The sequence below is a fragment of the Natator depressus genome, chromosome 11 (genome assembly GCF_965152275.1).
Source record: "Natator depressus isolate rNatDep1 chromosome 11, rNatDep2.hap1, whole genome shotgun sequence".
Taxonomy (NCBI): Eukaryota; Metazoa; Chordata; order Testudines; family Cheloniidae; genus Natator; species Natator depressus.
The window spans coordinates 57,796,198-57,861,728 of NC_134244.1; the positions used below are offsets into that span (position 1 = coordinate 57,796,198).

At 44.4% G+C, this 65,531-nt stretch overlaps 1 protein-coding gene across 1 annotated transcript; it reads right to left on the reverse strand.

The window, feature by feature from the left end:
- Positions 1 to 7,339: 7,339 nt before the first annotated feature.
- FTCDNL1 (formiminotransferase cyclodeaminase N-terminal like) lies at positions 7,340 to 49,164 on the reverse strand. Its single transcript, XM_074967305.1, is given in 9 exon segments — positions 7,340 to 7,419; positions 22,051 to 22,102; positions 22,104 to 22,264; positions 23,597 to 23,749; positions 24,547 to 24,572; positions 25,392 to 25,452; positions 47,754 to 47,767; positions 49,027 to 49,100; positions 49,102 to 49,164. Coding segments are annotated over 9 exon segments (684 nt in total).
- Positions 49,165 to 65,531: the final 16,367 nt, after the last annotated feature.

The following is a 65,531-nucleotide window of genomic DNA, read 5'->3' on the forward strand; positions in this document are numbered from 1 at the left end:
TATGCACTGTTTAAGTTCCAAGGAGGCTTACGCAGGCCCTACGTGGTGAATAGATTTGGTGCTGATCCTTGCCACTGGACTGAATACACAAGCAGCTCTGGTAGCCACACCCCACATATCCTGGGCACAGCAGCGCTGGGGCTACTAGAGACCTCAGGCTACCACTGAAGAACAGCTGCATAGCCAGTGTAGAGGGATTCTGTTGTTCCTGCCCACCTCACTCTGAACCCTGGCAAACATCAACTGCAGTTCATAGATTGCACACGGGATTCAGTGCATGGGATCCAGGGCCAAACCCAATGTCAGCTAGGCCGCAGAGATGCACATCGTACCATAACTGAGTCACTAAATACAAAGACAAACAACATTGCCTCTATCCAGGAATGAAATAAGCTGTTTATATTTGTTTTTACTGTTTGCAGTATCTCCTCTTTGGAAAAATGTTTTTGTTTCTGTGATTCAGGCCAGCCCTGCCTCTCCTCACAGGGTGTAGAAGATTAAAGGAACCAAGATGGAGAATATGAATGTAATTGTCATTCCTTTCACTGTATCAAACCACACTCTTGCACTGCTGATAGGACATGGCTCAACTGGGTGACTAGTGAAGTTACGATAACAAAGAGTGGTACACTGTCTTGTTCCGACCTCCTTCACCTTTCTATACTCCCTGGTGATCTGGTCCTGCTCCTATCATAGTCAACACCAAATACCGCATTGATTTCACTGAGACCAGGGTTGTGCCTTGTGCTTTTTAGACCTTTTTCTCCTTCATTCTGCAGCAATGCCAGCATGAGCCGTCAACACAATAGGCATGGCTGCAAAATTCAGAGAATCCAAATACTGAGTCACAAGATTTTATGAAAGGGTCTGATGCACAAATAACCTCTGCTGAGGAAACTAAGGTACAGGGGTGTGGACAATGCAGGACTGGGCCCTACTGCGACAGGGTGCTTTACTTACCACTGGCTGGCACCACCTCCTGGCAGTTCTGGGGATTAGCTCAATCAGGCCAACACCCCTTCCACAGGTTACACTCCATCAGTTTCTTTTCTGCAGCCCCCTCTTGCTCTCAGGAATGGCAGCTGTCTTCTCTGTGACTCAGCCCTCCAGCCAAGTCACTAGCATGGTTTCTGGGGCAGGTGGTGCCTGCATCAAGGTTTCTGCTCTCCAGCAATCTCAGGCAGTCTTCTGCTTCACTGCCTCACAGTGCCAGGGGAACCCAGACCCACCCTCTGCCTCAGGTTCCAGCTCAGGGACTCTCTACACAGCAACCAAGATCCATTCCCTGCACCTTGCTACCTTTCCCTGAGCCACTTCCATACCTCCTGCCCTTTCCCACCCCTGTGGGTTTGCCAGTCTCTTCACTCCCTCCTCCCAGGGAGGAACTTTAGGCAACTGTCTCAGCAACCCCCAAACACTCCTCCCATCTCCCAGGGAGTGACTGCAGCCTTCACCCTGCTACCCCAGGGGCTTCCATTTTCCTGTCTTTTATAGAAGTCCCGGCTGTCTCTCGCAGGTGAGCTTCTCTCTAATTAGCTGCCTCCAGCCTAAAGCTTCCCCCTTTGCAGCCTAATTAGGTGATTGGACCCACCTGGTCCAAGTCAGCTCTGGCAGGGCCAGTGTGGGGAGCACACCCCATCACACCGACCTTCAAAAATTCAGCTCATGTTAGAAATATGGACAGATAAGTCTGGAAATTCAAAGTCCAGGTTAAAACCATGTGTGGTTAATGTCTCACAGCACTGTAAGAGGTGGCGGGGGGAGAAAACAGCACAATGGTGAAGACAGGATACTGAGCCTGTGGGAGTCAGTCTGGGAAAGAGAAATTCTTATACAAATCTCTTATACTCACACAGCCACCCTGGCAGTGGGGACACAGTCCAGGAGCAGCTGCTGTGCCCTTCTCGCAGAGGCCAAAGAGAAGGTCACCATGTAGTTAAGAACCCCGCCAACCCCCGCACATGCACAAAAACCTCAGCCTCAATCATGCATCTTCTGTTTAATCTTTGAGCACCAAATCCCCGCCGGTTAAATAAGATGTAGGCTACATTTAATCTGACTCAGTTTTCCCAGCACACAAAAAATTAAGTACAAGGCGTTTCGTTTTGTGAGACAACTATAAATTTAGGCTTGTGTAAATATGCATTTAAGCTTGCGTAAATATGAATTAAGGCATTTTAAGAAAACATGCTGTTTATCTGGTTAAAGCCATATTTAGCCCTTTTTCAGCCAGGGCACTGCAGTGGCTCCTCCGGTATATCACAAATATATGTTTCGGTGCTTGTACTCATTTAGAAAATTATTATATATGCATTTGACCCAGCAGATAAGGTACAGCATATAAATCAAGCTGCTTTTTTTTTAACCCAGTAAATTATAACAATCCTTCAGCGTTCACAGAGTGTAGCCTGGTAAAACTGTGGTGGCTTTCAAGCATCCGTAGAACTAACAGTACTTACGTGGTGCCTTTCATCCCGCAGCAGCCGAAAGTGCTTTACTAATGTGTTAAGTGCTCTTAAACTCCAACTGATGTCAATGGGATTTGAGGGCACTCAGCACTTCTCTGGACTATATACATGAAGAACAATGTAGCCGCCTCTGGGGTGGAGGACAGCAGCCCACCAACACACAGCATGCTGCACAACAGTGAAATTTTGGCGAAGTTGCCAGAGAAACCCTGACTCTCATAAAGCACCAGGAAATCTCTGATGTCCATGCAGAGGAGACAGGACTTTACTTTTAAGACCCACTATAATTTGTCCTGTTAATGTTGCTGTAGAAAGAACCATACAGTGCATGGTGAAAGCAAAATCCTCCTCTCCAGTCCAGACTGCAGATTTCTGATGAGTTCTCTACACTTATTCCACTGATGTCAGAGCAAGTTCTGCACGTGCAATGACATGCAATAAATAGTCAGTGTGACAGAGCAAAGAGAAATTTACCTTAAGTCTGCTCAAAATATGAATGATATTTGTGTGTTTGGTAAAAGCTTGAGCTTGAAACAGCATGCAGCGTCGCACAATTTTGAAAATCAGCGGCTGTCCACGAGCTGCACATGAACAAAGCATCTGTGACTATTATCACTCAGTCATTTTTTAGTTTGCTTGTTTTTCAAAATACCTAGGAGATCCTGAGCACGAGCCTGCATTATGAAGTAGTGACCTGGTAAATTTGAGTTTTAACGGGGAAAAAAAAAAGCATTTTAAAGTTTTAGGCGTAGGGGAGAGAGAGAAAGTTAGTTCTAGGACAATGAGACTACTCACATACATAAAGACAGACTACTTGCATAAATAAAGGTTGCAGGATTGGGCCCTGGTTTCAAATCCTTAGGGTAGGAAAAACTGCTAGTTTCTAGTGGAATTTCTTAAACTTACAATACTATACAAATAGCATCACTATAATTCCTTAAGCAGTATCTTTGAAAAGAAGTTGGTAGACCTGCTATAAATTATTCCAGTGTAAATCCAGAGTAATCCCATTGAACCCAGTGGGGTTATTCTACATTTACACTGGAACAAAAAGCAGGATCTGGCCCATCTCACTAATTGCTACATTATTTCAGATTCAGATGGATAGAAGCAGAACTAGGAAAGTACTGAAATACTTACACACACACACACCCTTTGAATTTTTAAACAAATTCACTTGTGTCCACTTCCTGCAGTTATTCTAGCAATCAGGTTTATTGGAAGGAATGTTTATGATAACTAAATTCTAAGTGAGTATTGGGGAATCTTTGCACAGTGAGAATTTTAGAACCAAATATTTGCCCTGAAAGCCTCATTTTTTAAGAGTAAAGATTATCCAATGAGGAAACAGACATATGCTATGTAATCTACATGTCCAATCAGAAATAAACAGCTCAAATTTTGAAAGATCAGATACATGCAATGAACTGCTTGTGTGCGACCTATATACTGGAAATGAAACCCCAAAAGTTACTTGGTGAATAATTCTGAATAATTAATAAGCTAGAAAAACTTGTAGACTGCTCACAATGTGGGAACAGAAGGAAAAGCAAAAATTGCTTGCTCCAAATTATCTTTGCCATCTGTGATTCTTGCACACTGTTCTTTTTATTTTCATGCAGCAGCATTTGAGAACAGAGTGGTGTAAATCACTGATGTTTCAGTTCACTAGCCAAACCAAAAAAAATTTCATTTCAGATCAACACAAAATGAAAGTTTTTCAGTTTTCTCAGAGAAACAAAATGTTTGTCATGTTTTTGTTTGGGATCAAACTTAGGGTTTCATTTGACCTGATGCAACACAAACATTTCATGTTGGGGTATTTAACTGCTTTTTAAATTAGAAGTGAAGGAAATTTGGAAACGCCATTCACAAAACCACCACAGGAGGAGGTGCTGTTGTTCTCCCACGCCCACATTCTCCCATCTCCAATTTTCACTGGAGCAGGAACTGGAACCAGATGCCATCCCTCCTTGGTGAGTGCCCTGACCATCAGGCTACAGAATCATTCTTGCTCTCTTGTTCTGGCCCAGTGAATGAATATCGATTTATATAAAGTAGAACAGCTTCAGCAGGAGAGATAGAGAGAAGGGCCTAACCCCAGAATACCACATCACCCAGTGGTTAGGGCACTTTCCTGCAGTGTAGGAGACCCACATTCAAACCCCTGCTCCAAATCAAGCAGAGTGGGGACTTGAACATCCCAGATCCCAGGTGAGTGCTCTAACCACTGAACTATACGGTGTAAGTGGGGAGGTGACAACATCACCAGTTTTGTGAATGGCACCTAAGTCCCTTTGCGAATCCAGCCTGAAAAATAATTTTGTCTGAAACTATTCACTGAATTCATGTTGAATTTGTGAACAGTGTGGTAGATCCCAAACTGCATCTTTTGGTGAATAAACTATTTGAAAATTGTCACCCAGCTCTCTTTGAAAGGTCCTAAACCCCCCATACTCCAAAATTCTTTAAGAGACGGAGTCATTTTCAGTGCAAATGAAGGACGCTGCTGAATATATGCATGTCCATATGGATCTAGCACTTTTCAACAGAGATCTGAATTTATTTCAAGTGCCCTCTATTTTGGGCATTCACAGGATTGGTACATTCAAACATGCATACATGTAAATCATTTACTGTCTGTATCCCAAATAAAGACCCTTTGAAAGTTTGATCCAAATAGTGCACTTCTGCTCTTATATTTCTTTGGCAATAAGAAGGTAAAATTTAGGGCTCTTTCACAATCAAATTATGATGACCTTGTTATCAAGAGTTTGAATGAGAATGCACTGAAATTGCGGCATGCAGAAAGAAACACCTACCCAGTCAATTCTGTTTCATATCTGCTAAAGAAACCTCACTATCTAGTACAGTGCATATTTTGTGCCAGAATGGGGAGGTCTAACACAAGATAGTATCGACAGCACCAGCTCTGGAGATCAGGGTGCTTTAAACTACTGAGATCACATGAATGCTAACCATCATGACCACCTTCAAAGTTTCTCTCATTAGCTGTTCTGTATATAATGTTATTTTTCACCCACTTCAACCAAAGCTGTCAACAAACGGATATCAGTCTATGTTGCTTTGGGTTATCTTGTCACATCCTCCATCTGAAAACCATTACACAACACTTGAAGCTGACAACCACTGAACATGGAAAGCTGAACACCACTTTTGAAGGTATGCCTTCCCGGCAAATATGATTTCTCTCTCTCTCCTGAGGTTTAGGGGATGATTTCATTTGCTCTGAGAAAAGTAAACAAGCACCAAGTGAATTCAGAGTTCACTTCCACAGGTTTCAGAAGATAATTAATTATATGATAGTCTATGACCAAGATTTTCAAAAGTGATTTTTAGATGCCTCAATTTATGGCTGCTGAGTTTGTTACTTCATGAAGGGATCTGATTTTCAAAGGTTAGCTACTGAGAAATCTCTGAAAATCAAACCCCTTTAAAGTCTCTTTCATTAAGCATCCAAAATTGGAGGTACCCATAATCATTAGTCAATTTTGAGAATCTTAACCTACACATTTGTCAGGAGAAATCTAACGTTTGTGTTTTGTTCACCAGGCTCCCACAGGGATATATCTGAGTAATAACAAAGTTTAAACAGAATATGGATTTCAGGATTTGGTCCTATAGCCTTTGTACTGTACAGTGTGGGCCAAATCCTCAGCTAGTGTAAATTATCATCACTCCATTAAAGCTAATGGAAGCATGCCAATTTATAGGAGAGAAAGATACAGTCCTAAATATTCTAGTCTCTTCTGTAATGACAGATTCATATTTCAATGATATCGTACAGTAAATATTTATATTAAGGTTGTAGCCACAGAACTGTTGTCTGGACTTCCCCAAAATGATTTTTCATCACTTATGAATTTAACAGGAAAGATATCCTTTCTGCATTTTTTTTTAAACCAACCTACAGAATTTGATAGAGAGTGTTACATTCCTGCTAGTAACTTTTACAGGATAGTTCATAACCCTATAAAAAAGATATCATTGTCTTGTAAATACTATAGTTTTTTTAAAAGTAATTTCTTTAGAATCCTACTAAATTTTAGAGAATTGTATTGACTTCTTTTCTATAAAACTTTATAGGACTTTTCCAATCAGGGTTTTAGTTATAATTTAGCAACCACAAAGAAGCTACAAACCTCTTGCCTTTATGAATACCAAGCAACCTTGCTCATGAAATAAGTTACAAAAGAGAAAAGAGATTGATTATTATGAAGAAATCAAGCACCCCAGTATGATTAAGGAGTCTTTAAAAGACACTGTATTGCAGTAGGATTAGGTAACAGGGTTTGGGGTTTTTTTAAGATAAAAGAAATTTTTAATAAAACATAACTGTACTCTGGAAGTAGTGAGCCAGATGACTGAGCAGGAGAGAGCTCAAATGGTTGCAATCAATACTTAAATCAATGCTCAGATACTTAAAATTAAGCAAATGCTGAAGTGCTTTGCTGGATTGGGGACAGGGTGGTCAGTACCATGCAGGAGCCGAGCGCTCAGTCAGCACGGGGGAGGTCAGGGGGGAAATCAGTTGTGTCACCAGAAACAAAGAACAGTCTTTACACCAGCCAGTTTTCCTCTTCCCAGTTCAAGTGCTGTGGTTTTTTAGAGCACATTGGTTACAAAGAGACAGACTAAGACATAACGGTTTTACACTAACAAACAGAAAACCCCCACCTGGAGGTACAACCTAGTCCTGTAACAGACACTTGATTGCACGCTCTCTGCATGCTCAAAAACCTTCTGAGTTTTAAGTGGCTAGTTCTGTAGAGTCTCTCGTACATTCTCCCAGATTCTGACTGGGCCTTCTGCCCCCAGCCTTGCCATGTTACTGTACCCTGACCACCAGTTTAAAGCTTAGTCGTGGAGTTAATGCCAACGCCCAGGACGCTTCCATAGCCAGGCTGAGTTTTTCCCAGCACAATAGAGGCTGCAAGTAAAAAAAATAATAAAATGATTAATAGAGTGAAAAAGGCAAGACCAAAACGATCTGTGGCATTAACATTAAAGAAGTGAGTCAGAGAGAGCCAGCCACTCAAATGGGAAAGTAAACAGAAACTCTTAATAATAGTACAATTTATCAGCATCATAGACAATTGCACCTAACAGTTGAAATTCTGGTCCCATTGAAGTCAGAAGCAAACTCCCATTGACTACAATGGGGCAAGGACCTCACCCTTGGAAATAAGCGTGTGCAACTCCACTGAGTTCAATGGATGCTGAACTTGCATCTCCATATCACCTGCTATGTGCCGTAGCCCAGCCACTGTAAGGTTTACTGCAATCCCACACTTCGGTGTTCAAAGTTAAACACAGACTTACTTTAAATAAGAAACCTTTCTTCCCTACTGTTACCTGCAACATTTAAGTGACAGTGATTTGGCCTAGGCCCTTAGAACCCTGCAAGGAACTCTGCACAAGTGGAACCCTGCCCCCACATGAAGTCAGTGGGACTCTGTGGAAGTATGTGGCCTACTTGCACAGAGCTCCTTGCAGGATCAGGGCCCTAATGATCAGAATGAGACTTGAAGTTGTCACATAAGCTTACCCATCTACAGTGTTTTGTGACAGCACATAAAGACTAGGTCCAGAATGCCTCACAAAAGCAGGGATTTAGCACATATGCTGCCAGCGTACTATGAAAACTTTGTAACGCTCCCCCCCCCCGGCAAAGTAAATAGTAAAACAAGCGTATTTATACCAAACAAAACAACATATAAAGTCTGGTTTTGCTCAGCCAGAGGGAATGATAAATTTCTTACAGACCTCCATTATACTGGTCCTTTGTTGACCACTGACTCCACTTCCGAGACAGTAGAAACCAATTACTGTGGATCAAGCCTTTTTTTTTTTTAACATTTTAATTTTGTTTAACCTAATTTACGTTGAAGTCCTTTCCCCTTTTGCATTCTAAGCATATCATCATAAAACAAAACATTATTCAGTACCAGCTGTGTTTTCTGTCTTACTTCAACCCAAAGGAAACTGATGTGTATGGAAAGAAGAAAAGGAGTACTTGTGGCACCTTAGAGACTAACCAATTTATTTGAGCATGAGCTTTCGTGAGCTACAGCTCACTTCATCGGATGCATACAGTGGAAATTGCAGAAGACATTATATACACAGACACCATGAAACAATACCTCCTCCCATCCCACTCTCCTGCTGGTAATAGCTTATCTAAAGTGATCATCAAGATGGGCCATTTCCAGCACAAATCCAGGTTTTCTCACCCTCCGCCCCCCCACAGACAAACTCACTCTCTTGCTGGTAATAGCCCATCCAAAGTGACCACTCTCTTCACAATGTGTATGATAATCAAGGTGGGCCATTTCCTGCAGAAATCCAGGTTCTCTCACCCCCTCACCCTCCTCCAAAAGCCACACACACAAACTCACTCTCCTGCTGGTAATAGCCTATCCAAAGTGACCACTCTCCTTACAACCTGCATGAAAATCAAGGTGGGCCATTTCCAGCACAAATCCAGGTTTTCTCACCCTTCCCCCCCCCCCAAAACACACACACACAAACTCACTCTCCTGCTGGCAATAGCTCATCCAAACTGACCACTCTCCCCACAATGACAGGTTTCAGAGTAACAGCCGTGTTAGTCTGTATTCGTAAAAAGAAAAAAGAAAAGGAGTACTTGTGGCACCTTAGAGACTAACCAGTTTATTTGAGCATGAGCTTTCGTGAGCTACAGCTCACTTCATCGGATGCATACGGTGAAGTGAGCTGTAGCTCACGAAAGCTCATGCTCAAATAAACTGGTTAGTCTCTAAGGTGCCACAAGTACTCCTTTTCTTTTTTCTCCCCACAATGTGCATGACAATCAAGGTGGGCCACTTCCAGCATAAATCCAAGTTTAACCAGAACGTCTGGGGGGGGGAGGAAAAAACAAGGGGAAATAGGCTACCTTGCATAATGACTTAGCCACTCCCAGTCTCTATTTAAGCCTAAATTAATAGTATCCAATTTGCAAATGAATTCCAATTCAGCAGTTTCTCGCTGGACTCTGGATTTGAAGTTTTTTTGTTGTAAGATAGCGACCTTCATGTCTCTGATTGCGTGACCAGAGAGATTGAAGTGTTCTCCGACTGGCTTATGAATGTTATAATTCTTGACATCTGATTTGTGTCCATTTATTCTTTTACGTAGAGACTGTCCAGTTTGACCAATGTACATGGCAGAGGGGCATTGCTGGCACATGATGGCATATATCACATTGGTGGATGTGCAGGTGAACGAGCCTCTGATAGTGTGGCTGATGTTATTAGGCCCTGTGATGGTGTCCCCTGAATAGATATGTGGGCACAGTTGGCAACAGGCTTTGTTGCAAGGATAGGTTCCTGGGTTAGTGGTTCTGTTGTGTGGTATGTGGTTGTTGGTGAGTATTCGCTTCAGGTTGGGGGGCTGTCTGTAGGCAAGGACTGGCCTGTCTCCCAAGATTTGTGAGAGAGTTGGGTCATCCTTCAGGATAGGTTGTAGATCCTTAATAATGCGTTGGAGGGGTTTTAGTTGGGGGCTGAAGGTGACGGCTAGTGGCGTTCTGTTATTTTCTTTGTTAGGCCTGTCCTGCAGTAGGTGACTTCTGGGAACTCTTATATACAAAAAAAAAAGGCTTGCTGGAAACAATAGACTTACAGAATTTCAGCTTTGTTTGCTATCTAAGCAATGATGAATGGTGGAGCAAGAGTGAACACTGACCTGATAAAATTAGGCAGGATAGCGAAGGGAGAGTGGGCATCAGGAAATTTATCCCAAACTTTGCTACTGACTTGCTGTGTAGCCTGGGGCAAATCATTTAATTTCACTGTGCCTCAAGTTTCCCTGTTTGTAAAGTGGGGATAGTTATTTTGTAATGTGTTTTGAGATCCTCAGGCGACAGGCACTACAGAAGAGAAAGGTACTTATTAGCCAAATTTTGATCTACTCTAGCAATATATGCAGAATGACCTGAGTAGCCAAGAGGAGTGGGATCAACACCTACATAGTTTAAATTCACTTTTTTCTTAAGTCTTCTGCCATTCAGCATTGCTTCAATCACTGGCTTCCACTGCCAAGAGCATGCTGGAGCATCATAATGAAAGTGAGATGACAAGTCATTCGAGCACCAGAAAGATCTGTTTTTTTTTCCATGTTAATAGACGTCAACTGGCATTGCTGGACAGTGTCAATCTTCAGTGAGGTTCCCCCCAAACACTGAGCTGAGACTTCTTGTGGAAGCTCTCACTACCTGTGTTCTGTTCTGGAACCATGGCATGGCCATTGCACTACTGACTAAGGCACCTAAACTGCAGTGCACTAGTTGAGACAATTTGCTCTTTCAGGGCTAACTACTCATCTGGTTTGTGACCTGTACAGTGGACCAAGCCAAAGCAGTAGTCATACAGGAGAGAAACATCCAGATATTTCCACACATGTTCTTTGCTCAATAAGGAATGTTCAAAGCAAAACAAGCTGGACATGGAAAGGGTCATTTATGAGAAAGGCAGCCACATCCACTTACTTTCACTTTTGGTGTCACGTTATTGACTTGAACTGGGACCATATAGAACATGGTTGCAACCAAGGTCCTGTAGTGGCACCAAATCTTGTATAAAGGGGGTCAAATAAGGTGTCTCAGACAAGGTTATGGTTTGCTGGTTATGATTATGCTGTCTATATGTGTGTATCATTCTTGTAGTTGAAGTTATGAATATTGGCTCTGTACTGTCTGTATTTCAAACTTATGCTATGCTTTTGGGTGAAACTGAGACAAGTTGGTCTCAGCTCTGCCTAGCCTGCTTGATGGCCCATTAAGGGCCATCAGCTATACAATTGACCGATTGAGAGAAGGCAGACACATCTTGTACTCAGCAAGGTATGCAGGGACATGCCTATGGACAGAACTCTGAGGTTTTTCCGTGCCATGTAAGGGACAGCTTGTCTTTAAAACAAAGAAAGACCACATGGCAAGAGAATATAAAAAGCTGCTGCAGCTCCTCCATCTTGTGTTCAATCCTGCTTCATACCTCTGGAGGAACTTGGCTACACTGAAGCTTTGAACCAAGGACTGAAAGACCCATCCCAGCTTGTGGATGTTCAACAGAGACTTGATTTGAACCTGCAGTTTATTCTATCACTGCTGCAAGCCTGAACCAAGAACTTTGCCATTACTGTATGTAATTGATTCCATTTAACCAATTCTAACTCATCTATATCTTCTTCCTTTTATGAATAAACCTTTAGATTCTAAAGGATTGGCAACAGCGTGATTTGTGGGTAAGACCTAACTTGTATATTGACCTGGGTCTGGGGCTTGGTCCTTTGGGATCGTGAGAACCTTTTTTCTTTTATTGGTTTTCATAACCATCTGTCTCCATAACGAGTGGCACTGGTGGGGATACTGGGAAACTGGAGTGTCTAAGAGAATTGCTTGTGTGACTTGGGGTTAGTCAGTGGGGTAAAACCAAAGTGTTCTGTCTTGCTGCTTTGGTTTGCCTTAGAGGTGGAAAAACCCCAGCCTTGGGCTGTAACTGCCCTGCTTTAAGCAATTTGTCCTGAATTGGCACTCTCAGTTGCATCCCACCAGAACCAGCATCATTACACATGGGTGACCAGGCTACAGTGTGACAGTTCGGTTCGTTTCTCCTTGATGAAAACCCATCCCCTTGGTTCACTCTACTTCCCTGTAAGCCAACCACACTCCCCTCCCTGACTCAGTCACCACTTGCAGAGGCAATAAAATCATTGTTTCAAATTCATGCATTCTTTATTAATTCATCACACAAATAGGGGGATAACTGCCACGGTAGCCTGGGAGGGGTCGGGGAGGAGGGAAGGACAAGGCCACACTGCACTTCAAAAAACTTATTGAATGCCAGCCTTCTGTTGCTTGGGCAGTCCTCTGGGTTGGAGAGGTTGGGTGCCTGGAGCTCCTCCCCTGCCCCACGTTCTTGGGCATCTAGGTGAGGAGGCTATGGACTTGGGGAGGAGGGCAGTTGGTTACACAGGGACTGCAGTGGCAGTCTGTGCCTTTCCTGCACCTCAGCCATACGCTGGAGCATATCAGTTTGATCCTCCAGTAGCCTCAGCATTGTATCCTGCCTCCTCTCATCATGCTGCTGCCACCTTTCCTCGGGTCCATTTTGTGCTTTCCTGGACTCTGCCGTTGTCTGCCTACAAGCATTCTGCTGGGCTCTTTCAGTGCGGGAGGACTGCATGAGCTCAGAGAACATTTCATCACGAGTGCATTTTTTTCACCTTCTTATCTGCGCTAGCCTCTGGGACAGAGATGCGAGATGCTAGTCGCAGCATTGAAACATTTGCAGCTGCGGGAGGAAAAAGAGGGAGTGCAAAATTGAAAAAGACCCATTGGCCATTTAAAAGAAGGGCTGATGTTTTCAGGTTAACATGCAGCACAAACCCAACTAAACCCCCACACCCAATTCTCTGGGATGATTGCTTCACCCCTCCCCCCACCACATGGCTAACTGCAGGGAGGATTTCTTTTCAGCCACAGGTAAACAGCCCAACAGGAATGGCCACCTCTGAATGTTCCCTTAATAAAATTCCCCTATTTCAACCAGGTGACCATGAATGATATCACTCTGAGGATAACACAGAGAGATTAAGAATGGATGTTGCTTGAATGCTAGCAAACACCGAGACCACATGCTGCCATGCTCTTATGCAATGATTCCAGACTAGGTGCTACTGGCCTGCTGTGGTAAAGTGTCCTACGATGGAGGATGCAGTAAGGCTGCCCTCCCCAGAAACCTTTTGCAAAGGCTTTGGGAGTACCTCCAGGACAGCTTCATTGCTATGTCCCTGGAGGATTTCTGCTCCATCCCAGACACATTAACAGATTTTTCCAGTAGCTATACTGGCTACGAATGCATCCCAAGTCTTCAGGGCAAATCAATCGTTAAACACACTTGTTTTTAAACTGTGTATTATATTTACAAAAGATACACTTACCAGAGGTGCCTTCTCTGCCTTAAAGGTCTGGGAGCCTGGGTTGGGAGGGTACTGTCTCAAGGGTGATAAACAGTTCCTGGCTGTCGGTGAGAACGGTTTCACCGCTTGCCTGGTGTGCCCTATCATCTTCCGTATCCCCAAACTCCTTATCCCTCTTGCGTGAGAGTCCCTTGCAGGAGTCCACGTACAGGGGTGGGGCAGAGGTAGGGGCACCCCCTAGAATGGTATGCAGCTCATCATAGAGGCAGCATGTCTGGGGCTCTGACCCCGACTGGGTGTTTGACTTTGGTTTTTTGGTAGCCTTGCCTCAGCTCCTTAAGTTTCATGTGGCACTGCTGCAGGTCACTGTGATAGCCTTTGTCCTTCATGCCCTTGGAGATTTTTCTCAAATATTTTGGCATTTTGTCTTTTGGAAAGGAGTTCTGATAGCATGGATTCGTCTCCCCATACAGCGATCAGATCCAGTACCTCCCGTTCGGTCCATGCTGGAGCTCTTTTGCTATTCTGGGACTGCATGGTCATCTCTGCTGATGAGCTTGCCATGCTGGCCAAACAGGAAACGAAATTCAAAAGTTTGCGGTGCTTTTCCTGTGTACCTGGCTAGTGCATCTGAGTTGAAAGTGCTGGCCAGAGCAGTCACAATGGTGCACTCTGGGATAGCTCCCAGAGGCCAATACTGTCGAATTGCGTCCATACTAACCCAAACGACCTGGCGATGTCAATTTCAGCACTAATCCCCCCTTTGGTGAGGAGTACAGAAATCAATTTTAAGAGCCCATTAAGTTGACAAAAATGGCTTTGTTGTGTGGACGGGTGCAGGGTTAAAAATCGATCTAACACTGCTATATTTGACCTAAACTCATAGTGTAGACCAGGGCACAATCAGATATCTGCTAAGGGATATGGAAACTAACCCATATATACATCTTTCCTTGCCCCAAGCAATAGGAGAGCATCTTCTTCCTGATGTTCCCTGGACCAGCAGGGACTAAGAATCTTCAGGTTGTCTCCAAACTTGTATCCCACCTGATAATGAGAGCAAAGCACCATCCATGGGAAAAATAAGATGACTATCAGGTGAACCTAACATTTTAATTTTCCCTATCATCCCACCATACGCACACTTGTACTTCAGTGTATATTACAGCACAGGACTAGAATGCAAGATCCTACTTGCGCCTATTCTCAGATCAGATCAAGAGTCACTGTGTGTGACTTTGGATAAGGGCAATTTGTGTGTCACACAACATGTGATTTTAGATACTGTGTAGGACCTGGGAACCCCTGATGACCATGCCTCCCATTTAAGCCCCTTGTGCCTCAAGCAACCTTGCTAAAATTGAGCGTAAAAAAACAAAACAAAAATGTAAGACTTCACTACAAACAAGATCATTCAGATGCATTTTGCTGGTTAAGTAGATTACAAAATAATGAAGCACCAATTCGACAAATTAAAAATAGCATGCTAATTTAAAGCAAAAGTTGTAAATACCCTAAAAATGGCTTTTAACATGATGAATAAGTTTGCATTCATCTGCTGACACCTCTGTTCCACTCCCTTCTTTTCAACTTTTGCAGCAGACTAGAATTTTATTTTGTTCTACTTCACATTTACTACAATTTTCAAATATCATGCAACATCCATCTTTGGCATTTACTTTACATGTCCGAATGACCAGGCACTATATGTCTGAATGGCACATGTGTAGATCCTGACTATGTTTAGTTGATTTATAGTGCTTGTTCTGGTGCTTGGATTATCCAGAATTTTTCCCCCCAACTGTTCCCTGAGCAACCCTGAGGCATTTAGCCAATGCCAATTCCCTGAGGCATTTAGCCCACAGTAGGCCTAATTCTGCTCTACAGCATTGCAGCTGTGCCACTACTGTCGATATAGGAAGCATCTACACTGAAGGGGTTTTTCCATCGATGTAGGTAACCCACCTCTCTGAAAGGCGGTAGCTAGGTCACCGGAAGAATTCTTCTGGTGACCTAGCTTTGTCCAGGGTGGAGATTACATTGACCTAACTACATCATACAGGATGCAAAATTCTCATCGTCCTAAGTGACGATCGATACAATTTTTAGGTGTAGATCAGCCTCAGTTGCACTAAAGTGCATCTGGCCTAACTCCTCTAAAGGTAATGGAATTCACTTTCATAGAATATCAGGGTTGGAAGAGACCTCAGGAGGTCATCTAGTTCAACCCCCTGCTCAAAGCAGGACCAATCCCCAATTTTTGCCCCAGATCCCTAAATGGCCCCCTCAAGGATTGAACTCACAACCCTGGGTTTAGCAGGCCAATGCTCAAACCACTGATGGCATTCGGGATCTTTCTTGTTTACCTCAATCTCTAGGAGTGATTTTTTGTTTGCAAGAAGCAAAAATCTCAAATATTTATGTTAATATTTATTTACGCAAAGGTTCAGTCCACTTTATATATGTATCTGTCATTCAAAAAGGAAACAGAAACATTGCCATGTGACTAAGGTGAGCTGTCACAGCCTGAAGAATCACATTAATGGTTGCTTTCAACAATTCATGAGCAATCCAAGGACTGCATTTCCCCCCCACATAAAGTTTGAATGATTTATTTGTACTACAGTCATGCTTAGAGATCCCAATGAGATGGGGGCCTCACTGTTCTAGGAGCAGTACACACATACAGGATAGTCCCTGACCCAAAGCGCTGTCAATCTAAACAGACTCATGGTGGGAGAAGAAAGAGGCACACAGAGAATTGAATTGTCCTGCCAAAGGTTACACAGAGGTCAGTGGTCAAGGCTATCAGAAGCCAGCTCTCCCAATGCCCAATCCAGTGCCCTATCCTAGATTCAAATGCAGCCCAAAACAATCTGCAAACAAACAAGGCCAAATTCTATTCATTACAAATCTCTCTCCCTGCTCGACTTATGTATCAGGGAAATATGCAAAGCTTAATGTCTGACAATTTTGCTGTTTTTTAAAAATTCTGAATCGTGTACTGTGCAGCTGGTGATACCACAAAGAACTCTACAGTTAACTGATAGCGATGTAAACTCTTTATGCCAGATTGTTTAAGCACAGAAAACAAATGCACTTAATTAAGATCTGATGTGTATTTTTCCCCCCCATACACAAATGCAATATTTGTGTTTGGCCACTGGCAGAAATGACTGAACTATGATATTAATGTTTGGTTTAAAGATGCTTGTGGCAGGCTCATGTCTGGAGCAACAAAAATTAAAATGTATTCAGACAAAACAATGGTGAAAAGTCCATTAGAAAAATAAAAAAGCAGTGATCATAGAAGAAAAACATGTATTCTTCTCTCAGAAAATTACTCACATATCATAACTTTTCTTAAACAGGATCCAAACAGTGTCATTCTCAATAAAGTCAAAGGCGCTGAGAGTACACTTTTCCCCCAGAAGTATACAAAGAGCTTTATTTTATCTGGAGGGGAGTAGATAACTAACTCAGTAATGGTTCTCCTTATTTTCCCAGGATGTTTTTCAAATTAAATACATTGGTAGTAAGTGGGCAGGGACACCCAGCTGGTTTCATGCACAGGCCTTATGCATCAGGGAACTTTGGTTCAAGAAATCTAGATTAAACCCTAAGTAATGGACTGAATCCCCAATAGGCCACCATACACCTGGGACGCTGTGGAGAAGCCCACAGTGAAACAGCAACTTTGCATGCTCCAGAATGAAGTATTTGGCAGCATTGTAAGGGACATTTTGGAGGGTTTGCTCACATTATATATGGCCATAGCCAGACCTACCAAAATTTGACTTGTCTGCAGTGCACACACACGCAGGCGATCACTGCGCCAGTGGTTTTTGAAGGGCATCCACTCGACAAAAGACAGCTGAGCTAGAACATTAAAGCGTGTCAGTGACTGGATTCCAATAGGAGTTATTTCTTGCTAGAATCACAAGTGAATAATCCGTAGGCTAGGGAGAGATGAGACAGAGGAAGGGTCCATGGCACGTTTGCAAAGATATACAGACCACACTCCCTGATCCCTGTGCTGGCTCCCATCATGGATGGCCTGTGGAGCAGCTGCTCAGCAGGGTTTTGGGGGAGCCAGGATTTGGGTGGATGGAAAATATCCACCCTGTCATCTTCCTGCTGCGTGTGGGTTTTTGGCAGTCATTTAGGCGTAGCATCCTGCCAGCATTGGGACGTTAGTATGGAGATTAATCTTACTGCTTCACTGTCAGCCTGAACAAAAATAAAACTCCACAAAACAGCACTGAGCTCTTTCCTCTCTCCCTCTGGCTAAAAAGCAAACTAGTCAGTTTGTTCTGTGATCAACTCTCTAAAGAACAAAAATGAGCTGGAAACACACTAGGTACTGGCATGCAAATGAGCGGAACCAAAGACAGATTTGAAGCACAGCAGAGCAAAACTTTGGTGTGATGCCCCACAGTAGATGAAATGGATGTAGTTCTGGTTTTCAAGCACAGCTTCAGGTGAACCTGGTCTGCTGTATGCTCCTGCATCTCATGTGATGTTGCTTGACTTGGACCCAACTGTTTGCCTATCCCGTAGGGGTAATGTGTATTGTAACAGGGGTATGATTACAAAAGCCCACTAATGCGTTGCATGTTAATTAGTCCGTGTAGAACCTGTTGGTGTGTGCTAAATGTTCCCTACTATGCTTTAGCTAGTTAGTTCTGTTTCATATAGCATTTCAAACTATGATAAAGCGCAGTAGGGAACATTTAGCGTGAACCAGCAGGGTCTACTCGGACTAATTAATGTACAGTATGTCTGTGCTTTAGAACCTACATCCCCAGACAGTGCGTTAGCCCAGCATGTAGGCAGAGCTCAAATGAAACAGAGATTTTGGAATTTGTTCAGCTGCCAAATTCAAAAGTAAAAACTTGGGAGGCAAAAGTAAAGCCAAACCTGCTAGTTCTGAGCTCTGGGAACAACCCTGGTGCCCCTTCTGTTCTGACTAGAGCTGGGGGAGGGGGAATTGTTAGGGATGGGGGAAAGGCAGATTTTGCGAATTTGGGGTGGTTTCACTGAATTGTTCATGACATTTTAAAATAAAGCCTTTTGAAATTTCCTTCAAATTTGTATTTAAAATTTTTTTTAAAAAATATAAAAATTCTCAAAACATGTTTGGTTTGACCCAACATGAATTTTCCCCCCCAACTTTTCAATTTGCCAATTTAAAATAAAAGTTTTAGTTTGACCAGAAACTAGGCTTTTTTAAAATTTTTCAGAGTTGCCAGCAAACCCAAACAGGTATTCTTCACCCTGCTCTAGTCCTGACCTGCATGCATGTGCTCAGAGCTCTACAATACATTCTGTAAGCAAGAATTGTGAAAGGCTTTCCTCAGGTAGAGTTTCTAGGTCATCACACAAGCGTGAGTTTGATAAATCTCTATCAGGCTGATGAACTCCAAAAGGATAAGCACACATGTCCACTGCCCTAGATAAATCACAGAAGTTATATATTGTGGCAATTCTAGGGATGGAATTTCAGAAGCAATATAGGATAGGTGGCATGGTCACGTGCACAGCAATGCCCGTGATGCCCTTCCATCTCAGTTCATTGCAGTGCTGGGTTCTGAGCTCTTGAAACAAGACAGAAAGTCTGACCATGCTTATACATTTCTATATTTTTTCCCACTGATTTCAGCCAGAGCAGGATCAAGCTCTACAGGAGTTTGGGAGTGCTCTCCCAACTTGCCGCTTGAATTCTTTATCGAGATTCAGCTAAAAGCAGCAACAATGAAAGGCTTCTTTTGCAACAATTCTCCACAACTGGGAATTTACTGTCAGAGTTCAGGATGAATAGGGTGATGAGTCTATCCATTTAATCAACATGGATCATGTGTAACTCATAGGGGTGAGGCCACCACCTGGAGGCTGGTCAGATGCAGCACTCCCTGATGCCCAATATAATCAGTGATGACCTATAACGGAGGTGGAGCAACTCTGTGATCCATTTTAAAAAGCACACACAATTTACTGTCAACATACCAGGCTTCAGTGTTTAAATGACTGCATAAATGTTAAAAGGGTTTGGTGGTTATTTTTTAATATGGTGCTTATTTATAGACCTGAAAGTCATTATTAATAGATCTTCATCTGAGCTTTGGCAAGTCACTTCACCGACCTGTACATCAGTTTCCCCATCTATAAAATGGGAATAACGATGCAGACCTCCTCTGTAAAGCACTTTGAGAGCTATTCATTAAAAGCTCTATATAAGAGCTAGGGATTGTTATAATAAACAAAACATTCACAAAAGTAGGGGCATTGCCAATTATTTCTAAAGTCATCACGTACCATCTACTTTTGTTTGTAAAAATCTTGGAAACTTGAAACTGAAACCTGCTTCTTTACTAGCTTTTGCCCTACATTGTGGGGATGTGAACTAATGTGTTATTGTACTTTTCACTGTAGGAGCTGGACAGATGTCACTGATTTTATATTTTAATCATTTAGATTGTGGAGGAAAAAATATAGTGGGGTTTAATGGGGGAACACACAAGTGACATTCACAGCAGCGATTCAAGTTAGAAAAAGAGCATTGTCAACACTCCCCACCCAGCTCCCCACTGTTATTACTACCTATACAAGCCCCAACTTGGCCCCCAATCCTACAAACACTTATGCATATATTCAACTTTACACACGTGAACAGTCTCAATGGGATTACTCACCTTCATGCTTCAGGGTTTCGGCCAGACACCTACAGGGATCAGGAAGGGATTACCTCCCCCCCCCCAGTAAGTCTGGATATGTTTGGGGGGGTTTTAAACTCCTTCCTCTGAAGGCCACACAGCTGGAAATGGGACACTGGACGGGGTGAGCCAGGGCTCTGAGGTGTTGTCACCAAGCATTCTCTCTCAGGTGCTTGGCGGGCTGGTTCTTGCTCACATGTTCAGGGTCTAACTCATCACCCTGTGTGGGGTTGGAAAGGAATTTTCCCCCAGGTCAGACTAGCAGTCACCTTAGGGGTTTTTTGCCTTCCTCTGAAGCCATTGGGTGCAGGTCACTTGCCAAAATTATCTGGGTCTCTCTAACTTAATCATTTCCCTGCCACTGCAGAGGCGTTGGACACTGGTGCACCTTGCTCCCTCCCATTCTCTGCCTGTAGCACATAATAGTCTAATCTCCCATGGGCAATAAAACTTTGATCTCATTTCAGTTGTTAGGTTTAGTTGTGTGGGTGCTGGGTGGTGTTTGCAGACTGATATACAGGAGGTCAGACTAGATGAGCTGGTGTCCCTTCTGGCCTTAAACTCTATGACTCTATAAAAAGAAGAAAGCACAAGTGCTTACAGGATCAGAATCTTAGGGCCTGATTCAGCAAGGTACATAAGAACTTTTATGTGTGTGAGGAGCCCTATTGACTTCAATGGGACTACTCACCTGCTTAAACTTAGGAACATACTTCAGTACCTTGCTGAATCATGGCATCAATGGGGAAATTCAGCAATTTCCCTGAATATACCAAGCACTAGTGCTTTACAAATAATCATAATACAAATATAAGTATTTTGTAGGCACAGACCTAGGGCGGGATTTTCAATGGGACTTGAGCACCTAACTCCTTTAGGTTCCTTTCTAAACCCCAACACAAATCACCAACATCCTATACACAGGCACAAAATTCAGTTTCCTAGGTGCCCTTCTTATGAAAGATTTCATATCCCAGAAGGAAGAATATTGTTGTTCTTATCCTCCTCACTTTTTAGCTGAGGACACATAACCCAGTAAATTAAATCTGATACATACAAGAGCTTGCATACAGATACATTTTAGTATGAAAAATACAGCCCTTATGTTTGACTTTTAAATCATTTCTGCCTTGTAATACTGACTGTTTGTATTGCTTCTAAGTAACAATATAGCTGACTACTCCGATGTGTCTCCTTAAAGGGTTAGTGGCAGAATGATCAATGGGCAAACTTCCATATAAAATTTAAAAAAATTAATGATGATTTAGCCAAAGTTATCTGCATATTTCTAAATGACCATCAGGAAAAGTAGCAGGGAAGAGGAATTCAAATGCTTTGGGAAGTCTCTCTCAGATTTCTTCTCAGAGAGCTGCTGGCTGAGAAAGCAGTGATAAATACCAGTCATCTTCATCTCTCAGTTCCAAGTGAATTTACTAGTAAAGATGGAAAGTGATGCTGGTCTCCTAAACATACAAGAGATAGAGGGTTCTGCTCCATTTTAAGAGTGCCACAAAACTGTTCAACAGCTTTGAAATAAAAGCTTCTTCTCATGCTTATGACAATCAGTTTTTTTTAAAACCAATTCCTTCATTGGGGTTCTCATAAAATTATGAAGATTTTTCCCTACATGTCTAAATCGGCTGCGAATATTTTCTCAATAAATATTATAAGGCAAATCCTGAGGTACTTACTCAGGTACAGAGGTCAAATGGAAGTTTCTCCTGAGTATGGACTGAGTAAAAAGCTTCAGGATTTGGCCCTTTTACAGGGCCTAATCCAAAGCCCATTGAAGTAAGTGAGAGTCATTCCACTTACTGCAATGGGCTTCAGACCTGTCCCACAGTGAGCATTTTTAACCACAGCAGATTCTATATTTTAAGCCAAGTATTAAGCAGTGCAGCTCCTACCTGTTAGACCGTATCTTTGGGAAGGCACAGCTCCTCTATCAGGTTTAACTTCCATTGACTTGAAATTTCTCCCTTTAAAACCAACCTAGCTGTTTTCTTCTCTGAACCAGACTTCGTTTCTCAGGTTGATCAGCTTGCCCAAAAAGAAACATACTGCATCCTGGGACACGAAGGGTCAAAATCTCAGTGATGTGCTTTTTAAAAAAAAAAAATTCTACAGACAACACCAATGCTTAACATTACAGCAAAACTATTAGATTTGATTTAATTGAATGAGGCCAATGTAGTAAAAACCACCAACATGACAATGGAAGGATTAGAGTCCACATCCTATCCATACTAAATGCCACTATGATGACCCACCATTCCAGTGCCACTCTGATCCCGTACTATATTTCCATAGTCTACAAGACCATAAGCAGCAATGGTAGCAAAAAGATTAGAATCTCTAACCTCACAGAGACTTCCTACACCAGGATTAAAGGTCCCCAGTTCACAGTGCCCTGAAGGGGCCATGCACACTGTTTATTTTTTGTCCAAGTGGTCTGAAGGCATCTACTCAGGATTATTTGCTTTCACTTCAAATTATTGCTTTTATGGTGGTTCTGTTTTAACTTTGGATATTTAGATTATGCATTCAGTGACTGTTAAGGATAGCCTAAAGCAAAATGAAAGGCTTGTTTGTACAGTAGTTTAAATAATGCTTATATTGTTATCACAAAAGCTTTCCTATAGATGTATAACAGACAACACAGTGGTTACATTTGGATTTTTCACTGGGATTTTAGAGTAATAAAAAAAGTGCATAAAGTCTGCAGTTTGGAATCCACTTACATTGATTGTATATGCTCTACTTAAACAAATGTGTATCTTGTGTCTGCAAAGTCACTTGACATTCCCCTCAGCTTTGTTTCTTTCAGGTCAGAAACCCAGCTCTATCTGAAGCGTCCACTCTAGCCGTGACACACAAAGGAAGAGTTTGAGTCTCAATTGAAACACCTTGATCCCCAGGCCTTCAGGGACTGAAACTGCTGCAGGAGAAGGACCACTGTCAAGTCATCAGCATAACGTCACATGACAAATCACATGTGATGAATGCAAATAATATTGTTCGGTGTATTTCAGAAAGGAGCTCAGATATTAAAGTGATGAGGGACAGTACAAGAACCTGAATGGAACAGAATATTTTCACCCTAAAGAGTCCCAAAAGTGCTTTGCAAGCAAGCTACTCTGTCTAATGCAAAGACTGTCATGGGAAGCATTGCTGACCACAAGAGGCCATGGCTTTGACACCCAGCATGGAGTTGCATGGCTGTGAAAGCCAAATTTATCTAACCCCATTTTGGTTCAGGTCCCTGTTCAGGAAAGCACTTAAGCATATGCTTAATGCACATGCTAGAATTTAAAGTGGTGTAAACTGGTCATGTTAAAGCCTAGGGGAAATTGAAACATGTACCTTTAAACCCTACTCTAGATGAGGCCAGAGACAGAATTTAAGGAATAATATCATCCTTGCTCTTCATCAATCCCAACAGCTTCCACTTACTTTGAGCCACTTTTCCACATTCCTCCAAGCCTACATTCAAAAGAGGATAGATAGGAACTAGGTCCACTGCTCCAAGGCAAGGATGGATTCCTTCCTGGATAGCCATATCAATTGGCTGTAAAGCCTCAGTGCAGGCAGCAATGACATAGTTGCCTAACAAATGCAAAATAGACAATTAGGGATCAGTCAAACCTGAATAAAGCACTGAGGGTTAGTCAGAAGGACACTTCTGTTCCGAGTCACAGGAAGGGATTCTATTTGAAAACACAACTAATTTGAAACCAAACAAGAGAGACAGGAAAGTTAAAATTACACAGCTTCTTGCTCCAGGACTAAAGCGGTGCAGATAATCTCTTTCTAATTCACTTTACACATTAATAGCACCATTTCCCCCCCGCTGATCTTAGAAGAGATGTGTTGACAAAATTTCAAGGTCCTGTAACTTAGAAGTGTGCCTACCCCAAGAAAGCTGTGCATTAAACACAGAAATGGACTAAAGAACATTTGAAAGGAAATAAAAATCTCATCACAAGGCAATTAATTTTGTATCCTGCTGTCTGATTTCAGACCAAACTCGGTAACAGTTTATTTTACTGAAGTACTGAATGCTAAAAATGTGTAATATTTGCTGGCTCTTGATATTCTCATTCCGTTTTCTACTCAATACACTGTTTTCACTTACATGTCAAATATCTGGATAGCACCTTTTTAAGGGGGAAAAGGGAGTCTTATTTTATTTCTCCATCATGTTTAAAAACAAATTAAAAAACACATTAAGGGTACTGTGTGACAATGTCCTTATCACATCATCATTTATTAAAAAAACATAGCACTTAATGGAGGAAATTTATAGGTAAGAGGATAAATCTAATATTGGCCAGAATGTGTATATTATGTGGGCAAAGAAATGTATTCTCCTCAAAATAATCTTATCTATGCAAAATAAAAACCCAGAAGCATTTTCTTGTTAAGGAAACTGTTAAATGGGAATTATCAATTGATGTATTTGTACAACACATTTTTGGAAAAAAAGTATTTACAATTGCTAATTTCTTTTAGAATGATATTGTATATGTGGTTTCATTAAAAAAGTGTATAATATAATTTACAGTAAACATATGTGAACTAGCATTAGAAATTGATCAACATGGGACATTAATGAGAACATATATTATTCTATGTTTCTTTTTCAGAAGGGCACTATGCTGTGTTTACATTCTAAGATTACTAATGGAAGAACGGTATTCATTGGGGTCAGAGTTAAGCTTGTTGTGATGTATGAGTAATTAAAATAAAAGTAACAAGCACAAAAACACATCCTTTTTTGAAACAAAAGGAAATTCTGCCTGGTGATGGTGTAAAGATTAGTGTAAAATATCACTGTGAACTTTACCAAATTGCTAAATAAATAAGTCTGATCATGCTAACAAGGAAACGACTAGGGAATTCTGTTTTAAAAGAAATTGCATTATATAGCTTTAAGAAAGCATCAGTCTCAAGTAACTTTAGAAACTTATGCCACTTTTAGTTATACCATCACTAGGTATTTCCCATTTTAAAAATGGTGTGTTTGAGGCTTGCTACTCACAGAATGTTCAGCTCGAACAATTCCAACTCCCAACTTATCCAGGAAGCCTCCAGGTAGTTACAAAGGGCAGGAAACCAGAGATGAGCCCTGCCTTTCCCCAGTCAGTCAAAGCTGTTATCTGAAAGTTAACAGAAAGCAAGAGGATTTTTGAAGTGTAAAAATATTTAAACATCATAACAGATCCTCTTACCTAATCATAGCAGCTACCATTGATATGTTATGACTGATCTGTGGTAATCATAATCAAAAAATATATTGAGTACTGTGGCTTGAGAATGTTTGTCCTGTGGGAGGAAAAAAAAACAAGAGATTTCAGACTTTTCATACACATCAAATGGCAGATGTTTAAGACCCTGATTCACCAATCACTTAAGTTTTTAGCACCCAGCTCCTCAAAACTTGTTACAGTGTGTATGGTAACACCCATTGTTTCATGTTCTCTGTGTATATAAAATCTCCCCACTATATTTTCCACCGTATGCATCCAATGAAGTGAGCTGTAGCTCATGAAAGCTTATGCTCTAATAAATTTATTTGTCTCTAAGGTGCCACAAGTACTCCTTTTCTTTTTTACAGATACAGACTAAGACGGCTGCTACGCTAAAAGGTATTTAGACATCCCATTGTCTTTGCATCTAGGTCTAAGTGCTTTGCTAAAGAGGGACAGATTTAAACATACTTTGATGAATAGGGGCCTAAATTATTATGTCTCTTTATTTAGAGTATTCATGATGTGTATCGAAACCTTCAGGAGTTCCAATCTGCTACCAAAGAGCCTGTAAATATATATCATATATACCAAAGAGGTTGTTCCTCACACACATAGTCCATTGACTTCAAACAGGACTGCTTGTATGACTAAGGGTGCAGGAGTGAGCTTCCTGGGCCTAATTCTGCGAGTCCCTCAATGCCTCCTCCTGACTGACATCAAATGCTGGGGGACACTAGTGGGAATTGTGGGATCAGTGTCCCACAGAAAGCACTCTGCAGGATCAGGACCATACTCTATAGCTGTACTCCATTTGAATCCAATACTACTTTAGCCCCCCACCTTACAAACAGCACTAACACAGTCAGAGTCCCACTGAGGCCACTAACATGCTGCGCTAGATAACTGTTTGCAGGATTAGGACCTTATTTTGTGTAGCATCTTCATACCAACTATGTCCCAACACACTTTTGAGAATGAAAGGCTACAGCAGAGAGGACCCTGGTATAAATTACAGAAAACCATGGTGCAAAGACATGATAGGAGGCCAAATTCTGACCTCATCTTTGTGGTTGCAGCTCTCAAAGCTAATGGTAGCTGCAGATGTGCATGAGAAGGCAGAATCTGGCCCTGTGGTGAATAAATTATAACATTCATACACAAGGCCAGAATCAGAGGGCTAGAGAAACAGATGCAAGTATTTTATGAGTCATATCCACATTACCACTGCCAGACAAACCATAGAATACCAAAGTGGTTATGGGCTAAGCAGCCGCCTAGAATTCTAGCCTAAAGGGCCTGATCCAAAGCCCAATGAAATCAATGGGAGTCCTTTAGAACAGCTTTAATTGAATTTCCTGAATTATGTTGATTTACATCAGTCACCTTGAAGCTATTTCACACAAGTTTTTCTTGTTTAATTGAAAAAAATCTCTTTTCTTAACAATTAAACACTGTAAATGCCGTATAATCTCACGCCTATTTTTCCTGCGGTGAAAGAAAACCAGAAATGAGATCACAGACCCTGCTATTTTAGTAGTTTTTCAACATCGCTCCTGATTGGAAAAAATCATGAATTTATTTTTCACATCTTAAAAGCTTTTAGTCTCATTTTCATCCTATTCAACTGAGTAAATTGCTGAAAGAATAAAACATTCTTTCCTGAATGTCCATGGGGCGGGAGGGTGGGGAAGATGGCTGGCAAACGGAGCTGTCAGCATGAATTTCAGCAGAAGCAAATTGTTTGATATTTGTAACAGAGTATAATAGCTATAATTCCATTTGAACTGTTGCCACTAATAAGCTAATAAAACTATGAGTCAAGACCTAGCCATCCATCAGCCGCATATTTCTTTGTACACTCACTTAAATCACAGAGCCAGGTAACTTTAAGTGTTGCTGTTTCTGAAAATGATGAGCCAGAACTGGCATTTTCTCTGCGTTAACAGCAAAAACCCTACAGCTGCATATCAACTCCTAAGGAGTTTTCTTCAGCATTTAACAGGTGTTTTCACAGATACTCCAATCTTCTTCCAAAATGCAAGCTACTATTTAAATGCATAGAGATCAGAAAACAGTTTGAAAGAACAAAAAAAGAGGTTAAAAAGCAGTGCAATGGAGTGGCATGATTAATATGCCTATATGTAGATGGTAAATTCTTTGGGACAGGGAGCATATTTTTTTTTTAAAGTCTTTGAAAAGTGCTATGCTGTGTTCTGGCTGCTATATAAACAAGTAATCATTAAGAATACACACATTGGTTACTTGGCTGTGGGGCTAATGCTGTCTATAACCAGACATCAAAACACTGGTTAAGTAATAACCAAACTGCTTTACTATAAATGGTTTGATTAACACAGATGTAAATATATATCATATGTATTTTCTCAGACCAAGAAAATGAAACAACATTTCTCTTATTCTAGATTGTTTGTTCATGTTCCCAACAAAAGCATCTGATTAGCAAAGATGCTAGGAGGCAATGCAATGCAGCTGACTCCAGAGAAAGTTCTTTGACTGTACTAAAGTTTACCCTCTCAATGGCACACACTCCTCCAACTATGGGTACATTTCTTCTCAAAAGGTGAAATTCACCTCTCTGTAGACAGCCAGCACAACATAGATGGCTCAGGCTCCAGCCCTGGCCTTGTGGCCATGAAAGTCAGTATGTACAGCTTTCCTCTGAGTGTCTTGTTAGAGAAAGGACCCAGAATATCCACAGCTACTCGCTGAAATGCAACCTCAATTATGGGGATGGCTGAAGAGGCTTGACCTGGTCTTGGGCTTTCCCACCCTCTGGCACACCTCATGATATCAGACATAGGTAGAAATATCCTTGCCGAATTCCCTCCCAGTGGAATGACTTCCCCAAATGGTCTTTGGTCCTGTTCACCCCAGCGTGGCCACTAGGGTGATCGTGGGCTAAGCTCAAGAGCTTTTCCCTATACTTAGTTGGAACTACCAACTGTATTGGAGGATGCCAGTCCTCCTTGTGCCCCCCAGAAAGGGTCTCCTTGTGTAAGAGTCCTCCTTCTACAACAAACCTGGACCTATTAGAAGAGCCGAGAGGTGGTGTGTTGCTCCGGGCTGCCGTCCAAGCGCCCTTGAGGCTCTCATCCACTTCCTGCTCTGCCTGGAACTGCTCCCTTGATGCTGGAGATATTAGCTCCTCGTTGGGTTGTGGACTTGGTCCCACTGGAAGTGATGCAGGTGATGGGGTGCCTCCATTGACTGTGAACCACTCTCCGCTGGTGAAATAGGTGGTATTTCAGGCTCTGGTTGAGCCTCTTGCACCGGTTTAGCTACTGCTGCAGGTGCAGGCTCCGTGGCACCCCTTGGAGCTGGCTCCCCTGACTCTGGTGGGGTTGTAAGCACAGGCTCAGGAGCTGGCTGCTCCACCCGTTGCAATCCTTGGACTTGTTCTGGCTGGGTCCCAGGAACTGGATATACAACCACCGTCATTGACTCTGGTCTGGTTCCACCACCTCTGGCAGGGTCCCCAGGCCTGTGGTGTCTGGGGACCCAGACTGGGCCCTGGTAGGAGGTTAAGGAATGGAGTTAGGTGTGGAGGCCTGTGTGACGATGCTGCCCGTGGGAGCCAGCTGAGGTCACTCAATTAGGGTGAACTGCAAACAGAATGGGGAAGACCAGCCCAAAAGCTGGTGGATATTCCAATACTTAGATTTACCAAGCCAGCACAAAACAGCTTCTATATTACCTCACTGGTTACTCAGAAGTCCAAATAATGCAGTTCCCTTAAAGTACACGGCCTCAGACCTCCATCCAGACACATGTCAGATATGATGATGATTACTGAAAATCTTATCATATAAAGGAAAAGGTTCTTTCAATCCCAAAGGATCAGCCACACACCCAGGTCCAATTATAACTTAGATCTTACCCAAAATACACGCTTAAGTCAATTCTTGTTAACTAAACTAAAAATTAAAAAAGAAAAAAAGAGTTGGTTGAAAAATCAATATCCATACAGACTTGAATTCAATTCCTTGAGGTTCAGATACATAGCAGAGACAAGTTTGTAGTTGCTAAACGCCTTTTTAGAAATAGTCCAGAGGTTATAGTCCAATGTCCATATTCAGGGCGACTCCAATCAGTGACTCGGGATCTCAATCCTTATGGCTCAGGGTTTCCCCTTCCTGAAACCCAAAGCAGATCTGAGATGAAGAAGGATCGTGTCCCAGGAGTTTTATACATTTCCAGCGGCCTTTTGGCCTGAGAAAACAATAGGCTTAACTTTCCTTCTCCTAAAGATCCTGGATAAATTACCCAGTGCTAATTGCCATTAAGCAGTTTAGATACAGTTTACCACAACCTTCAAAGAGACATATAGACAATAATATCAATCTCATGAAGAAACTTGCACAAGTACAGAATCCCTAGCCTGATTCTTGCTTGCATATTTATACCTACTTCTGGAAATTTCTACTACATGCATCCGACGAAGTGGGTATTCACCCACGAAAGCTTGTGCTCCAATACGTCTGCTAGTCTATAAGGTACTACAGGACTCTTAGTCTGGATCTGTAAAAGCAGCAAACCACTTCACCTAATACCACCCTCTGGTTCCTAAATGTTAATACTCCTTTGCTGATCTTTGAATCAAAGCTATAGTAATAGACAAGACTTGTTTGTATACATCACAAGACCTGAACAAACATCTACCCTTCTTCCTCTAACAATGCAGGCTTGAATTTCAAAGCTCTATTCATTTACATATCTTCCTAACCAGTCTTTAAAGTTCAGCCATGGGTCAGGTCAGTCTGTGAGTTAATTAACTCTTTCTGGCCCTGTCACCTTTCAATGAAATATTACATTACCTCATAACGTCACAGTCTCTTTAGCCTGGCTATGGGTGACCATCCCCACCCTTTTTGTTAGCCTCACATGGTTGGCCAAGTCTTCTCTCAGCAGCATGGGAATAGGATAATCGTCATAGACAGCAAAAGTCCATATTCCTGACCAACCCTTGTACTGGACAGGCAACTTGGCTGTAGGCAAGTCAAAAAAGTTGGCCTTAAAAGGTTGTACCATCACTTGAGCCTCTGGCCGATGGTGGGGTGTCGTCCCAGGTTGCCGCTCCTGATATCCCCACCAGATGCTACCAGCTTTCTTCTTCTCTACCACCTCCACCCATTTGGCTCCGATCTCCCCTGCCTCAATTACAGTTTTGGGTTTCCCATCAAGGATGTATCTGTGATGGGTTGGATCACAGAAACCCCGCTTGGGAACGGCTAACTGTTGTGCTGAGCCTACCTCTGAGCCCGTTTTCCCTGGCAGCTTGGGACTTCAGTGCCCTGCCTGGTTCGAGCCAGACATGCTAGCCTGCTACAAACCCAGACCCAGGTCTGAACTACGTCCCATAACTTGCAGGTTTACCTGAAAACAGCTTAAGAAGTGTTTCTGTCTCCAACACTCAGATGCCCAGCTCCCAATGAGGTCCAAACGCCAAATAAATCCATTTTACCCTGTATAAAGCTTATACAGGGTAAACTCATAAATTGTTCGCCCTCTATAACACTGATAGAGAGGTATGCACAGCTGTTTCCCCCCCGCCCCGGTATTAATACATACTCTGGGTTAATTAATAAGTAAAAAGTGATTTTATTAAATACAAAAAGTAGGATTTAAGTGATTCCAAGTAATAACAGACAGAACAAAGTGACTTACCAAGCCAAATAAAATAACATACGCAAGTCTAAGACTAGTACAGTAAGAAAACTGAATACAGAAAACCTCACCCTCAGAAGTTTCAATAAGCTTCTATCACAGACTGGTCACCTTCCTGGGCAGGGGGCGGTTGGATAGGTATGGGAGTCCTGGGGGACTGGGCAGGGGGTGGAGAGGGAGCAGGGCAGTCAGGGGAGCTTGGATTGGGGGGGCCCAGTTAGGGGTGGGGCTGTCCCCAGAGGGGGCAGTCAGGGGACAAGGAGCAGGGGGGGTTGGATAGGTCAGGACTTCTGAGAGGGCAGAGGCCAGGCTGTTTGGGGAGGCACAGCCTTCCCTACATGGGGTAGTGTATTAAATTGCTCCCCATAGGAACGTGCTACTTACACATGCCAGCCCTGGTGCTCCGTTAAGTACCACGTTCCTACAGGGAGCAATTTAATACACTACACCCAGTGGCTCTCGCAGCCGCATGGCCCAGCAGGAGATCAACACCCAGAGCGCAAGAAGCGCAGCGAGCTGAGGCTGCAGGGGAGGGACCAGGGGCTGGCTCCCCAGCTGGAACCTTGGCAGAGCTGCAGCCCTGTCTGGCCAGAGGGGAGAATCACAGAATACCAAGGTTGGAAGGGACCTGAGGTGGTCATCCCCTGCTCAAAACAGGACCAATCCCCAATTTTTGGCCCAGATCCCTAAATGGCCCCTTCAAGGATTGAACTCACAACCCTGGCTTTAGTAGGCCAATGCTCAAACCACTGAGCTATCCCTCTCGCAAGAGACAGAAGGACAGAGAGAGAGTTTTTTCCCAATTTTAAAAAGTTCAAATCCGGTGCGCACTCACTTCCTCTGACCTACGCAATGCAGGGAGACTTTTGAAACCTTTACAGGTAAGCCAAGTAGAGAACAGCTACTAAGATGGCTGCCAGGGTGGCCATGAAAGGTGGTTGTAGATTTCGCTACATTCTGGTGGTTGTAGATTTCGCTACTTCCTATCCCAAGAAGATGGCCTTGTCCTCTGTCGAGGCAGACACTGTGACAAATGCACTGCTAACCGTTTTCAGCAGAATGGGGTTTCCCAAGGAGGTCCTTACAGACCAGGGCTCCAATTTCATGTCAACCCTGCTCCGGTGCTTGTGGGAGAAGTGTGGGGTCCGACACACCTGGGCCTCAGTGTGTCACCTTCAGTCCAACGGGCTGGTGAAGAGGTTCAATGGGACCCCAAAGATGATGCTGAAAACCTTTATGAACCAGCACCCACAGGACTCAGACAAGTATTTACCCCCACTGCTGTTCATGTACCGGGAAGTGCCCCAGGAATCAACTGTGTTCTCTCCTTTCGAGTTGCTGTATGGGAGGAGAGTGAGGGGACCTCTGGACTTGTTCAGGGATGAATGGGAGGGGAAGCCTCCCCCCGATGGAAAATCAGAGGTGGAGTATATACTGACTTTCCGGGGAAAGCTTGCTGAGCTCATGGACTTGGCTGGGGAGAATTTAGCCAGGGCCCAAGGGAAGCAAAAGGTCTGGTACAACCACTCAGCGTGTGCCCGCTCCTATGTTATCGGGGACCAGGTGACAGTTCTCATTCCCGTAAGAAAGAACAAGCTACAGGCTGCCTGGGACGGGCCCTTTAAGGTCATCAAGCAGCTGAATGAGGTAAACAATGTAGTGAAACCCTTGCGGCCAGAGTCGGGCACCGGAACAATGAGAGTCCATGAAAATGTTACATTTCTTCTGGGACGATTAGATCCTCAATAGCTGAACACATCTTTTTGACACTTATTCAACATAAGAATGGCCATACTGGGTCAGACCAAAGGTCCATCTAGCCCAGTACCCTGTCTTCCAACAGTGGCCAATGCCAGGTGCCTCAGAGGGAATGAAGAGAACAGACAATCATGTGATCCACCCTATCGCCCATTTTCAGCTTCAGGCAAACAGAGACTAGGGACACCATCCCTCTTTCCAGCAGATTTTGCAATTTAAAGCAGATTCACCGAGTCCCTTAACTGTCATCGTAAAGGCATACATACATATGCTGGACATGGACATTAGAGAAGCAATCTGCTACAAATAAGTGGAACAACTTTTACATTTCTACCTTTCTTGTATGACTCTCCAGGCCAAATGTTTAACAGATCTCCTTAAAGGCTTCATCAACATTTGTAGGCAGATTTAGTTGCATAGCAAATTGGTCAGTTACATGTAGTTTCTGGATTTGCATAAGGCTTTGTGCAAATGCCGAGGTTTGGCCCTAAAAGATCTGTTAGCTAGCACTCAAACAGGAAACTAAACCTACTTCTAAAGCAGATAGGTAATTTATTGACTTTGAAATATTGGCTCCACCTCTTCAGTATCTACTGCCTGTCCTTTGTCCTTCCCAGAAGGTCAGTAACAATAATATCCACTTTTATAAATAAAATATTCACATGCCAAGAAGGGACACCATCAAGGTGAGTTGTCCTAACTGCCTACAACAGGTTATCATGGGTATGTTAAATTGAGGGGAAAACAATCGGTAAAGAAACAGATTTTTGTTTTGTATTTCCAGGTATGCACAACAGATGCAGGAAACAACCCCCCTGCCCATCCCAGATGAAGCCCTGGCTGCAGCAATACGTGCTTTTACTTCTACTCTACTTCCTCAATCAGCCCAATCTAGATGAAGCTTCAACTGGTCCAGCACGCGGAAGAACTCCTGACGGCATCACCTTGGCAACAGCTTATTCGGCCACGTTCAATGCACTGCAGTGTCTCCCCAGTGCAGGATTTGCTTTGAGGTCCTAGCCCTAATCTATAAAGCCCCAATAACGTGAGCTAGATCAGGGACTCTGTGCAACCCTTCAAGAATACACCAATCCACACAAGGAATAAGACAACACTCACTGCTCAAGTCACACTTCCCCCTGGAGCTGAGAGCCCTCGCCTGTGGAGCATCCCTCTGCTGGAGATCAGGAAGAGCCCATATATTTGACAAAATAAAATGCTGGAACATCCTTGAAGGCCTGCCCCCAAGAGAGGGCAATGGGGCAAACTGCAAAATGTGTCCCATTCCATAAATGCACAATACATCCCATAGGGCTCATTTACTATACAGCAATGAACAATTCTCTCTTTTTTTTTAAAATAATGGTGTTAGCCACCTATATAAAGTACTATGGTGATGGTTGTTTTACTCTTGGCTAGGGTGGATACATACTCTGCAGCAGTTGGACATGGCACCAGTGTGTCTATTTTACTATTACCTAGTGCGTCTATTTCGTGACTTAGACTGCGGGGGGATGTGATCCTTTATTTAGGTTTATTTTCTTTTTTGGGGAATCATGGCTTGCTGTGCCAGTGAGCAAATGAGTCAGGTGATCTCAGGTTCCTGTGCGCATGGAATAGGCACATGCATACGAACGAACGGATGTCTGCATGACTATGTTCTACTTCACCCCACTCCCACTTCTTTTTGCTGTCCAGCATCTTGAGAGTGACAAACACACAAGCAATCCTGAACCATGCAGGTCATGACCTCAAACAGGTAGTGAGCTGGTGAGAAAGGAGTATTTAAGAAAGCCTGTAATTACAGGCAAATTTAAGTTACACAGTTTTTGGAGGGAGTAGCTATAGTGAGGCTAATGAAACGGAGTCATTTAGACATACATGCGTACCTGGTTGGATGGTCTCTACACTATGCTGTTTAAGACCCTCTAGCAAGACTTTCCAGGGCTTGGCATTTATACCTGGGGAGAGGAAGAGTTCTGATCTGAGGTTGAAATAATCCTGGGAAATGTCGTTTGGCAAGGGACTACAATCATTTTAATTAGCTGAATTGCAGCATCAAGTCTGCTCTATTATCCTGAGCTACAGTGTCTCAGAACTACTCTACATAAAAGATCCCACATTGCTTCTGCCTTTGAAGAACATAATTATGGCACTGACAAACATTTAGCATCAGATTTTCAAAAGGCTAGAATGGTGGGAGCTGGCAGGTATGGAGCACTTTGAAAGGTCTGGCCACTTCACTAAAGCACCCAAATGGGAACGGAGCTCTTGAAAACGTGGCAACAAGGGATCAATTCTGCTGCAGCACACACTTTTAGTGTCTTATTAGTAAAGTTTCCCACTGAAATCAGGGGGATGATTCATGGAATGAAAGTACTGCTCAGTGAAAGTAAAGGAGAGAGGAAGCCAGCCCTTAATGCACAGAATGTGCCTTTTCTAGTTTGGAGTTTATTTATTGTTCCAAGGCAGCACAATCTCTGTAGAACACAAAAACACCCCACAACCAAATTTGGGCTAGGCCAGGAGCTAAATCAATTCAAATCTTAGCACCACAGTTATTTATATGACTTACCCGCAATACTTTATCCCATCCCAAGTAGGCAAAATTTCTTCCAAAGGACTTATGGAAGTAAAAATTTCAAACGCAAGTGCAACCTGGAGTGATTCTCCCCCACCCCCTTAACCTTGTATCCAATATGGACAAAGTAAATCACTTTGTGTTAATTTGCTGCTGAAAGAATCCCTTCTGCAGATCAGGGTCTGGCAGCACATGTACTCATGCAATATAAAAGTGGCCAAGGACAGTCAGTCATTTACTGTTTGCCAAAGGTGCTATCATCAGCTGGATGTAGACTAGGGCTGAGATACAGTGCCTGCCATGAGGTGTAGGAAAAGAGCGAGGGGACAAGGAAAACTACAAAAATGACATCATCTGGACCCATGGAAAAGAAGCCCTTGAGGAATTCCACCACGATTTCAACAATTTCCATCCCACCATCAACCTCAGCCTGGACCAGTCCACACAAGAGATCCACTTCCTGGACACTACGGTGCTAATAAGCGATAGTCACATAAACACCACCCTATACCGGAAGCCTACTGACTGCTATTCCTACCTACATGCCTCCAGCTTTCATCCAGACCACACCACACGATCCATTGTCTACAGCCAAGCTCTACGATACAACCGCATTTGCTCCAACCCCTCAGACAGAGACAAACACCTACAAGATCTCTATCAAGCATTCTTACAACTACAATACCCACCTGCTGAAGTGAAGAAACAGATTGACAGAGCCAGAAGAGTACCCAGAAGTCACCTACTACAGGACAGGCCCAACAAAGAAAACCTCTCCAACACAACATCAAGGATCTACAACCTATCCTGAAGGACGACCCATCACTCTACAGATCTTGGGAGACAGGCCAGTCCTTGCTTATAGACAGCCCCCCAACCTGAAGCAAATACTCACCAGCAACCACACACAACACAACAGAACCACTAACCCAGGAACCTATCCTTGCAACAAAACCCATTGCCAACTGTGTCCACATATCTATTCAGGGGACACCATCATAGGGCCTAAGCACATCAGCCACACTATCAGAGGCTCGTTCACCTGCACATCCACCAGTGTGATATATGCCATCATGTGCCAGCAATGCCCCTCTGCTGTGTACATTGGTCAAACTGGACAGTCTCTCCGTAAAAGAATAAATGGACACAAATCAGACGTCAAGAATTATAACATTCAAAAACCAGTCGGAGAGCACTTCAATCTCTCTGGTCACTCGATTACAGACCTACAAGTGGCAATACTTCCACAAAAAAATTTCAAAAAACAGACTCCAACGAGGAACTGCTGAATTGGAATTAATTTGCAAACTAGATACAATTAACTTAGGCTTGAATAGAGACTGGGAGTGGATGGGTCATTACACAAACTATCCCCGCCCCCCGTTCCTCAGACATTCTTGTCAACCGCTGGTAATGGCCCACCTTGATTATCACTACAAAAGGTCATCCGTCCCCCATCCCTCCTGCTGGTAATAGCTCACCTTAAGTGATCACTCTGATTACAGTGTGTATGGTAACACCCATTGTTTCATGTTCTCTTTGTATATAAATCTCCCCACTGTATTTTCCACTGAATGCATCCGATGAAGTGAGCTGTAGCTCACGAAAGCTTATGCTCAAATGAATTGGTTAGTCTCTAAGGTGCCACAAGTACTCCTTTTCTTTTTGCGAATACAGACTAACACGGGTGCTACTCTGAAAAATGGAGTTGTTTCAGACACGCTGCAGTTAAAGTAATGTAAGAAAAAGCATTGTAACAGGGTTTACTCACCACTATGCACTTCCTCATGGCCAGGCATGGCATCACAGTGTCCTTGTGGGGTAGCAGCCCTTGTCAACAGTCACTCTGGGGCTGCGGTGGTTTCCTTCAGAGAACTCATCCCGCCAGCCAGGGCCCAGTTGTTAGCCCATTCCTTCCAGGGTCAGCTATCCGCACTAGCGTTCAGAACTATCTTAACAGAGATAAAAAGCTTCCACCCTCTCTACAGCTCTTCTTCAGCGAGGGCACATTCAGCCTGCAGCCCCCTCGCCGGGCTCAGCTACCCTTGTGCACCGCTTCCTTGGGGCTGGTAGGGGAATCCAGTCCCCACCTCAATTCTGGGTTACAGCCCAAGGCCCTGTACTGCACAACTACATCAAATCCTCTACCCATATTGCAGTTTTCCCTACACCATTTCCTTCCTCACCTCTTTACTTCCCTTCTAGGTCTCCCAATCTGTTCCCTGGGTGCTCACTCAAGACCCTGCAGGCACCTTTTGACTCCCTGCATTCTCTTGCCTCCAGCCCTTCCTCAGCTGGGCCCACTCAGTAGTTAAACCTGGAATCACCTAATTTCTCTCTGGTGGGGTCCATGGGCTTAGTCAGGGGCTCTCTATTATCATCTCAGAGCTCCTGATGATCTCTGAGTGTTGATCTCTCTCTCTCTCTCTCTCTCCATATATATATATATATGAATTTTATTGTCAGGCTCTGTCTCTGACCCTCTTACACCAATCACCGGAACTGACTTCTACTCTGGGTTATCTGTTTTCTCCTAATGATACTGGGCCAGCCAATGGTGCCAGGCTGCATTCCATGAGCTGAGAATCTGGCCCATTGTTCTCATGTTGGGCCAGATTCTGCCACCCTTATGTTGACTAGTCCAATACCCCACAAGCAGGCCCCATTGAAATCAGTGTTAGTAGAGTGAGGTATAACTCTGTGTGAGTAGGGGTGGCAGAATCTTGCCTATTATGTCTAACTTTTCTATCTACACGTAGCAATGTAAATTAAAGGCTGTTTTCTGAATACTACACTTTTAAAAGTAGATTTTTCTCCCTGCCTAATGCAGCTGCCATCTTGTCCTTAAGACGCAGCATGTTACAGTCACTGTGTTTTCTCTGTCATGGAAAATGTCTATTTGTTCAGTCTTTGGGCCCAATTCTGAGAAGTGCTGAGCATCCACTAGTTCAGTGGGAGTTCAGGGTGCTCAGTACCTTGCAGGAAGCGGTTAGTGCCTTTGACGTTAGGAGTGTAATATAATATCTCATTGAAAGGTGACAGGGCCAGAAAGAGTTAATTAACTCACAGACTGACCTGACCCATGGCCGAAATTTAAAGACTGGTTAGGAAGATATGTAAATGAATAGAGCTTTGAAATGCAAGCCTGCATTGTTAGAGATAGAAGAGTAGATGTTTGCTCAGGTCTTGTGATGTAAGCAAACAAGTCTTGTCTATGGCTATAGCTTTGATTCAAAGATCAAAAAAGGAATATTAACATATACTTGAGTGAAATAGTATTATTGTCTATGTCTCTTTGAAGGCTGTGATAACCTGTATCTGAACTGTTTAATGGATAAATTATCCTGTGCTAATTGCCATGATGTTTGGAAGAAAGGAAGTTAAGCCTATTGTTTTCTCAGGCCAAAAGGCTGCAAGAAATGTATAAAAACCTTGGGACAGGATCCTTCTTCATCTCAGATCTGCTTTGGGTTTCAAGAAGGGGAAACTCTGAGCCATTAAGATTGAGATCCCCAGTCACTGACTGGAGTCACCCTGAATATGGACATTGGACTATAACCTATGGATTATTTCTAAAAGGATTTTTGGCAACTACAAGCTCAGCTCTGCTCTGTATCTGAACCTCAAGAATTGAACTGAAGTCTGTCTGTATATTGATCTTTTAACCAACACTCTACCTCTCTTTTCTTTTTTAATAAATTTTAGTTTAGTTAATAAGAATTGACTATAAGCGTGTATTTGGGGTAAGATCTAAGTTATTATTTGACCTGGGTCTGGGGCTTGGTCCTTTGGGGTCAGGAGAACCTTTTCTTTTATATGATGAAATAAGATTTTCAGAATTTATCATCATACGTTTGACATGTGTGTCTGGATGGAGGCCTGTGGCCGGGCACTTTAAGGGAACTGCATTATTTGGACTTCTGAGTAACCAGGGAGGTACCATAGACCACAGGCAGCATCATCACAGTGCCTCTTAGGGTTAAGCCCTTTCTTTGGTGTTTTTCCTTGACCTGAAATGAAAACAAATCTAGACTGAAGAGCATGTTTTACTCTGTGAGTATGAGCATGAAAAACACCGTTCCTGCGACTTGGAATCACCTTTGCCATAGCCTGTGGAGGTTCTTTACCTTGTGTAAGATTTTGTGTTTAGGTAACAACTGTAGCACCTCTGTCTTGTCCATTTATGTCCTTCTGCTTGTACGTCAGTCTGTGTTGTGATCCTGTGTGTCATATCAGTGCACTTACATTTTCTCATACATTATACCAGGGGTCAGCAACCTATGGCACACATGCCAAAGGCAGCGCACAAGTTGATTTTCAGTGCCACTCACACTGCCCGGGTCCTGGCCACCGGCCTCGGGGCTCTGCTGCCAGCCTGGGGTCCTGGCCGCTGGCCCCCTGGCAGCCAGGGTCCCGGCCACTGTTCCCACCGGGGGTTCCAGCCCACTGCCGGTCCCGGCCACCAATCCAGGGGGCTCTGCTCCTGGCCTGGCATCCCCACCACTGGCCTTGGGCTCTGCTCCTGGCCTCGGCCTGGTGCTCTGCAGCTGCCCCCAGCTGTGGCCCACTGGCCCCAGCCTGGGGCAGTGAGGGGTGCAGACAGGGGCAAGAGGTGGCGCAGCTCAGCACCCCCACCTTAAAAATTGCTCCAGTGCCACTGGGATATTTTTAAGTCCTGATTTGCTGCTTATATCAGGCCATGTGGAACAGCGCACTGCGTTTGACGTTGTGCGTGCCATCTGTCGAGATTTTTTTTTTCCACTGTGAGTTGAGGGGTACATTTGACAAAATGTCAGCTCCTAAGAAAGCAAAGTTAGATGTCCATTCATTTCAGCCTTCTTGGATTTATTCAATTGGATTTATTCAAAAGAAGGACCGTGCTGTTAGCACTTTCTGTTGTGAAAGTGTTGTTTGTCGCACATCCAGTGTTCGATGACATTTTGAAACAAAGCACGAGAAAACCTTTCTTGGTGGAGCAAACAAGACTGAATTGATCAAAAAGCCAGTAGCAGGAGATGAGAAGCAAAGCAGTGTTTTAAAATGCTTAAGTGTAAGTAAAAATCAAGCTACAGAAGGAAGTTACAAGATTGCACACTGCATTGCAAAAAACGGAAAGCCGTTTACAGATGGGGAATATATAAAAGAAGTTTTTCTCAGCAGTTCGGAGGTTCTGTTCAATGATTTGCCAAATAAAGATACGACTGTATCTAGAATAAAAGAACTGCCTGTCTCTGCCAGAACAGTTGAGAGATGCATAAGTGAAATGGCAGAAAACATTAACAAAAAGCAGACGACTGCATTAAAAGACACTGGGCTCTTCTCCTCCCCTCCCCCAGGGGTATTACACAGTTCTACACCCTGCTCTCTGTCTGATATCAGCCAAGCCCGTGCTGCTGTACTGCAGTGACTAGGGAGAGAGGGCGCTTGCAATAGCTGGCTGAGAGTGGAGAGTCTCTGCCAGGCTCACCAGAACAGTTAGGGGATGTGGAGAGAGACCTGAAGGAAAGAGGGAGGGAGGAGCAAAAAATAAAATAAAGTGCAAACAAAAAATTTAAGATACAAGACAGAAAGGTGGAAAAAAGAAAATAAGGGACAGTAGAGGGCAGGGAATGCGTTGGAAAGAGAGAATGGACAGAGACAAAGGTGAAACTGTGCATCCCTTCTCCCCAGTGGTGCTGCTAAGAGGTTTTTGTGACGGAGTAGGGAGTATTGACCTGGGGCTGTTGCGTGAGAGTTTTACTGGTACTGTCTGCATTGATGATGGGATATCAGGGTGTGACTTCACTTGAGGGACGATACCTGAGCATTTAACCTGAGCCAGGAGGGGGTTGGGGCCAGGTGACACCTTCAACCTGGGAAACTGGACAAACTGGAGGAGGAGCCAGGGGGTGTGGCTGGAGGAGACTGCAGGAGGGGGTTTCAGTTTGGAGCTGGCTGAGGAAAAGGAGGGAGACCCGGGGCCGGGGTCCAAGCTCCCTGCTCCCCAATATGGACCTGACTGAGGGGGTCCTGTTGTCTGCACCTGCAAGCCCTGTTTTGGAATGTGTTCCTGTCTTCTAATAAACCTTCTGCTTTACTGGCTGGTTGAGAGTCATGGTGAATAGCAGGAAGCGGGGGGTTCAGGGCCTTGTCTCCCCCACACTTCCTGACAACTGGTGATCGCGGTGGGATCTACTGCACTCCATGGATGGCGCTTCCTGCAGTAAGTGACTAGGGAGCAGTAAAACGAAGGGGGATTGACGAGGACCAGGTGTGCTAAAGGCTCAGAGAGGAGCGGTTTCAGGGGGGTCGGAGAAGCTATGCTTAACTCCTGCGAGTGTGTGACCAGCGAGAAGGACTGTTGCAGGAACGGGATCCCCCTGGGACTGCGGTTAGCAGTTCCAGGGGTGGAGGAGTCTGTGGCTTGACTCTGGGAGAGAGAAGGACTATTGCAAGAAGGGGGTCCCCCTGGTGAGTGATTCCAGGGGCAGAGGAGTCTGTGGCGTGACCCTGGGAGAGAGGTGTTGATCTGGAGAAGGGCTGGCACACTAGGGGTCCCTCCTGGAAACCGTGGGGAGCTGAGAGCACACAGGCCTGCAAGTTCAAAGTAACTACAGTAACTTGGGGCCGGCGGGAAGATGTATAACCATTGCCTTAAGAGGGACCTGGTTGAGTTGTGCAAGCAGAGGGGGCTGCGCATTGGGAAGCTCACCAAAGAACAGCTGATTGCCCAGCTGGAGGAGGAAGATTGCTCGGATGAACTGATCCCTGTCTCTGAGGGAAGCAGCCCTGCAGATGAAGGGCGGGCACTGGGGTCTGTTCCAGCAGAGGTGTCATCCCAGCTGGGAGGGGTCAGACTGCTGCCGAGGGCATCCCGAGACCCCTCCTACCTGTGGCTAGTGGAGGGGCTGAAAGGAGCCAGCAAACACTGAGGGCACCCTGACCCCTGTGGCCAGCAGGGGATCCTCCCAGCGGAGCTCCCCATCGCTGGAGCTGAGGCAGCTGGAATGGGAGAGAGAGTTAAAACTGAAAGAGCTGGAGCTGAGGCAGCAGGAACTGCAGGAGGAACGAGAAGAACAGGAAAAGCAGGAAGAAGATCACGAACAGAAGCGTCAGCATGAACTGGAGGAGAAGGAGAAACAGCGTCAGCATGAACTGGAGTTGGCAAGGCTGAGGAACCGAGAGGCCCCTGCTGTGGTGAGTAAGGGGGGACCCAGGACTGTATGGAGCTTTGATAAGTGCATCCTGTCTCAGCGTAAGAAAGGGGAGGACATAGATGAATTCCTGATTGCCTTTGAGAAGGCCTGTGAATTGCACAGGGTTGACCCTGCTGACAGGCTCCGGTTTCTCACCCCCTTACTGGACTCCAAAGCCATGGGGCTGTACAGCTGAATGGAAGGGGTGGAGGCAGGGGACTATGAACTGTTCAAAAAGGCTCTGTTACATGAGTTTGGGAAGACTCCCGAGGCGTACCAGAAAAAGTTCTGGAGTCTGCGTAAAACCCCTGAGGTCACATATTTGGAACTGATCCTCCAAATGCAGAGATATGTCTACAAGTGGGCAGATGGGGCACAGACTAAGGAGGACATGGTTAAACTGATTGTACTGAAGCAACTGTATGAAGATTGTCCATCCGACCTGAGGCTGTGGTTGGGGGGACAAAAAGCCAGAGGACCAGCAACGCGCAGGGCAGCTGGCTGATGAGTTCGTGGACCGCCGGTCAGGGGGTGGACAGGAGGAGGCCCGAAGGAATAGGCCCACTGTGATGCAGAGAGTCACTCTGGGATTCCCCAAAGGGGGAATGTGGAGAACACCCTCCCAAGGGGAACAACCGGCATCGGGACCAACCGCCCGGATCAAGGGGACCAACGGGGACCAACGGAATGTGACTTGTTATTTCTGTGGCTAGAGAGGCCATATACAGACCCAGTGCCCCAAGGTCAAGGACAGACTGAGAAGACCGAACCCGCACAGGGTTAACTGGGTAGGGTCCCAGCCAGAGGAGGGGCAGGCTTCCCAGGCAGGGGGGGCTAGCAGCTTACCAACTGCTCAGGAGGGAGGAGTTTCCCAAACCAGCTCCTCTGGGGGGCTAGATGCTCCGGACCCAAGGTTCTCAGTTTACAGGGTGGGCATGGGGCTGTCCCTGCAGAGCAAATGCCCTGTTCCCCTAGAGGTGGATGGGAGGAAGGTCAATGGGTACTGGGACACGGGCGCTGATGTGACGCTGGCCCAGCCTGAGGTGGTGGCCCCAGATCGGGTGGTACCCAATACCTACCTGACCCTGATGGATGTGGGGGGGGGCCCATTCAAGGTGCCCGTGGCAAGGATACATCTGAAATGGGGGGCCAAGGAGGGCCCCGAGGATGTGGGGGTGCACCATCATTTGCCCACTTAGGTGTTGATGGGGGGTGTCAAGGTTCCTTCCCCACTCTGAACTCTAGGGTACAGATGTGGGGACCTGCATGAAAACCCCCTAAGCTTATTTTTACCAGCTTAGGTTAAAACTTCCCCAAGGTATAAACTATTTTACTTTTTGCCCTTGGACTTTATTGCTGCCACCACCAAGTGTCTAACAAATATATAACAGGGAAAGAGCCCGCTTGGAAGCGTCTTTCCCCCCCAAATCCTCCCCAAACTCTACACCCCCTTTCCTGGGGAAGGAAAAATCCTCACCAATTTGCATAGATGAACACAGACCTAAACTCTTGGATCTTAAGAACAATGAAAAAGCAATCAGGTTCTTAAAAGAAGAATTTTAATTGAAGAAAAGTAAAAGAATCACCTCTGCAAAATCAGGATGGTAAATGCCTTACAGGGTAATCAGATTCAAAACATAGAGAGTCCCTCTAGGCAAAACCTTAAGTTACAAAAAGACACAAAAACAGGAATATACATTCCATTCAGCACAGCTTATTTTATCAGCCATTTAAACAAAACAGAATCTAACGCATATCTAGCTAGATTACTTACTAAGTTCTAAGACTCCATTCTTTTTCTGTTCCCGACAAAAGCATCACCCAGACAGAGAAAGCCTTTGTTTCTCCCCCCTCCAGCTTTAAAAGTATCTTGTCTACTCATTGGTCATTTTGGTCAGGTGCCAGCGAGGTTATCCTAGCTTCTTAACCCTTTACAGGTGAAAGGGTTTTTCCTCTGGCCAGGAGGGATTTTAAAGGTGTTTACCCTTCCCTTTATATTTATGACAGGGGGTGACCTAGAGGACTGGCCAAGCAACCCCCAGAACACCCTGGTCATGACCCATAGCCAGAGCCGGCAAGGGGCACTATGCCCTGACATCGGGGAGGGTATCTCACCAGAGGCGCAGGACCCTACCCTGGTGGGGAGGGAGTGCCCAGGGGCAAGGCTCAGAGGGGATGCGGCTTCAGACCCAGCCTGCGAGAGGAAGCAGGTCCCTGTCCCTTCCCCAGCTGCTGAGTTCCAGGCTGAGTTGTAGAAAGATCCCTCCTTGCGGAAGCTAAGGGACCTGGCTGGCTTCAGCGTGGCACAGACCATGGGGAGAGGTTGCCAAGAGAGGTTCCTGTGGGAGAAAGGATTCCTGTACTGAGAATGGGCTCCCCCAGGGGAAGTGGAGTCGTGGGGGATCCGGAGGCAGCTGGTGGTCCCCCAGAAGTATCGACACAAACTCCTGTACCTGGCCCATGACATCCCCCTCTCAGGGCACCAGGGAATCTGGCGTACCCGGCAGAGGCTGCTACAGAACTTTTACTGGCCTGGAGTCTTTACTACTGTCCAACAGTATTGCTGATCCTGTGACCCCGCCAGAGGGTGGGGAAGGCCCAGGACAAGGGGAAAGCAGCTTTGAGACCTTTGCCCATTATAGAGGAGTCTTTCCAGAAGGTGGCTGTGGACATAGTGGGGCCTCTTTGCAAGACAACCCGATCAGGGAAGAAATATATTCTCATGGTGATAGATTTTGCTACCCACTACCCCAAGGCAGTGGCCTTGTCTTCCATTGAAGCAGACACCATGGCAGATACGCTGCTGACCATTTTCAGCCGAGTGGGGTTCCCCAAGGAAGTCTTGACAGACCAAGGATCCAACTTCATGTGAGCCCTGCTCCGGTGCTTGTGGGAGAAATGTGGGGTCCGGCACACCTGGGCCTCAGCATACCACCCCCAGTCCAATGGGCTGGTTGAGAGGTTCAATGGAACTCTAAAGATGATGCTGAAAACCTTTATGAACCAGCACCCGCAGGACTGAGACAAGTATTTACCTCACCTGCTGTTCGCGTACAGGGAGGTGCCCCAGGAGTCTACCGGGTTTTCGCCTTTTGAACTGTTACATGAAAGAAGGGTAAGGGGGCCCCTGGACCTGATGAGAGTCGAATGGGAGTGGAAGGCCACTCCCATTGGAGAATCCGTGGTGGAGTATGTCTTGACCTTCCGAGAAAGACTTGCTGAGCTCATGGGCCTGGCCAAGAAGAATGTGGCCAGAGCCCAGAGGAAACAAAAGGTCTGGTATGACCACACGATGCGGGCCCACACCTATGCCACCGGAGACCAGGTGATGGTTCTTATCCCCATGAGAAAAAACAAACTGCAGGCCACCTAGGAAGGTCCCTTCAAGGTTGTCAAGCAGCTAAATGAGGTAAATTATATGGTGGAACTGTCTAACCAGGCACACTGCCACCGGGTGTACCATGTTAATATGATGAAGCCATATTATGATAGGGGGAATGTTGTATTAGCTGTGTGTGGACATTGGGAGGAGCAGGGAGATGACCCTTTAGTAGATCTATTCCCTGAGACAGGAGCTGGCTCCTCCCTAGAAACAATTCCCCCTCTGATAGGTTAACTCCTGCTCAGCAAGCTGAGATCAGAAGGGTGCTGCATCTGTACCGACGCTGTTTTCCAACCAGCTGGTACTCACTAATCTGTCTACTAATCTACTGCAGACGGGATCGCACCTGCCTATAAGATGCTCCCCCTTCCTAGTCACAGGGAAAACTGCTCAAGACCTGGAAAGAGAGGTCAGTGACATGCTGGCTTTGGGCGTGATCCAGCCATCTTCCAGCACTTGGGCCTTGCCTGTGGTGCTGGTCCCCAAAAAGGATGGGTCGATCTGGTTCTGTGTGGACTATCGGAAGCTCAGTGCCATCACTGTATCTGATGCCTACCCCATGCCCAGGCCTGACGAGCTCCTAGACAAGCTGTGGGGAGCTCGCTACCTTACCATCATGGATCTTACAAAGGGCTACTGGCAAGTGCCACTGGATGCAGATGCCCAGCTGAAATCGGCCTTTATCACCCATTTGGGGCTCTATGAGTTCCTGACCCTGCCGTTTGGCCTCAAGGGGGCGCTGGCCATCTTCCAGCGCCTGGTGGATCAGTTACTGAGGGGGATGGAGAGTTTTGCCGTGGCGTACATTGATGACATCTGTGTCTTTAGCCAGACCTGGGAGGACCATGTGTCCCAGGTTAAACAAGTGCTGGACCCACTCCAGGAGGCTGGGCTGACCATAAAAGCTGAGAAGTACAAAGTGGGGCTGGCTGAAGTATCTTATCTGGGCCACCAGGTGGGGAACGGCTGCCTAAAGCCAGAACTAGCCAAGGTGAGGCAATCAGAAACTGGCCTGCTCCCCAGACCAAAAAGCAGGTCCAGGCCTTTATTGGGATGGCGGGGTATTATCGAAGATTTGTGCCTCACTTTAGCTCCATAGCCACCCCCATCACTGAGCTGTGCAAGAAGGGGAAGCCAGACAACGTGGTCTGGACCGAGCAGTGCCAGAGGGCTCTCTGTGCGCTGAAGGAAGCTCTCTGGTCAGTGGCCCAGTTCTGGTAAACCCAGACTTTGACAAGCCCTTTATGGTGTTCACTGATGCCTCAGACACAGGGTTAGGTGTGGTGTTAATGCAGGTTGATGAAAAGGGGGAGAGACACCCCTTCGTGTACTCGAGCAAGAAGTTCTTACCCCGGGAAAAGAACTATGCGGCCATCAAGAAGGAATAGCTGGCTATGGTGTGGGCCCTTAGGAAACTCCAGCCAAATCTCTTTGGGTGACACTTCACCGTGTACACCGACCACTCCCCCCTGACCTGGCTACATCAGATGAAAGGAGCCAATGCCAAGCTCCTGAGGTGGAGCCTGCTTCTGCAAGATTATGATATGGACGTGACCCATGTGAAGGGGAGTGCCAACATGATAGCTGATGCATTGTCCCGGAGAGGGGGGCCTGAACTTCCCCAGGTCACTGGTTAGAGTGATCCCGCTCAGTTCAGTCTCGAAGGGGGGAGAGATGTGACAGCGTAGGGAGTGGGGAGTATTGACCTGGGGATGTTGCGTGGGAGTTTTACTGGTACTGTCTGCATTGGTGATGGGATATCAGGGTGTGACCTTACTTGAGGGATGATACCTGAGCATGTGACCTGAGCCAGGAGGGGGTTGGGGCCAGGTGACACCTTCTACCCGGGAAACTGGACAAAGGCTGGAGGAGGAGCCAGGGGGTGTGGCTGGAGGAGACTGCAGGAGGGGGTTTCAGTCCAAGTTCCTTGCCCCCCAATATGGACCTTATGGAGGGGGTCCTGTTGTCTGTACCTGCAAGCCCTGTTTTGGTCTGTGTTCCTGTCACCTAATAAACCTTCTGTTTTACTGGCTGGCTGAGAGTCATGGTGAATCACAGGAAATGGGGGGTGTAGGGCCTTGTCTTCCCCACACTTCTGACAACTCCTGGCTCAGGTATCATCCCTCAAGTGACGTCACACCCTGATATCCCATCACCAATGCAGACAGTACCAGTAAAACTCCCACGCAACATCCCCAGGTCAATACTCCCCACTCCCTACACCGCCACAGTTTTCCCAAGCACCAGTCTTAGGGAGGAAGGATGGTGTTGAGGTAAAGCTCAGGAGATCTATTTGTGACTCTGCCATTGACTCAGTGCATGACTGGGAGTAAATCACTTAACCTGTCTCTGAGTCTTAGTCTCCCACCCCCTAAAACAAGGATAATACTACCCACCTATCCCACAGGAAGTATGTGGTTCACTCAAGTGTGTAAGCACTCTGAGATCCTTCCTTGGTAGGGGCTATAAAAACCACAGCATATTACTAATCCATCACGAGGCCATCAGCAAAAAGTATCTGTGTTAATGGATGTTGTATGACAACAGGCCACATAAGGTCCTGGGTTCTCAAGTTGGGGGGTGAAGGTCACAAACCAGTTTCATGTGTTCCCTTTTTCTCTTTTCAGAGTAGCAGCCGTGTTAGTCTGTATTCGCAAAAAGAAAAGGAGTACTTGTGGCAAGTCCTCCTTTTCTTTTTGTGATTACAGACTAACACGGCTGCTATTCTGAAACCTGTCATTATGCAAGGCACTGAATTTAGCCATATGGAGTGGAAATCTATTTTGCCACAAGTACTCCTTTTTCTCTTGTAACTCTGGGTCAGAGTACAGAAATGGTTGAGAACCACCAGTACAGATATATTTCTGCAGGGGGTACCAAACAAATAAACATGCTGGGAAAATATTAGGAAAAAAGAGCCAAGCAGCAAAAAAGAAAAAAGACGATAAAGTCAGAATATCACCAAAAAAATTTAAACTTTTGTAATGTATCTTCAGGATAACAGAGCATACAATTTAATAAACATCATATTGAAATGCTCCCATTCCAACTTATTCTGTTTGCTGCTCTTATCATTATCATCATAAAGAGCAACTTTAGCTATTTTCTCAACAGTATCTTTTTTTTCTGGCTTCTGAAATGTTTAGTAAACAGGCAGCCAGACGAAAGCCCACTTTGGTGGAAGACATTTTCACGCCCTGAAACAGAAACATGAGAAAATATTTTCTTCTCTCATTCTCATGCTTTCACTCTTGCTCATGTTTTCATTTCTGGTCTTCTTCTTTAACCCATATACTTTAAAAAAAAAGACAATTATTTGGTAACTAAGCAACCAATGCTGCATAAATTTTCACCTCAGCATCTTCTTTTCACAAAGAGGAATGAAATCTTGTGGGTTATCTGAGAAGCCATTACATATTTCAATAGGCATGCACACATCGTCAGTTTAGCAGCAAACTCAGTGCAATCACTCAAGTTATTAAAACCTGGACTATGCCATAAAACTGAAATGATTTGCCTTTCAGTGCAGGTGGGAATGAGGAGTGTGCCAGGTTGTCTCAAGGACCGTTTACAAGCTTATTCACACTTCATTGGTATCAGATTTAAAATTTTTATTAAAGCCAATATTAAAAAAAATTATATAACACAGAGGTTAAGAAATGAATGTCTGCACATCTGGGTATAGTGTTTAGATTATCCACAAATACAAAGTTTGTTTCTAAACTCATAAGATACATACAGTGCATAATCAGCAATAACCCAAATTTAGGTGAATAAATTGAATTACGCACTACTGAAATACTATCCAGTCTAGGTACAAAATGTTGGAGAAGGGACAGTGGGTTAAAGAAGTTACCATCCATGACTTCACCTTGAACCAATACATTTCAAATGTTTCATTACCTACCATAGAAGGATTAGTATTTAAATATCTGTTAGAATGAATAGACGTCTAAAGCTTTTATTCTACTGGGTAGGTGGCCTTCTCTTTTAGTTGTGAAGTACTGTATGTAGTTAGACAGCTGCCACCTTCCATAACACAGGAGGCTGATTTCAGTGTCAGGTGTATTGATTTTATATCTAGATGGATAGATATAGATCTCTCTCTCTCCAATCCAAGTTCTGCCCTCAGATGTGGCCAACTTGCAAGTCATACTGTAAATGTTATGGCATGCTTTGAGCCCTTTCAATGGAAGGCTTTACACCTGCACAAGTGTCAGTCATTATTATTGTGTCCTTTCCTAAGCACTCTGGCCAACAGTGTTTGTGTCATGATGGACACACATCCAAAAACAAAATTCATGTCCCATACTATGGCAATAATACTTTTAGTTAGTATTGGTTACTGTCACTAACAGATCTGTAGTGTTTTGTGAATCCTATTAGAAGTTAATGACTAACCTGGAGAAGCACCAGGTCCAGGCAGGTAAGAATGCAGATTTTCATGTTATAGAAAACAATCAAAAGTTTATTAATCTATACAAATTAAAGCTTTACTCCTGCAAGCTAATCCAATCTGATAGACCCATGCACCTTCATGAATTCAACAGGGTTCCATGCAGGTGCCAGGGTCTGCCCGCATGGATCAGCTTCCAGGATCTGGGCCTGAGCTTTTATATAAATATGAATACTAGCATACTAATAAAGCTCCCTAAACCTTTGTAACTAGGTAAAACAGCAGGCACTACTTTTATAAAGCAGACAACTTCTGCCATTCACTTGTTTTCATTGTGTTTGTATATTGTAAACTGTTTTACCTGGCATTTAGAGCAACCCCTAAGGCAGTGTTTCCCAAACTTGGGACGCTGCTTGTTCAGAGAAAGCCCCTGGCGGGCCGGGCTGGTTTGTTTACCTGCCGCGTCCGCAGGTTTGGCCAATCGTGGCTCCCACTGGCCGCGGTTCACTGTGCCCGGCCAATGGGGGCTGCGGGAAGCGGCACAGGCAGAGGGACGTCCCTCGGCCTGCGCCGCTTCCCGCAGCCCCCGTTGGCCGGGCACAGTGAACTGCAATAGGCCGAACCTGTGGATAAGGCAGGTAAACAAACCTGCCAGGCCTGCCGGGGGCTTTCCCTGAAGAAGGGCGTCCCAAGTTTGGGAAACGCTGCCCTCAGGGTATGTCTACACTGCAGGTGGAAGCGAGCCTCCCCGTCCAGGTAGGCAGACTAGAGCTAGTGGGGGTGGAACAAGAGAGCTAAAAATAGCAGTCTGTACACTGCCGGTGGGGCTGTTCAAGCCCACCCAACCCCCTAGGCCAGAGAGCCAAGTCACAACTCCCATCCTGCTATTTTTAACACGCTAGCTGGAGCCCCACTTGCAGGAGTCTGCCTACCTGGGCTGGGAGACTCACTCCCCGCTGCAGCGTAGACATACCCTTTCAGTGCAACATTCAGGGCTTTATTTCTGACCATCCCACCTCTCATTCTAAGTCTGGATTTCCCCTGGACCAGAACTGCTCAAAAAGGTGCTGGAAAAAAAATCTACCTCCACAGCAGGAACTGAAATAACCAACTGCACAGAGGAACTAGGAGTATTTTGTTTATGTAGCATGCTCATATTTTTCCCCACTGAAAATAAAACTGAGAGAATCAGTTATAGAACATTTGTTCACATACAAAACATACAATTTACATACAATAATAATTTTAGGCTTACACAGACTACCAGTTAACAATATTTTGCATATCTATAGTGCCTTCCATCCAAGGATCTCAAAAATTATAAACAGTCTTAAGCATTTCCAGGACCAGAGCCTTAAACCTCACAAAGCCCGGTGAGGCAGGGGAGTATTATTGTCCTTATTTTGCAGATGGGGAACTGAAGCACAGCAGGGTTACACGATTTTGCCCAACAGCAAGTCAATGACACAGCAGAACATAGATCCAGCTTTGCAGCTGATGTCCATGTTGCCAATTTTTGCTAATTTTATCATGAGTCTTGCAATATGCAGTGTTTTTCTAAAGCCCCAGCTCCTGGAATCAAGTGATTATGTGAGAATCTCTGCTTTCGGTGAAATAATTTCTAGGCGAGCCCTCGTACACAGTTGCAGAGAAAGGCTTGAAAGAAACTGTGAGCCAAGCACATCCTAAAGGCTCAGAAACCAGGCGACAACTAAAAAGAAGTGAGAGAGAGAGAAAAAAAAAGTGTGTGTGTGTGTGATTTTAAGCCAATCTCATAATTTTAGGAGCCTGACATGATTTTTGAATGCTTGGGGTTAGCAGTATGGCGCATGCCATAAAACTAAAACACAGACTATAAACAGAGAAAGGCTCTGGGCCGCTCAGCTGGGCTGTTTTACAGCGGCGCCACCTCTTCCCGCCCAGGCTCTGGCTCCCACCTCCAGGGGAAGCCAGGTCCTGCTCCCGATCGACTTCAGCCTGCCAAGGGGGGGGGGGGCGCGGGGGTAAGGTCTGAGCACAATCAGCAGCCTCTTGCCTCCCTCCTCTGGCAGCCTCCGCTTCACTGAGCTGGCCGGGATCCAGGCAGCACGTGGTTTTCGGGCCTGGCGTTTGGAGCTTCACCCCACCTCCAGCACCTCCTTGCTGCACCGGCCGGCTGGGAATTTACTGCTGAGACAGAGACCTAGCGGGAGGACCGTTCAATCAGTCCATATACATGCAGCAAAATAGTTGAGAGCAATATTGACCCACCCTAGGGTGGCTTTTTCCCCAGATCACTCGGGGACTTGCGTGCAAACTGGGTTCCCTTCCAACAAATACTGTGCTGCTCCCATAGCAACATGATGTGCAACTGGCCCTACTACCCACCACTTACCAAAAATGGAGGGGGAGTAGCTTATGTTTTCTTTCTGCATTTTGCATGATGTACACATATTTGCCAGCCAGAAATAGGAAAATATAGATGGGCTTTTGAACTTAAATAAGGTACACTCAGATAAGAGAGCTTTCCGGCAAGGCAAGAGTGGGAATATGCCAACACCAAGATTCTCAAAACAGGGACATAAAGCTAGGCTCCTAAACTCATATTTAGGCACCTAAGGCCTCAAACCCAAAACTATATCCATGTAGGCCGCTCTTTACAGTGATACAAAACCCCATTTACTTCAGTGGTGGTCCATATGGAGCGGAGTCCACCTATGCAGGGCTCTTTGCAGGAATAAGGCCCAGATACTGCAAACATGCATAGTACTCACAATAGTAAAGTTAAGCCTGCATGTAAGTGTGTGTTGAATGAGGGCCTAAGTGGCCTAATTTCCAGCATAAGTGGCGTGAGCATCCAATAATTCCTACTGAAGTTGTTTTTTAAAATCAGGTCACTTATTTGTATGCCTAAATTTTAGGCACCTGGGTTTTTTTTTAAAAACTTGACATAAGCATTTTGCTAAAGAGCAGGGGTAGTTGTCATGTATGAGCTATTCTACAGCCTTATCACTACCTGGCTTTTCTAACATAGGGTAGCCAGGAACCTAATTACCCTGGTGACTGTGCAGGTGACTGTGCAGTCAGACTAAATGCTAATGACTAGATGATGCTAGATCAGAGGAAAAGTGTGCCTATGCCAATTAGAACTGTAAGCTCTTCGGAGCAGGGATTGTCTTTTTGTAATGTGTGTACAGCGCCTAGCACAATGGGCCCTCAGCATGTGATAAGCCTTAAGGGCTTCCAGCTCTGCTGCAAAACAAATAATAGTTAATTGCTGTGTCTACGCTAAGGCTTTAAAAAAAAATTTCCTGCCATTGCTGTAGCTCCAGTGCAGTCCACCAGTGTTAGCAGCAGCGGGATGGGAGCACCAGTGTAAATCAGCTTGCAAATTTTTTAATCTCCGTATCAAGTTAACATGGTAGTTAAAATATCAAGGGCCTTGTCTACACCTTGTCTGCACCACTGCTCCCACCTATTGTAACCCACAAGGGGGGAGGGAGAGTTAAAGGTCCTCCTCTGCGCTGATCCACAGAAGAAGAGTTGCTACAGAGCTTTCGCTAAAGCTATGGCAATTCATGCTTTTAGCTCTATAGGTTCCCCAGTTGTATCCCCATATGGAGGGCCAAGAGGGTAGCCGTTATGCTGGTACCTGTAGGCCTGCATTGGAGCTTACAGCAACAGAGTGAGATTTTAAGGAAAAGCTTGGTGTAGACGAGGTCAACGAGAAAGTGAGAAAGCTCTGTGGTGGGGAAGTATGTGTGCACTTGGGCACATAAAGAATCAGTGCAATAAGAAACAATGGATCTGATCTTTGGATCTGCCTGAGGCACAGGGAAAAGGTGGCAATGCGTCACCTTTATGTTCCCTCGGTCCCTGAGATTACTAAAGACTAGTATAACTTCCCTAAGGAGTGCTTTAATTTGCATCAGCAGCTGATGGCCCCGAAGAGTTATTTTATCAGCCAGGGAATGCTGGAGCACAAAAGTGCTATAGCCTTTCCTCCTCCCTTCCCGCCTCGGATAGCCCTATGGCAGGGGTGGCAACCTGAGCCTGAGAAGGAGCCAGAATTACCAATGTACATTGCTAAAGAGCCACAGTAATATGTCAGCAGCCGCCCCAGTCAGTTCCCCAATTCGCCCCCCTGCCGCAGCTCTGCTGATCAGCACCTCTCTCTCCCTCCCTCCCTCCCTGCACCTCCCGATCAGCTGTTTTGTGGGGGGGAGGGGGAGGAGTGAGGGCATGGCATCTCAGGGGAGGGGGCAGGAAGGGGTGGAGTGGGGACAGAGCCTGTGGCAGAGCCAGGGGTTGAGCAGTGAGCACCCCCCGGCCCACTGGAAAGTTGGCACCTGTAGCTCCAGTCCCAGAATCGGTGCTGATACAAAGAGCCGCATATTAACTTCTGAAGAGCCGCCTGTGGCTCCGGAGCCCCAGGTTGGCCACCCCTGTTCTATGGTATTGGCTGTGGGGGGAGGCGTAGAGCCAGCTCCTGAGAACTAGCCCTATTACAAAGCTCCTGGTGGTGCTGCCTAACTTAAACTGTTAAACTTAGAAGAAAAGAGCTTGCTGATCTGTTCCACCAGTCTTAGCCTTCTAAGATCTTACTTTATAAAGCTATAATAATCAGATGGATGGTATGGTAAACGTGATTCAAACAACACTGCACAGCACCATCTTGTGGTGATCAGAGAGTTCATCTTTTTCTTCTAAGTTTGACCTTTCCATTTTAGTTTGTCATGTCAAAGAATTTTCACATTAAGAAATTGTGATGTTTCTGAGGAAAGTTTAAAAATGAAGAGATTTCCAGTGTAAATACACTAAGTCTCAAAACAAAAAAGGAACAGTGTTGGGCTAAAAGTATTTTTTATAAACCTGTTTCTTATAGCAATTGTGACCAAAACTGAAATATATATATAAAAATGTATTTTCCATCATTTATAATGTTTGCTTACTCCTCATTTCATTCAACACATCCATTTTCAGTTTTGTTTTTCTTTCTTTCTAAATCAGATTTCTGGCGCAGAGGGAGTGAAAGTTCTTAAAAGGTATTATATGGCTCCTGTACCTATAATTAAAAGAACTGTATCTGTAAGATAAGTGAGAAGCATTTTCTAAAAAGGGGGCAGGAAATATGCAAATAGAGATAGAACTATCAAAAGCAATGGATCTAAAACTTTTTTTTTTTTGCGGACCACTTGAAAATTGCTGAGGGTCTCGGCGGACCACTTAATGATCCTTCCAAATGTTGTTTGTACCATTAGCTAACTATTGTAAAGTGCTTTAGATAAAAGCGCTATATAAAAAAATGTAATAATAATAATAAACATTTTTTTGTTCTACAAATAAAAGCACACAACTCATATTTTAATACCTTTCTAATGCGATGGATGTGCCCTCTCTCCTCCACCGCTGCAACCCCTGAGCTGGGGCTGGGAAGGAGGGCCGTCTCTCCCCGGCAGCCGCAGCCCTGGAGCTGGGGAAAGTTGCCTCTTTCTCTGGCCACCGCAGCCCTGCGCATCCCAAATTTCCCCCACCCCCTTTTCTCAATGCATTGCCTGTTCCCACCTACCCCCTATTCCCCTGCAAGGCCACCACCTCACTTTACATGTGCATCTTCTCCAGGGTCCAGGCACTTAATTAGTGGAGACACACCTGCATGGCTCCACTAATTAAGTGAGTGGCCCTTCATTCTCTTGAATGCGGCCACCCAGGCACACACCTTAGAAGGAACTATCCGCGGACCACTTGCATGGAGCTCACGGACCACAGTTTGAGAACCACTGATCTGAAGCGAGGAACTGACATCAATAGCTGATGGGCCCTGTAGTGCTGCAAGACTCACTGGTGCGGCGCCTCCAGGTGGTTGTCCTGGGAATTAGCTCTCCAGCCTCCAGAGCGCCCTCTACAGGCCAGTGTCCCGCTTGCCTCAGGCCCCCGTGTCCCTCCCGGACCCCAGTGCCCCTTCCCTCTGGGTTTTGCCCTCTACGGTCTCCCTGCTCCAGGGAATCCCCACTCTTTATCCCCACCTTGCCCCAGCGGCTACTGCCAGTCCTCATCTAGCCCCCACACACCAGGGCAGACTGCAATGTGTACCACTCATCATCGGCAAGGAGGATTTGGACCTGCTGCCTTTGCCTAACCTTGGGCTGCCCCTCTGCAACCCTCTGTTACATTATTGACTTGAACTGGGACCATATAGAACATGGTTGCAACCAAGGTCCTGTAGTGGCACCAAATCTTGTGTAAAGGGGGTCACATGAGGTGTCTAAGACAAGATTATGGTTTGCTAGTTATGATTATGCTGTCTATATGTGTGAATCATTTTTGTAGTTAAAGTTATGAATATTGGCTTTATACTGTCTGTATTTCAAACGTATGCTATTCTTCTGGGTGACACCCCAGACAAGTTGGTGTCAGCTCTGCCTAGCCTGCTTGATGGCCCATTAAGGGACCATCAGCCATACAACTGACCCATTGAGAGAAGGCAGGCACGCCTTGCAACTCAGCAAGGCATACAGGGACATGCCTATGGACAGAACTCTGAAGTCATACTGAAAGGTGAACTGTCAGGCTGGAGGTTACCAGTGGAGTTCCTCAGGGATCAGTTTTGGGACCAATCTTATTTAATCTTTTTATTACTGACCTTGGCACAAAAAGTGGGAGCGTGCTACTAAAGTTTGCAGATGATACAAAGCTGGTAGGTATTGCCAATTTAGAGAAGGACCGGGATATCAGACAGGAGGATCTGGATGACCTTGTAAACTGCAGTAATAGTAATAGGATGAAATTTAATAGTGAGAAGATTAAGGTCATGCATTTGGGGATTAATAACAAGAATTGTAGTTATAAGCTGGGGATGCATCAATTAGAAGTAATGGAGGAGGAGAAGGACCTTGGAATATTGGTTGACCACAGGATGACTATGAGCCGCCAATGTGATATGGCCGTGAAAAAAGCTAATGCGGTCTTGGAATGCATCAGGAGAGGTATTTCCAGTAGAGATAAGAAGGTGTTAGTACTATTATACAAGGCACTGGTGAGACCTCATCTGGAATACTGTGTGCAGTTTTGGTCTCCCATGTTTAAGAAGGATGAATTCAAACTGGAACAGGTACAGAGAAGGGCTACTAGGATGATCCAAGGAATGGAAAACCTGTCTTATGAAAGGAGACTCAAGGAGCTTGGCTTGTTTAGCCTAACCAAAAGAAGGCTGAGGGGAGATATGATTGCTCTCTATAAATATATCAGAGGGATAAATACCGGAGAGGGAGAGAAATTATTTAAGCTCAGTACCAATGTGGACACAAGAACAAATGGATATAAACTGGCCATCGGGAAGTTTAGACTTGAAATTAGACGAAGGTTTCTAACCATCAGAGGAGTGAAGTTCTGGAACAGCCTTCCAAGGGAAGCAGTGGGGGCAAAAGACCTATCTGGCTTCAAGATTAAACTTGATAAGTTTATGGAGAAGATGGTATGATGGGATAACGTGATTTTGGCAATTAATTGATCTTTAAATATTCATGGTAAATAGGCCCAATGGCCTGTGATGGGATGTTAGATGGGGTGGGATCTGAGTTACTACAGAGAAATCTTTCCTCGGTATCTGGCTGGTGAATCTTGCCCGCATGCTCAGGGTTCAGCTGATCGCCATATTTGGGGTCGGGAAGGAATTTTCCTCCAGGGCAGATTGGAAGAGGCCCTGGGGGTTCATTGCCTTCCTCTGTAGCATGGGGCACAGGTCACTTGCTGGAGGATTCTCTGCACCTTGAAGTCTTTAAACCATGATTTGAGGACTTCAGTAGCTCAGACGTAGGTTAGAGGTTTATTGCAGGAGTGGGTGGGTGAGATTCTGTGGCCTGCATTGTGCAGGAGGTCAGACTAGATGATCATAATGGTCCCTTCTGACCTTAATATCTATAAGTCTATGAGTTTTTCCATGCCATGTGATGGACAGCTTGTCTTTGGAACAAAGAAAGAAAGACCACATGGCAAGAGAATATAAAAAGCTGCTGCAGCTCCTCCATCTTGTCTTCAGTCCTGCTTCTTACCTCTGGAGGAGCTTTGCTTCACTGAAGCATTGAACAAAGGATGGATGACCCATGCCAGCTGTGGATGTATTCCAGAGACTTGATTTGAACTTGCAGTCTATTCCATCTCTGCTACAAGCCTGAACCAAGAACTTTGCCATTACTGTATGTAATTGATTCCATTTAACCAATTCTAACTCTCATCTATATCTTCTTCCTTTTATGAATAAACCTTTAGAATCTAAAGGATTGGCAACAGCGTGATTTGTGGGTAAGATCTGATTTGTATATTGACCTGGGTCTGAGGCTTGGTCCTTTGGGATCGAGAGAACCTTTTTTCTTTTACTGGGGTATGGGTTTTCATAACCATTTGTCCCCATAAGGAATGGCACTGGTAGTGATACAGGGAAACTGGAGTGTCTAAGGGAATTGCTTGTGTGACTTGTGGTTAGCCAGTGGGGTGAGACCAAAGTCTGCTCTGTTTGGCTGGTTTGGTTTACCTTAGAGGTGGAAAAACCCCAGCGTTGGGCTGTAACTGCCCTGCTTGAAGCAATTTGTCCTGAATTAGCACTCTCAATTGAGTCCCACCAGAACCAGCATCCTTACACCCCCATACCTGCTTTAGGCCTTCAGCAAGGCCTGCAGTCTGGGGGTTTTCCAGGCTGGAGCTCCCCACCGCCTCTGGCCTTTCCCCAGCTCTGCTTCACTCTGGGTACCCTGGTGAGCTCCCAAGCAGCCAGACCCATCTCTTTCCACAGCTAGAGAGAGACTGCCTGAGTTCCTGGCTCACAGCCTTTTATAAGGCCAGCTGTGGCCTGATTGGGACATGGCCCCAGCTCTGGCTGCCTTCCCCATCAGCCTAGCCTTTGGCTCGCAGCCCCAGCCCTCTCCCAGGGCTGGAGCGGGTGACCACCCCGCTACAGGCCCCCAAAGAGTTATTTTATAAGCCAGGGAATGCTGGAGCAGAGGTGCTATAGGCTTGCCTCCTCCTCTGACTCCCCCCGGCAGTCAAAGCTGGAGGTAGGAGAGTTTCCAAAAAGGAAGAAAATGGAGCTGTTAAGAAAAATTCCAAGAACTCTGGAAAAAAGACAAGCTCAATTGTTAGTGTTTTAAAAATGGAGGAGGCAAGCCTATAGCACCTCTGTGCTCCAGCATTCCCTGGCTTGAAACCCTGAATGTTGCCTTACCTAATTTATCTACATTTGAGGAAGTGGCATTCCTTGATGGTGCTTAACCTGCTCTTTTTACAGTAATGGTTATTGTTTCATTATGGTACGTTTTCTTTTCTGCAGTGCAACTACTTTGTATTTAGTTTAAGTGTTTTTAAAGTATTCCTCCAAGTGTAATAACACAGTTACCATATGTTATCTTTAATTTTCTGTCATATTTCCAGGGATTGCATGCAAGTACAGCAGAAGTGGAATCACTTACCCCTAAAAATCAGTTCACATTTTTCAATGGGGAATAATTATCACCCAGATCTAAATAATGGGCCAAATCATGCCATCAGTTAGTAAGCAGAGCTCCCCATTGAAATGAATAGAGATTCACAGTATGGCCCAATGGGATTAGACTGTCTAGTTTTTCTAGAACAGCAATATTTTTAACAGACTATGCCTGGACCCTGCAGACTTTCAGAAGAGACTAGAGTCCTGAGTATTTTTTGCTGTAAGGCTTATCTGTCTTTCTCTCCTCATGCACTTTTATCTATTTCCACAATAAGTAAAACTATCTTCATTCAGGAGACTCCTACCATCATAATTTTTATATATAAAAGGATCCTTACTGTTTTAGTGTTTAATATTAAAAATGTTATATATTAAACATTAAAACAGCAAGGATCCTTTTCAAAAGCTAAGATGTAATGGCCAGGATCAACCAAGATATTACTGCAAACTTGGATTCCCTGATCCCATCAAGATGAAGAGGACAATATGTGCTTTAAAAATGTTCTAATGACAGCTGTTTTTAAACAATCTTTCAACACTGTTGGCACTTCACAGTCATACAAGGAAGTTAGTTAATTTGTTTATATCTATGGTGCACAGGGAATCTTATTCCACATAGTATCTGAAGTTGAATTAGGAATCCATAGCCCAGCTTCATTCTGTATGGTCTATTCACATGTGGGACTCATATCCTATAGAGCCTTGCTACAATTTAATACACATAAGTGTGCATTAAATGAAACAAAGTCTTGCCTCTCTTTTGGAAAAGCACTATAGAATGTAATAGGGATAAAACCAATAATGTTCTGTATACATTTAATAGGGTTCTACATATATGACTATGAAACCTATAGAAAAATATACTTGCTATTCTGTTCTATAGGTTATTTTTTTAGCCATTATGGAATTCTACAGCAGAGGTATGTCTGTTAAATTCTACCAGATGGTAGGGGGGGAAAAACCACAAACACACATATACATGCCTCTGGAAAGATTATCATTTCATCAAATTATATAGTACATTTCCATTAGGGCTCACTAAGCAGCCATCTTGTGAAGGACACCGTTCTGCTGTAGAAAGTAGTTTTATATTACGGAATGTCTTATTGTTTTTGTTTAAAAAACACAATAGACTTCATACAAAAAGTGGATGAAAAGAAAATTAAGATCCTGATCCTGTTTTCAGTGGGCATCCTTGCTGATGTAGGGATCAGCCCATGTAGATCCAGTTGCAGGATCAGGGCCTACACATTCAAACTGAAGCACTCCAAAATCAAGAAATTATGAAGTTAAGGTTACTTGTGCAACCTTAACTCTGCCACCTTGCATGTATGCATTTACAAGAGTCTTTAACTCCATAATAACATATTCTTGTTCCTCCAGGTCTCAGATCACATTAAGTGAGCTGTGAATGACCCAGGGGTGCACTCACTGAATACGGAAAATAAATACAGTTCAGTTGCCTCATTCGCTGTGAACCATCCAGCCTGCACATTGACAGAGGCAGGGATGCTGAAGAAATAATAGTATCGGGTCACATAATTAAAGATTGTATTGAAATGGCATAAACAAAAGAGGCCAATGTAAAGGTTAGTAAGCAACCTTAAATTTGGCATCCCCTGACTTCTGACGACTTCATTTTGCAAACCTTAATGTAGAATAATATGGTTTTACACAAGGAGTTTAAATATATCTTGTTACAGTGGCCAAGGCCCTTTTCTCCTTAAATCTGCCATTAGCACATGGTATTTTGCCAAATTTTCTGTGAAAGGTTACTATAGAATCAAAAATAATTGGTTTATTAGAAGCTGTTGTGTGTCATGGTCATGCTTGAGTTGACTTTTCTTGTTGATATTTAGACTAAACAATTATTTTGTTAGGTTGCTGTCCACAAGTATGGATTTTATCATTATAATTAAGGCTACGTTTTAGTCACAGATATTTTTAGTAAAAGTCATGGACAGGTCACGGGCAGTAAACAAAAATTCACGGCCCGTGACCTGTCCATGACTTGTACTATATACCCCTGACTAAATCTTGGGGGGTGGAGGTGGCCTAGGGGTGCTGTGAGTGCTCGGGGGGGATCCTGTGGGGCGCCATGGGTGCTGAGTGGGCAGCCTGGGAATCCTGCTGGTGCTTGGTGGGGGATTGGCGGGGCTGGCAGGCTCCCTACCTGGCCTGCACCTCCCCAGAAGTGGTGACATCCCCCTCCCTCTGCTCCTGGACAGAGGTGTGGCCAGGCAACTCTGCACGCTGCCTCCGCCCCGAGTGCCAACTCCCATTGTCCAGGAACCATGGCCAATGGGAGCTGCGGGGGCAGTGCCTTCAGGTGGAGACAGCACGCAGAGCCACCTGGCTGCACTTCCGCCTAGGAGCCAAGGGATGTCGCCGCTTCCAGGGAGCCCCCGCCCCGACATAAGCACCACCCAGAGTCCTCACCCCCTCTTGTGCCCCAGCCCTGAGCCCCCTCCCACACCCAAAATCCTGCTGCTCCTGGGGGAGAGGGGCATGGTGGCCCAAGACTGCCCCAGCAGCGATCGGTGCGGCTGGCCCACGGGCTGCCTGAGCTGCTCAGCTGGGCCCCAGGCCAGCCACACCAGCTGCTGCAGAAGTCCCGGAGGTCCCGGAAAGTCACAGAATCCGTGACTTCTGTGACCTCCATGACAAACTCTCAGCCTTAATTATAACTGAATACGCATGGAGTGGCCACATGTATTGTAATACTGAACTTAGTTCCCACAGCCAGACGTCCAAACTCTTCTTCTATAACTCCGCCTACCTCTGTCATCATAGTTTACCCTTGCCTTGATCCTGATTTTGCTGAAAAACTTCATTCATTCATTTGGAACCAATCCTGCAAACCTTTGGTCGTGCGAGTAGCCCCACAGACTTCAATGGGGCTAGTCATGTAAGAACTACCCAGGAGTGTGGCGTTTGCAGGATCAACTTAATCACTTCCTTTCTGCATGTCAATCCCCTCTATTATAATATTTTAAAAATCTTCATTCACAAAACTTTTGGAGCTGAAAAATGAACCAACCCAAAACACACACATCTGGACTACTCTCTCATTCAAAGAATTAGTGCCATTTCACCCCCTGGGAGTTCTGTTTGTCTCAGAGTCTAGCTCAAAACTGATTTGGAAACCTCTCACTCCACCTATAGATCAGCCATGATAAAGTTGGTTCCAGAACAGGGATGCACAGCAATTTCTTCTGTTCTAAGCCTTGATGTGGAAAGTGCTGCATTATTTTTGTCTAGGAAACGTCTTAACCTTTTAAACTTTAATCAGAACAGATCTTGCTCCAGCTTTCTATGTGTAATGGCCCCAGAGTAAGGACAATATTGTAATCCTCCTGTGTCTTTATTTCTTTGAATGAGTGTTGATAGATAAGCATTTCATGATGTTGCGATTCAATGAAAGGCCAGGGCCTTAAGATTATTATCCATTTCCACTGTATTTGGAAGAATCCTAAAAGCTAATTCTCTCTTTCCTTTAACTTTCCTCTTGTAGTCAGACATACTGTTTCATGCAAAACCTTAGGCACTGCAGCGCCTGGATGTAGTCCTTGCAAAATGAGGGAAAAGAGTTGATATAACAATTCCTAATGACACCTTAGAAATTCACCAGTGTTCCAGTAGATACAGTATGGAAAATATATACATTATAGACAAATCAAATAGTTTACCATTTGATAATGGACCTCTTAGTAATAAATATACACACATTTTAGAGACCACATAGACTTATTCTTCATAAAGAAAAGTGTGAATGGCAGGTATTATTGTTTCACTCTTGGCAGACAGTATCGTAAATCAGTAAGCAATCAACGGCTTCTCTAATGGTTACTTTGACCTAAGGTGATTCTAAAGTTATGTAAGTGATCCACAACGGGAAAAACTATGCAATGCAAAAATTCAGTACCAGAAGATTATACAGAATAATAAATAAGCAAAATAATAATTTATGCAAATAAAACTCCAAATATAAACTGAAACAGGGTTGTAATACATCTTTATTTAGCTCTGATAAAGCTTGATCAAAGGATGACAGACACACCAATAAACATTCAATCTACAGAAACTACCAATGAAGTGAGTTGTAGCTCACGAAAGCTTATGCTCAAATAAATTTGTTAGTCTCTAAAGGGCCACAAGTCCTCCTTTTCTTTTTGCGGATACAGACTAACAAGGCTGCTACTCTGATACCTATTTCTAGGCTCCTTTGACTTAACAGAAGGCAGCCTTCATGCACCTAGCCTGTATCTACTTACTTATATGGATCTCATCACCATAGCATTTTATCCACACAATATTTCTGTGATATAGGGAAATTATTATTCCATTTTACAGATGAGAAACTGAGGCACAGGGTAAATGAAGTTACTAAAATCATACAGGAATGCTGTGGCAGAGACAAAAAATGAACCTAGGCTACAGAATCCTAGCCCTTTGCACTAGATAACCCATTCTCCCACCACTTACTCCCGAAGAGATAATTAAATATGCCGTAGTTTACAGGTCTGGATTTATTATTATCTGTGTACATTATTTTATATTTAACTTACACAGCAACAGAAAAACTAAATGCTAAATCCACTCTAGTTAGAAAAGAATAATATAGTTAATATAAGTACACAGTTGTAGGAGCTACAGTAGAGATAGAAATGAAATAACATTAAAGTCATATGTTATTATCCCTCTGTTCTCACCATGATTGCAATTCTCATCCTTCTAGACTATCTGTCTAGTTCAACCCTTTTCTGTAAAGCCACCAAGCAAACAAAATATCTGTAAGAAGATTGCCTTAGAATCTGTAGTCCAGAATTCATAATTACAGAACACGATTACTTTAGTGTTCAAATTGTTACCAAGTTGTTATGCTGCAGATTTTGATTAATATAACATATGCATAATATTGATAATCAGCTTGGATTTTCTGTACCTAGATAAATTTGTTGTGTCTTGCTGCAAGAAGATACCTAGTAAGCAGTATGACATAAACTCAAAGTACTTTTTATACAGTCATGATCTCGTCCAAGGAAACTGCCTGCTGTTTGTTTCTACTGGATTCAGGGAAAAATGACTTTGGGTACATTTTTGTGAATAAACAAGATTACACCAAGAATATACCTGACTCTTACCACCAATTTCTCATCCAAAGGGAAACAACCATGAAAGGCCCCAAATTTGGCTAAACGTTTGGGCTAAAGGAATAACAATACTTTGCACTTCATATTGCCTCCCATTCAAGGACCTCAGAGTGCTTTAAGACATAAGGGTTTGTCTACAAAGAAAAGATTTTTTTTCAGTATAGGTATTTCCACTAAAATTAAACTGGTATAACTATTGCAAAAAAGTGCATCCGTGCTGCTTTGTTTATGCTGGCTTGATCGTCTTCCCTTGCAAATCATTGCACCCATGCAGGACGGAATGAGTTTTTCAAAATAACTGCTCTGTATTCTAGGTAGATATCCAATGGTTCAGTGTTCTACTATTCGGCTCAATGCTTTCTGGGATTTTTCCTCACACCTCATTGTGGGATACCTACCATAACCTAACAGAAATCTGGGACTTGTACTCAAACTCAGAAACTCCCATGATTTCTTTCCTGGTACCCCATAATTCATCTGATTTAAGCAGAGCAGCGGTATTTTCAAACTGCTATCAGGCAGCATGGAGGAAGCATTGCTAAGCACCAC